A 72089-nucleotide genomic window follows, 5' to 3' on the forward strand; every position below is an offset into this window, starting at 1 on the left:
ATTAGCATCCTCAGTCGTGGATGCTGGAGCTGCAGGGGAAGCCTCCCTTCTAGAGCTGGGTGATGGCAGCTCCTGTCCGTAATGGTCATCCTCCTCAGCTGGTGATTCTCCATCCCCATGCTGGACACCAGTCTTTGTACCATGATGTACCACTTGCAGCCGTGCAGTTGCTACGTGCAATAGGCTGGGATCCAACTCCTCCCCAGTGAGCCGCCAATAAAATGAAGGGACACTGAGGGCCAGAGACTGCAAGTTCTCCATGGTCAGTGGGCTCCTCTCGAAGTTCACGACCAGAATGGAGATGAACTTGTCCTCCACAAACTCATGAACTGGGACAAAATGGAACACAGAGAGATATATAAGAACATGACAATAACTGGATAAATACTCTACTACAAAATCAGTTTAAAATGAGTCCATGGGCTTCAGATTGTCAGATAAATGAAATAATGTGAATTACCGATAAAGCTAAGAAAGCTAAACCAGAAGACAACATCCATGCATACGCTTACTCTCACACATATCCAAATGAATAAATATTAAATGAAACACATTTAGTCCTGCACTTTTGTCACTAACAGTGATCTTGCTTTTCATTTTCTTATTATTTAAACAAGATGAGCAAGAATGGGAGACAGAAGGGGAGTATAACGAACGGCATTTCCTATCACATCGTTACATTTTCTCATTTTAAAACTCTGCTTCCAATGTATCCGTTTGCAGTTCAAAATACATTTGTTTCTGTAGATAAAAGTTGAATTATTCAACAGGTCGGTTATTTTACCTCGAAAACCAAAGGTGTTACTTATCAGCTTTACCTCAAAACTAACAAGCATTAGGCCAATGCAGACTTGGCCGTTCATTTCGTCTGTCACATACCAGGAGCTACAACTTTATTATCATTTAATCACTATAATCATTATTACCTTCTGGATCCATGTTCTCCACGTTTAAGGAGTGATGGATTCGAAATCTCATCGAGTAACAGTCCTTTATCTCAACTATCTGCACCATTTTGCCAAGAGCGAGAGTTTGCGCATCCAGAAAGTTTAACCGTTTTTGTTTTATTTCAAACTGCCTTCATTGACCGGAAACCGTAAATATTTTAAACACTGCGCTAAGACACATTCGCATGGCGTTAGTTTTACCGATTCTGACGGGATAAGAAACGTGCGCAATTTCTCAAAATTACCACACAGTGGAGAATTAATGCCGGCAGGATCTTACTGTCTACAAAGCAAGTTCAATGCAAGCATAACCTTCACAAGTAAGACGAAGCATGGCGGCGGAAAAGAACAACATTTTTATTTTACAATTACTTCAAAATTAGGAACAAAAATACAACCAAAAATTCTTTAGTTTGACATGTGATCAAAATACAAAGTAAACTAATACATGATAGCATGCATGCAAAAGATCAACGGCAGAACAGGGACTTTTAACGTTGTCTGCATTAAAAAGGAATTAACCATCCCTCTCAATATAAAATTGGGATAATTTTTTTCTCTTCAGAGGCCTCCATAGAATAGTGCATCCATCCCCTCACTCATGTGTATAGAGACGTATCCTAAGGCTCTGTCAGCAACATTCAGATCAACAACAGCATCAACAATTTCACAGCTAGTTTTAAAACTTGCTTAAACGCACAGTGATTGCAGAAAATGATAAACAAATTAGGTACTATTAATTAAATTATTAAATTGTGCAGATTAATAGTCAGAAAAGGTTTTTCAATTTTACATTATGATAAATGAGAACTATAGGTGATTACTAATTATTGTTAACTAATTTACTGTATGAATTTTTCCCCCTCGTTGTTAAAAATCATTATATGTCAGGGTGCCAGTCAGTGGAAGCACACAGACACGTTGGCCAGCTGTCCTATTCAACTACTTTTTGGTCATTTATTAAGTAACTGACTAATATTTTCCTGCGGGATCTTCTAATTATGTTGAAATAAAAATGTAACTTACAGCGTAAAAACATGGAATCAAGTCAGAAGCGCATGGGCCTCTTGTGCGGTGGAGGAGAACTTGAGCCGCTGGTGTCGTCGGGCTCGGCCTTGCGCTTCCTCTGTCTGGTGCCAGCGGGCCTCTGAGGAGGCCTCTCCTCCTGCCTCACGCCCCATGTTCGCAGAGAACTGCTCACATGCACGGAGACATGCACGGACATGACCACGGTGTGATCATCACCGTAGTCCGTAATGCTCCAGAGTCCATCGGAGATGCTGAGCTCATCCAGCTTCCGCAGGTAGTTGCGGCCTTCGATCTCAAGCTGCTGCCACGTGCTGTTAGGGCCCACAGGGATCCAGAAGGTGGAGCTGGAGGGCTCAGCATGTTCTGGCTCAATCTGACTTCCAGGTTGAGTGTCAGAAGGCACAGATAAGGATGGAGATGAGGGCTCATCTTCACCCCAGGCCAAGGGGAGAGCCTCAGGAAGCCCATTAGCATCCTCAGTCGTGGATGCTGGAGCTGCAGGGGAAGCCTCCCTTATAGAGCTGGATGATGGCAGCTCCTGTCCGTAATGGTCATCCTCCTCAGCTGGTGATTCTCCATCCCCATGCTGGACACCAGTCTCTGTACCATGATGTACCACTTGCAGTCGTGCAGGTGCTACGTGCAATAGGCTGGGATCCAGCTCCTCCCCAGTGAGCCGCCAATAAAATGAAGGGACACTGAGGGCCAGAGACTGCAAGTTCTCCATGGTCAGTGGGCTCCTCTCGAAGTTCACGACCAGAATGGAGATGAACTTGTCCTCCAAAAACTCATGAACTGGGACAAAATGGAACACAGAGAGATATATAAGAACATGACAATAACTGGATAAATACTCTACTACAAAATCCGTTTAAAATGAGTCCATGGGCTTCAGATTGTCAGATAAATGAAATAATGTGAATTACTGATAAAGCTAAGAAAGCTAAACCAGAAGACAACATCCATGCATACGCTTACTCTCACACATATCCAAATGAATAAATATTAAATGAAACACATTTAGTCCTGCACTTTTGTCACTAACAGTGATCTTGCTTTTCATTTTCTTATTATTTAAACAAGATGAGCAAGAATGGGAGACAGAAGGGGAGTATAACGAACGGCATTTCCTATCACATCGTTACATTTTCTCATTTTAAAACTCCGCTTCCAATGTATCCGTTTGCAGTTCTAAATACATTCATTTCTGTAGATAAAAGTTGAATTATTCAACCGGTCGGTTATTTTACCTCGAAAACCAAATGTGTTACTTATCAGCTTTACCTCAAAACTAACAAGCATTAGGCCAATGCAGACTTGGCCGTTCATTTCGTTTGTCACATACCAGGAGCTACAACTTTATTATCATTTAATCATTATAATCATTAATACCTTCTGGATCCATGTTCTCCACGTTTAAGGAGTGATGGATTCGAATTCTCATCGAATAACAGTCCTTTATCTCGACTATCTGCACCATCTTGCCAAGAGCGAGAGTTTGCGCATCCAGAAAGTTTAAACGTTTTTGTTTTATTTCAAACTGCCTTCATTGACCGGAAACCGTAAATATTCTAAACTCTGCGCTAAGACACATTCGCATGGCGTTAGTTTTACCGATTCTGACGGGATAAGAAACGTGCGCAATTTCTCAAAATTACCACACAGTGGAGAATTAATGCCGGCAGGATCTTACTGTCTACAAAGCAAGTTCAATGCAAGCATAACCTTCACAAGTAAGACGAAGCATGGCGGCGGAAAAGAACAACATTTTTATTTTACAATTACTTCAAAATTAGGAACAAAAATACGACCAAAAATTCTTTAGTTTGACGTGATCAAAATACAGAGTAAACTAATACATGATAGCATGCATGCAAAAGATCAACGGCAGAACAGGGACTTTTAACGCAGTCTGCATTAAAATGGAATTAACCATCCCTCTCAATATAAAATTGGGATCATTTTTTCTCTTCAGAGGCCTCCATAGAATAGTGCATCCATCCCCTCACTCATCTGTATGAAGACGTATCCTAAGGCTCCGTCAGCAACATTCAGATCAATAACAGCATCAACAATTTCACAGCTAGTTTTAAAACTTGCTTTAACGCACAGTGATTGCAGAAAATGATAAACAAATTAGGTAATATTAATTAAATTATTAAAATGTGCAGATTAATAGTCAGAAATGGTTTTTGAATTTTACATCATGATAAATGAGAACTATACGTGATTACTAATTATTGTTAACTAATTTACTGTATGAATTTTTCCCCCTCGTTGTCACGGTGCCAGTCAGTGGAAGCACACAGACACGTTGGCCAGCTGTCCTATTCATTCAGCACAAGCCCATCTAGTAGAGAATTCAGCACCACGGACAGTGACCTGTGTTACTATGACATCAGGTTCCTTCATTGGCTCTATATGTTTTTCTAGAAATAACTAAATGGCTCTGTTGCAGAAATTTCCAGCCATAGACTTGGTTCCTGTATGAAGAGGATATTTTATTTTTACTCAGACCTACAGAAAACCAGCTCTGCACGCGATCTCCCCTTTACTGCTGGAGCAGGGCACACGCAGATCAACAAGTGACAATGCAGCAAATATAGATGAACAATTTCTCACAGCTTCAGAAGGAGTCAGATTACTTTGTAATTCAGAGTTTGTCTAAGATTTCTGCTAGAACATTTTGTGCACTTGAGCCTACTTTCAAAATGTATGGCACCTGGGTCTACTAAAACAAGGTGATGCTGCCTGAACCACCAACCAAGGCTGGGGAGGAAAGGGAGGAATACTAGCCAAAGCAAGGAAGAAAAGCAGCCCACCCTATCTCATGGTCATGAATACAAGAGTTAGGGAGTGTTATGAAGAAGACACCACACTTAAGACCACACAGTGAATTACACCAGAGAGAGATATTGCATTCTAGCTGTGTTACGTAACATTCCTCAGCCTTCGGTTTTTTCCACACTATGAAGGACATAATTCAGGGTGACAAACAAAACAGCGGAACTGTAGGGCAGCCATTTATTTGTTTCAGTAGTTTTAAGAAAACTTGAACATAAAATGTTTGTTTTGCTTAGATATAAGTCCAGTTGTAGCAGACTTATATTGGCTTTAAGTGATGGATGTTGCTTGTGTTAATACTGCTTTGATTTTGAGGATGAAGTCTGAAGTGTAGGTGACATAGAAGCATGTAGTTTGATGTTTGGAGGTTGTAGTTTTTCATGGGACAATTTGAATATGGAGTACTGGTGTTGTACTTTTTAAGAGGACAGCTCACGAAAACTAATACAGAGTATTATAAGTACCTCTCTTTAAAGGAACTGAGCTCTCTTAGTGTATTTTACATCACATACACTCTTGGTTCGCTGGGCGGTCCATCCCACTGTAGTTGGAGAAAGCTGCCATCAGTCGTTCGGTGTAGCACTCGCAGGATTTACTAGGCTCCTGCTTAAACTGATGCATCATCATCCAGTCCATGCGCGGGGCGACCTGTATCAGAAGGGCTGCCACATAGCGAGGTCTGTTCTGCCTGGGATCCAGCAGGTCACTGACAATGTCCTTCAACTCCTTCATCTACAGTGTCAGATGACCAAAGTTATCTCCCTCTTGAGGATTTGTAAATAACAACATAGGGGCAAGAATTTTTTCTGCCTCGTCCTACTGCCTGAGTTTTTGACCGCGGCACGTCGTCACTGATAAGGAGGTGGAGTCGGGCGCTGAATGGTTATGATCCTCATCTGCAGGGGGGAGAGGGGAAGGGGCAGGGGAACCAGTTGCTACTCCTCCCTCGGCGGCATAAGGAGGAGACTGCTGTTTGGGCAGCAATGCTTGGGCAGGGGCCACACAGTTTATTCCTGGGTATCTAATTAGCAGACACCTTTTGGTTCCTTCAGGGGCTCCACAGACAAACTCATTGACAAAATAGAGTCGTCACAGACAAATGCTTTGTCACATGCTCAGCCGACATGGATTGTGTGCTGTTTACATATTTTTGGCAGAAACGGAAAGCTCATATGCATATCAGCATATTTTTGGCACAAGTGGAACTCCATCATTTTAAAGAGGGTAAACTCTTCAGGAAATTTACAATGTCAGAATAAACGGATTTTTTAACAGGAGTAACTAATGTGTCCTAATAAGGAAATACATACAATCAGAATAAAATACCTGTGGTTTTTAACAGTGGTAACAATCTGATACGGAAAGGTATCAGATCAACATATCTATAGCATGTAACGGAGCTTGCTCCCCTCCAGAACTCATTGTTCCAGTAGTTATCTGAAATTGTCGTTATTTGGAATATTAAAGACTATGAACAAAAATGGACAATGCAAGAAAATAAAACAATGAGTATGACAGAAAACTAGAGTATTGTTGCAACGGTTGGTACTAGCTGGGTTATGTACTAGCTCACATTAGAGAAACATCATAAATGCTACTAATACACAACTGGGGGGGGGGGGGGGGGGTGTGGCTCAGTACATGGGCTAAGTCCTTGTGCCTGTAATCAGAAGGTCACTGGTCCAAACCCAACCTCAGCACGTCCTTTAGCAAGGCCCTTAACACCCAGCTTCCTGGGGGCCCACACAGGTGACTGTCTTTCACATAGAGCTTGATTTATAAAGAGCAAATTGAGGGAGGTGTAAAGAAAACAATTTCCCCACAGGGATCAATAAAAGTATCAATTATTATTATAACTGTAACTACACGTAATAACCGGAAAGCATAATTGCTTACTTTCTGTCGAAAATTCTTGCAGCAATATGCTACATTTATGAGCTAGCGGACATGTAATTCTGTTCTACGCATGCGCTTTAACTGAGAGTGTGCTATTCTGATAGGTATGCTATAATGTCAAAACACCTGTACTAATGAAATGTAATACACAACAGCTTTCAAAAATGCGGTAGCATGGTACCTTTTCAATGGCGGTATAACATGCAGCTAGTCTGCAAAAACTCTTTGGTAAATGTCAATAAATAAAAATCGCTGCATTGCATAGTCAATTAATCTATGTGTGACATCGTGCTCAAAACGACTCCAGATAAGCCGTAAAATAAAGGCATTAATCATGAATTTCAGTCAGTTATGCAGTGGTGTAAAGTACTTGAGTAAATGGACTTCGTTACTGTACTTAAGTATTTTTTTGGCTACTTTGTACTTGTACTGAGTATCAAAAATATAAGCAACTTTAGTATCCCAGTGTAATAACAGTGCTATCTATTATTTATTATTTTGTTTGTTAATGTTTCTGCTAGACACACTATTGACTGTCAATTACTGCACAAAGATTTTACTGTGGGACCCGCATGGTTGTTTGTGGTTGTTTTGCTGCTGGTTAAACGTTTCCATCAGTTAGCTGACTATCTAGCCGACTCACTACCAAAACTATGGTAACTAGGTAAAGACCTTCTTGCTGATAATATAGCTTCCATGTAGTTAACAGGACTTGACACTTAAAGACTTTGTGCGTCATCAGATATTACTGTCTGCTCAAACGACTGTTCAGCTTGCTTCCTATGGGTTACTAGTTATTAGCTAGTTAGCAAAGCCACTGTGGTAGCATCCATTAAGGCTGTGCGATATAGCAAAAATATTTTTATCATGATCATATCAAACGATATTGATAATTATCATGGTGTAATTCAAGTCATTATTTTATTACTAGGAGTGCTCCATTTTTGCTTGAAATACCCTTAAGAATTGTCCTTAAGAATTGCCCTTAAGACACCATTAAAGTCAGCTCTGAATTTGTTTTTTTATTAGTTTTTTTATTGTTTTACCTTTTTTTGAACATTTGAGTTTGACTGAGACTGACTTTTTGTTCTATTTTCTTCTTCTGCCATTTTGAAACATTGAGGTGTTCAATTTAATGTCTATATTAGGAAATAAAGCCTCATAAATAAATAGTTCCTTGTTTTCCACATTTCTTGGTGTTCTTTGAGCCTACATTCAGTACGAGTAAAATACTTAAGTTCTTTTAAAATTGGATACTTTACGACTTTTACTCAAGTCTTATTGGAATTGGTGACTTGTAACTTGTAATGGAGTAATTTATACAGTAAGGTATCTGTACTCTTACTCAAGTATGGTTTTCAGGTACTCTTTACACCTCTGCTTTGTGTTGAAGAAAAGTGTAGATTTTCATTTTACAAAGTATGCAAATTAATTGTAATAATATTAGATGACATTAATTGCATGACTAATAATACTTTGAGAAGAAATGTTTTGCCATTATTATTTTGCCATTTTCATTGCTTCTTTCAGTAAATTATTCTTGATGCCCCCAGTTGGTAGCCCGTGTATGTAAATATGTGGGCAGGATGACGGTTAAAACCCCCCGATTCATGTGCGGCATTTGATCACAGTTGATCGCATTCATGCTGGGAAGAGTCATCCCATCTTAGCAGAGTCGCTGCTGAAGCTGTGTGAGAGCTTATTCTCCAGGTCTGACTAGTTTTCGTGTGGCACCCCACACTTCTGTCACAGGAGATAGTCCTGCCTGACCTGCAGCTTAGTCACTGAAGCGGCTCTTTCCTTGCATCTAATTAATGTAGCAGCTGTTTACTTGCATCTATCACTGAAGCAGCTGCTTCCTTCCATTTGATCTACTATAGTTTTTTATATATAGTGTTTCCTTTGCTTTTGTCAGTCTCTGCCCTAATTCCCAAGTTTCTTTTGCAGTTTTTCCTGATATCTTCAGCTGCATTTTTTGCAGCCTCTCCTACACTGTCTGCTCTGGCTGCAACTTTGGCTCCTTCAATCCCCCTCCTACAGCTCCTGCTGCAGCCAAACCCCCCGCAGCTACACCCACTATTCCTACTACTGCTCCTACACCTAATGCCCCAACGGCCCCAGCTTCTGCAGCTGCTGCTCACGCTGCCCCTAATGCCCCAGCTCACTCTCTCTCTTGCTCGTCTCCTGATCTCTGACTCCTCTGCTTTCTTTCCTCTCTCCTCCATCTCTTCTTTTTCACCTCCATTTCTATAGCGTCTGCTATTACCTGGAGTGATTTATTTGTGCAATGACAGGGAATCCTTATTCCCTGGCCTGCTATGTAGCTCAGTGGCTTGCATGAGCAGCTTAAAAGTTGACACCCTTCCAGTCATGGAACAAGGCTGGCCTTTGGTCTGTCTCACCTGTTTGTTTTATGGTTTTATTTTATCCTTAGCTTTTGGTCTATCCTGCTTGTGTCTTGTGTTTTCTGTGATAGCATGACGTGGCACAGGCAAGGAAGAGAGTAGTATAAAGTCCATATTCCTAGCATTTCGGTGTTGATTTTTTGTCAGGTGAAAGTCTGTATGACCAGATATGTGTGTGACAAACTTGGTGTGGTTTAATGTACCAAAATAGCGACATTAAGCTTTTTCACATTAAGCGTTTTAGAATGTCCCAAAATAAGATGACGGAACAAAAAGTGGAAACGCTGCTGCTTTGAAAAATGAATAAACTATGGTATGTAAGATGTGCAGACGGCACGTGCATGTGAACAGGAACCTTCATTCCCAGTAACGTGTGAAACGGCACCCCTGAAGTCACGCATTACGACGGTCACAAAATATGGCGCAACACCAGCAAGGAGCTACCCAACTCCGCCTGAACCCTTCGGGAAATGCCAGACGGTGTTTTGGCCAGAGCGCACCGCGTACATTCTTTGTTGCTCTCGTGATTTTCGTTCTGCTTCATATAAGTATCTGCTGCTCAACGGTCGCCCATCTTCTCGGCACGAGTGGGGCGACGCTGCTATGTCCCCTGCTGGCCGAGACAAGCCAAGAAATATGAGCGTAGGACCAGTGTCACCGTCGGAGCGGTATCACCACGATCCCACGTAAAATGTCAGCGCAGATAACGTGAGAATCCTCATCACTACAGCTTAATATACGTAAATATACGTGGGGTCCTTATTCAGACCGTGCATGGGATATACACGTATGCTCTACTTACATACTCGGTTTCCTGGCATATACTTAAATCACGTATTTAAAAATAAGTTGCTCACATTGTAATGGAAACTTTCCCTTTCACAAAACGAATATCAAATTCTCTATTCCAGTTTAAATGGGTGTCAGCTGAGGCCCCGCACAGTTTCAAAGTAAGACATTTTTCTTGATCGTTTAATGATTAACAGTATTATAGTGCTTTTGAATAACAGTGATTGTAATGACATCTGCTGTCAGGAAGGGTCTCAAGGCACTGGGTCCAGTGTATAACCACCCTTTTTATTCCAAGTGTAACTTTTTTCTGGAGGTGTGCTGTATTTGGTGCCAGTCAATCATTGTCAAGAAGATACACACGCTGGCCACACAGTTGCAGCACATTTGTCTGCTGTACCCTCATGCAAATCCATCCATCCATCCATCCAAATCTCCCATTCCATCACATTCCATAGGTGCTCTATTGAAATCTAGTGACTGTGGAGGCCATTTGAGTACAGTGAAATTATTTTCATGTTCAAGAAACTAGTCTGAGATGATATGAGCTCTGTGACATGGCACGTTACCCTGCTGCAGTAGCTATTAGAAGCTGGGTACACTGTGGTCATAAAGGGATGGACATGGTCAGCAACAATACTCAGGTAGGCTGTGGCATTTAAACATTGCTCAGTTGGCACTAAGGGCCCCAAAGTGTGCAAATAAAATTTTGCTTACACCAAATTCTGGCCCTATGATCTGGATGTTGCAGCAGTGAATTGAGACTCATCTGACCAGGCAACCTCTTTCCAGTCTTCCATTGTCTAATTTCGGTGAGCCCGTGCCCGCTGTAGCCTGAGTTTCCTGTTTGTAGCTGACAGGAGTGGCACCTGCTGTGGTCTTCCGCTGCTGTAGCCCATCAGCTTCAGAGTTGGATGTGTTGTGCATTCACAGATGCTCTTCTGCATACCTTGGTGGTAACGAGTTGTTGAGTTACTCTTGCCTTTCTATCACCTAGAGCCAGTCTGTCCCTGACCTCTGCCATCAACAAGGCATTTTTTTCCCAGAGAACCACAGCTCACTGGATGTTTTTTCTTTTTCGGCCCATTCTCTGTAAACCCTAAAGATGGTGAAAATAGCAGTCGATCAGCATTTTCTGAAATACTCATACCAGTCCACCTAACACCAAGAACAATGTCACCTTCGAAGTCACTTAAATCACCTTTCTTCCCCATTCTGGTGTTTGATATGAGCATGACTTTGATCTGCATGATTTTATACATTGTGCTGCTGACATACAGACAGGTGAACAGGTATACCTAATAGAGTGGCCAGTGAGTGTATTTCCAGTCTATCTGTTCATTTACTCTGTAGTTGGTGGTGCAATCTGCCTCACTGCTTAATGATCAGTCCAGTAACAGCACTCAGATCAACAGAGGAAGGTGCAATAGCTAAGAGGGCTGGGCTGGGTTGTAACACATCTTTAAGTGTTACAACCATCCCCTTACATACAAATAAGGACACTTCCTTGATTTTAATAATTTTACAGAATGTCTAGACAATGGAAAAGAGAGACTGAAAGAGGTGTGCCTGCCAGTGTTTTTAAAAAAGCATCTGATGAGGTCACAAGGAAGGGCAAGTCAGTCAGGTCAGTTGCAAAGACACATGAGATCTGCCATGTAACACTGAACAGATACTGCAAATCACTGCAGAAGCTGAGAGACCAGGGGTCCAGTGATCTTCCCAGTGTAGGTTACCACAGCTGCGACAAAGTTTTCTCTGAGGTGCAGGAGAAGGTGCTGGCAGAATATTTGACTCAGGCGGCAGACCTGTATTATAGACTGACAGTATCTGGGCCCACCAAGCCTGTACTGCAGGGTTACCAAGATTCATTTGTCAGCATTGTGACCGATTAAGAACACACACACACACACACACACACACATTATTTTTATTTGACTTGGATGTCTTTTTTGCTCAGATGCATTGTAGTAGAGTATTGATTAAGCATACATACCATTAAGAAAGTTTGTTCTAGCACACTAGTGGATATATGAGTTATGGTCAGTCTTCAAAAACTTCTTTTTGAACCATATAGCACAGTGTGGCCAGTGTTTTTGCTTCTTTTGTCTAACTGTTGCAACTTACCGCAACACGTGTTACATCCTACCCCGGTAGTGGGGCAGGTTGTAACAAAGGAGCACCATGTAGGCCTATTTGTCATGAACTCACCAGGTCTGTGATATTCTTGCAGAGGTTTGACTTGGTGCAGTTTGTAGCAAACAAATGTGGGTCCTGTAGAAAAGGCTGTTAAATGAGCGGCTTGTTTAATGAGTTACCATGATGGCGTTCAGGAGTCACATGGCGAGATGACCGTCGGGACTGGTGTGGTCCATAACCAGATGAATGAAGGTACTGCTTATGTGGCAATGCAATATCCCTGACCCGCTCCACAATCTCATTTACCTCTTCTCCCTCACATACTGACGGCTCTCGATGCTCCCAAGGCACTGGATTTGACTGTTGGCCTGCGTGACATGGATCCCACTGATCGCCTGACATCATGACTCCATATTGGGAGATTGGGGTGCCGATACTGGATGAGGTTGAGGCTCTTTCCTCATCATCTTGGCTCTGCCTAGGAGGAGCTGACTGGATATGAGTTGGAGAAGTCTGCGATGCACGCCACTCAATTAGTTCACGAATATCTCTCCTCAGCTGATCGTTCTCTTCCCTGAGTGTCTTCACCCATTCTGGGACACTACCAGGTGATGAGTGTTCATTTCTCTGCTGGTCATGCGCCGAGAAACTATCCGTCATATATTCTCTTGCATCAGGGTGGTGATATGATGCAGGTAATCCTCTTTGTCTGTAATGATGGCCTGTCTCATATTCGTCTAGGTAGCATGGAGGACGAATTGTTCTACGAGGCCTCCCCTGACTCAGGACAAGATCCTTTTCTCTGTCATCCATCATTACTGCTGTAAAACTTACCCTATCCGGCTCGAAGGACCATGTAGAAGAGTGTCGTTTAAAAAAAAAGGGACGCCGATTCTCTCCCGGTGGTAACCTTTACAGAGTGTCCGATCAGAACACTGGGTTTGTTTGCCTACTTTTGACAGGTTATCCTATAGTTGGATAGTAGCGCATTAACACACCACCAATAAAACAGTCCGGATACTCGTTGGGGAAATATGCAATTGTGGTTTACTGAAACAGAAATAAGAACATAGGAATCAACATATAACTACCGCTCACGGGTAACATAGTTTTACAAACATTAAACAAATATAGATATTAAATTATATTAACCATTTGTATTACAAAACGCAAATAAACATACAATACTCAAAACTGAGCGGCATTAACGCAGCGAACTGCGATCAGCGCGATATGTTTATTTTAAATTACAAACGTATAAAACAATAAACATTTGCTCCGGTTACAAAGCATAGTTGCGGTACGAATGAACTGCATACTTACTCAGCATGCACGCACAACTACACCATAAACCCAACAAAACTTTGTATAACTACGTTGAACTCTGCATCCAGCCTAAAGGAAAGCGAAGAAGAGAAGAAAAAAACCAACCTGGGGTCCTGCGTGACGCCTCCAATGGCCGAAATAATGCCTGCTCAAAACACTGCACAATTAAACAAACCGCTCATTTAACAGCCTTTTCTACAGGTACTTAATAGAAAAAATGTAAATCTCTAGCTCAAAAATTCAGTGATCGAGTTATAGGTGGTAAAGCAAAAAGTGTTACAACCATACCCGGTCTCCCCTACGCATTCCCCGTACACGCGCGGCAATTCCTCGTTATAGCAGCGCAAATGCCTATTTATTTTATGTGCGTCCACGCTGTTATGACGAAAAATTACCCTGCATTTTAACATTTATGGGGCTAATTTGTAGCTAAAATGCACAGTGATTTCTTGTCATAACAGCGCGAATGCACATAAAATAAGTACTACAAGACATTGCAGCGCGTATAGCTTTAGACAGCGAATGATCGAGTTGGCGTTGGCGTGAGATTTTGAATTCGAGACAAGTCTACACACATATATTTACATGTATATAACAGTTTTATTACCTTGCAAACCCTGCAGACTATTTACAAACTGCCCCAACGCTTTTCATGTAGGCAATTTTAGGTTTAAATGGATTAATAGATATTCGCCGTAAGATTTCTTGCTGTGAGCGTTTCAGTTTGAAAGCGTGAGTGTCACGCCAGATGCGTCAGAGTTGGCAACCCTGCTTACGGCCGAATCGGACCTACGACCGGTCAGTAGGAGCAGATCGCGGCCGAAAGTCGCCGACGACCTGCATAGGATCGTATTGTCAGTTATGGTACGAATGGGCATCCGTGACAACAGCTTGATTACTTTTGAATCACATGTGCTTCTTTTCTCAAACTTCTTTCCAGCGCTTTAACGAGTGACTGCGTTTTGAAGTCTTCTGTAAAATGGAGAGAAACGAAATTAAAGTAATCAAGATCAAAATTAAAATTATTATCAAAATTAAAATAACAAGTAAGGAAACGGAAAGGATAGATAAGACGCGGAGGAAGTGTTACATGCCGAAGGTAAAGCCCTAGATTAAGAGACTATTAGAACACTTGAATTAGAGTATAGCATGCATTATGCCGAAAAAGGCATCCCTGCCGCAGAATGCATGCCGGTGTTCTGACTAGTTGAGCTTTTAGGGGTTTTTTGGGGGTTAGGGTTGGGGTTTTAGGTTTTTTTTTTGAGGGTTAGGGTTTTAGGGGGGGTGGGTTTGGTGGGTTAGGGTAAGGGTTAGGGCTATCGATTAGCACTACGGTAGCCTAACTCGACAAAGTAGCTCAACTCGTTTCAGATCAGTGACCAATCGGTCATTTAGAGACAGGCATGCATTCTTCGACAGGGATGCCTTTTTTGGCATAACACTCTCTCTGCCAGTTAGCTGACCAGACCCTATGGGTGGCTCTCGTGGAAGATGGGGAAGTGCCCTTTTTAATTTTCTTTGTGTATGTATGTGTGTGTTTGTTTTAGGATGGGTAGTTGGGCTCGTGCAATATGGCGTGCTAAGGGAGGGTGCTGGATGGAATCGTATATGCTGCCGCTTAGGAGGGGGGGTGTTTCGCGTACACCACAGTGTGAATTAGGACTATTGCTGGCTTGCTTGTGGATATACCTTTAATACCCACAGAGGTTCAATACAATATCAATAACCTCTCCTTGTCTTTAAACAGAATACTGCTGGACTAATGGGCTATGGCCGGGGACGGCGAAGCACGGACTTCGATGGCTCCAGTGACCGGCGACCTGAGAGGGGCCAGGGGCAGCCTCAGCAATCCGCCAGGAGTAATGGATTAATAATGGGCTACGGCCGGGGACGGCGTATTAATAGAGATGTCGTTTAAGTGTTGGTACTTCAGTTAGATAAGCTAAGGTAGGTAAGTTAGATAAGCTAAGGTAGGTAAGTTAGATAAGTTGACTCTCCCTGCCAGCCCCTGGAGGATGGGCTCCCCCTTTGAGTCTGGTCCCTCCCAAGGTTTCTTCCTAATAGGGAGTTTTTCCTTGCCACTGTCGCCTATGTATGGCTTACTCACTGGGGGCTTTGGGTGGGGATGCTGTAAAGCTCTTTGAGACGGTGTAATGTGATATTGTGCTATACAAAAGTAAATTTGTTTGTAGATATGCTAGGATAAGATATGCTAGGATATGAGCTTTACAATAAAACATATATACAATATTTGTGTCTTTGTTGTCTCTTTTGTGCTTTGTCTGTCTTGGTTTGAAAATCTTGCATCGTTAATTTATGTTTGGCACTCTCTCCTAAACGTCAATAAGCAGAGACAGAGGAATAGGAGGAAGGAACGGTTAAGAAAAAGAACAAACAAAAAAAGTATCAAAATAAGTGTTGTCTTATTTTAATTTCAGCTTTACTACCACCTATGAGTTAATAGCTGCCAGTGTTTGTGTTAAAAGTGTGTAAATAAGTTTAACTCCGGTATATTACTGAAAAACGCGCCAGTTTCTGCCTGCTGTCATTCGGCTAACGTATAAGCGACTCTTCTGTTGCAAATCCATCCATCCATCCATCCAAATCTCCCATTCCATAGGTGCTCTATTGAAATCTAGTGACTGTGGAGGCCATTTGAGTACAGTGAACTTATTTTCATGTTCAAGAAACCAGTCTGAGATGATATGAGCTCTGTGACATGGCACGTTACCCTGCTGCAGTAGCTATTAGAAGCTGGGTACACTGTGGTCATAAAGGGATGGACATGGTCAGCAACAATACTCAGGTAGGCTGTGGCATTTAAACATTGCTCAGTTGGCACTAAGGGCCCCAAAGTGTGCAAATAAAATTTTGCTTACACTAAATTCTGGCCCTACCATCTGGATGTTGCAGCAGTGAATTGAGACTCATCTGACCAGGCAACCTCTTTCCAGTCTTCCATTGTCTAATTTCGGTGAGCCCGTGCCCGCTGTAGCCTGAGTTTCCTGTTTGTAGCTGACAGGAGTGGCACCTGGTGTGGTCTTCCGCTGCTGTAGCCCATCAGCTTCAGAGTTGGATGTGTTGTGCATTCACAGATGCTCTTCTGCATACCTTGGTGGTAACGAGTTGTTGAGTTACTCTTGCCTTTCTATCACCTAGAGCCAGTCTGTCCCTGACGTCTGCCATCAACAAGGCATTTTTTCCCAGAGAACCACAGCTCACTGGATGTTTTTTCTTTTTCGGCCCATTCTCTGTAAACCCTAAAGATGGTGAAAATACCAGTCGATCAGCATATCCTGAAATACTCATACCAGTCCACCTAACACCAAGAACAATGTGACCTTCAAAGTCACTTAAATCCCCATTCTGGTGTTTGATATGAGCATGACTTTGATCTGCATGATTTTATACATTGTGCTGCTGACATACAGACAGGTGAACAGGTATACCTAATAGAGTGGCCAGTGAGTGTATTTCCAGTCTATCTGTTCATTTACTCTGTAGTTGGTGGTGCAATCTGCCTCACTGCTTAATGATCAGTCCAGTAACAGCACTCAGATCAACAGAGGAAGGTGCAATAGCTAAGAGGGCTGGGCTGGGTTGTAACACATCTTTAAGTGTTACAACCATCCCCTTACATACAAATAAGGACACTTCCTTGATTTTAATAATTTTACAGAATGTCTAGACAATGGAAAAGAGAGACTGAAAGAGGTGTGCCTGCCAGTGTTTTTAAAAAAGCATCTGATGAGGTCACAAGGAAGGGCAAGTCAGTCAGGTCAGTTGCAAAGACACATGAGATCTGCCATGTAACACTGAACAGATACTGCAAATCACTGCAGAAGCTGAGAGACCAGGGGTCCAGTGATCTTCCCAGTGTAGGTTACCACAGCTGCGACAAAGTTTTCTCTGAGGTGCAGGAGAAGGTGCTGGCAGAATATTTGACTCAGGCGGCAGACCTGTATTATAGACTGACAGTATCTGGGCCCACCAAGCCTGTACTGCAGGGTTACCAAGATTCATTTGTCAGCATTGTGACCGATTAAGAACACACACACACACACACACACACACACATTATTTTTATTTGACTTGGATGTTTTTTTTGCTCAGATGTATTGTAGTAGAGTATTGATTAAGCATACATAGCATTAAGAAAGTTTGTTCTAGCACACTAGTGGATATATGAGTTATGGTCAGTCTTCAAAAACTTCTTTTTGAACCATATAGCACAGTGTGGCCAGTGTTTTTGCTTCTTTTGTCTAACTGTTGCAACTTACCGCAACACGTGTTACATCCTACCCCGGTAGTGGGGCAGGTTGTAACAAAGGAGCACCATGTAGGCCTATTTGTCATGAACTCACCAGGTCTGTGATATTCTTGCAGAGGTTTGACTTGGTGCAGTTTGTAGCAAACAAATGTGGGTACTGTAGAAAAGGCTGTTAAATGAGCGGCTTGTTTAATGAGTTACCATGATGGCGTTCAGGAGTCACATGGCGAGATGACCGTCGGGACTGGTGTGGTCCATAACCAGATGAATGAAGGTACTGCTTATGTGGCAATGCAATATCCCTGACCCGCTCCACAATCTCATTTACCTCTTCTCCCTCACATACTGACGGCTCTCGATGCTCCCAAGGCACTGGATTTGACTGTTGGCCTGCGTGACATGGATCCCACTGATCGCCTGACATCATGACTCCATATTGGGAGATTGGGGTGCCGATACTGGATGAGGTTGAGGCTCTTTCCTCATCATCTTGGCTCTGCCTAGGAGGAGCTGACTGGATATGAGTTGGAGAAGTCTGCGATGCACGCCACTCAATTAGTTCACGAATATCTCTCCTCAGCTGATCGTTCTCTTCCCTGAGTGTCTTCACCCATTCTGGGACACTACCAGGTGATGAGTGTTCATTTCTCTGCTGGTCATGCGCCGAGAAACTATCCGTCATATATTCTCTTGCATCAGGGTGGTGATATGATGCAGGTAATCCTCTTTGTCTGTAATGATGGCCTGTCTCATATTCGTCTAGGTAGCATGGAGGACGAATTGTTCTACGAGGCCTCCCCTGACTCAGGACAAGATCCTTTTCTCTGTCATCCATCATTACTGCTGTAAAACTTACCCTATCCGGCTCGAAGGACCATGTAGAAGAGTGTCGTTTAAAAAAAAAGGGACGCCGATTCTCTCCCGGTGGTAACCTTTACAGAGTGTCCGATCAGAACACTGGGTTTGTTTGCCTACTTTTGACAGGTTATCCTATAGTTGGATAGTAGCGCATTAACACACCACCAATAAAACAGTCCGGATACTCGTTGGGGAAATATGCAATTGTGGTTTACTGAAACAGAAATAAGAACATAGGAATCAACATATAACTACCGCTCACGGGTAACATAGTTTTACAAACATTAAACAAATATAGATATTAAATTATATTAACCATTTGTATTACAAAACGCAAATAAACATACAATACTCAAAACTGAGCGGCATTAACGCAGCGAACTGCGATCAGCGCGATATGTTTATTTTAAATTACAAACGTATAAAACAATAAACATTTGCTCCGGTTACAAAGCATAGTTGCGGTACGAATGAACTGCATACTTACTCAGCATGCACGCACAACTACACCATAAACCCAACAAAACTTTGTATAACTACGTTGAACTCTGCATCCAGCCTAAAGGAAAGCGAAGAAGAGAAGAAAAAAACCAACCTGGGGTCCTGCGTGACGCCTCCAATGGCCGAAATAATGCCTGCTCAAAACACTGCACAATTAAACAAACCGCTCATTTAACAGCCTTTTCTACAGGTACTTAATAGAAAAAATGTAAATCTCTAGCTCAAAAATTCAGTGATCGAGTTATAGGTGGTAAAGCAAAAAGTGTTACAACCATACCCGGTCTCCCCTACGCATTCCCCGTACACGCGCGGCAATTCCTCGTTATAGCAGCGCAAATGCCTATTTATTTTATGTGCGTCCACGCTGTTATGACGAAAAATTACCCTGCATTTTAACATTTATGGGGCTAATTTGTAGCTAAAATGCACAGTGATTTCTTGTCATAACAGCGCGAATGCACATAAAATAAGTACTACAAGACATTGCAGCGCGTATAGCTTTAGACAGCGAATGATCGAGTTGGCGTTGGCGTGAGATTTTGAATTCGAGACAAGTCTACACACATATATTTACATGTATATAACAGTTTTATTACCTTGCAAACCCTGCAGACTATTTACAAACTGCCCCAACGCTTTTCATGTAGGCAATTTTAGGTTTAAATGGATTAATAGATATTCGCCGTAAGATTTCTTGCTGTGAGCGTTTCAGTTTGAAAGCGTGAGTGTCACGCCAGATGCGTCAGAGTTGGCAACCCTGCTTACGGCCGAATCGGACCTACGACCGGTCAGTAGGAGCAGATCGCGGCCGAAAGTCGCCGACGACCTGCATAGGATCGTATTGTCAGTTATGGTACGAATGGGCATCCGTGACAACAGCTTGATTACTTTTGAATCACATGTGCTTCTTTTCTCAAACTTCTTTCCAGCGCTTTAACGAGTGACTGCGTTTTGAAGTCTTCTGTAAAATGGAGAGAAACGAAATTAAAGTAATCAAGATCAAAATTAAAATTATTATCAAAATTAAAATAACAAGTAAGGAAACGGAAAGGATAGATAAGACGCGGAGGAAGTGTTACATGCCGAAGGTAAAGCCCTAGATTAAGAGACTATTAGAACACTTGAATTAGAGTATAGCATGCATTATGCCGAAAAAGGCATCCCTGCCGCAGAATGCATGCCGGTGTTCTGACTAGTTGAGCTTTTAGGGGTTTTTTGGGGGTTAGGGTTGGGGTTTTAGGTTTTTTTTTTGAGGGTTAGGGTTTTAGGGGGGGTGGGTTTGGTGGGTTAGGGTAAGGGTTAGGGCTATCGATTAGCACTACGGTAGCCTAACTCGACAAAGTAGCTCAACTCGTTTCAGATCAGTGACCAATCGGTCATTTAGAGACAGGCATGCATTCTTCGACAGGGATGCCTTTTTTGGCATAACACTCTCTCTGCCAGTTAGCTGACCAGACCCTATGGGTGGCTCTCGTGGAAGATGGGGAAGTGCCCTTTTTAATTTTCTTTGTGTATGTATGTGTGTGTTTGTTTTAGGATGGGTAGTTGGGCTCGTGCAATATGGCGTGCTAAGGGAGGGTGCTGGATGGAATCGTATATGCTGCCGCTTAGGAGGGGGGGTGTTTCGCGTACACCACAGTGTGAATTAGGACTATTGCTGGCTTGCTTGTGGATATACCTTTAATACCCACAGAGGTTCAATACAATATCAATAACCTCTCCTTGTCTTTAAACAGAATACTGCTGGACTAATGGGCTATGGCCGGGGACGGCGAAGCACGGACTTCGATGGCTCCAGTGACCGGCGACCTGAGAGGGGCCAGGGGCAGCCTCAGCAATCCGCCAGGAGTAATGGATTAATAATGGGCTACGGCCGGGGACGGCGTATTAATAGAGATGTCGTTTAAGTGTTGGTACTTCAGTTAGATAAGCTAAGGTAGGTAAGTTAGATAAGCTAAGGTAGGTAAGTTAGATAAGTTGACTCTCCCTGCCAGCCCCTGGAGGATGGGCTCCCCCTTTGAGTCTGGTCCCTCCCAAGGTTTCTTCCTAATAGGGAGTTTTTCCTTGCCACTGTCGCCTATGTATGGCTTACTCACTGGGGGCTTTGGGTGGGGATGCTGTAAAGCTCTTTGAGACGGTGTAATGTGATATTGTGCTATACAAAAGTAAATTTGTTTGTAGATATGCTAGGATAAGATATGCTAGGATATGAGCTTTACAATAAAACATATATACAATATTTGTGTCTTTGTTGTCTCTTTTGTGCTTTGTCTGTCTTGGTTTGAAAATCTTGCATCGTTAATTTATGTTTGGCACTCTCTCCTAAACGTCAATAAGCAGAGACAGAGGAATAGGAGGAAGGAACGGTTAAGAAAAAGAACAAACAAAAAAAGTATCAAAATAAGTGTTGTCTTATTTTAATTTCAGCTTTACTACCACCTATGAGTTAATAGCTGCCAGTGTTTGTGTTAAAAGTGTGTAAATAAGTTTAACTCCGGTATATTACTGAAAAACGCGCCAGTTTCTGCCTGCTGTCATTCGGCTAACGTATAAGCGACTCTTCTGTTGCAAATCCATCCATCCATCCATCCAAATCTCCCATTCCATAGGTGCTCTATTGAAATCTAGTGACTGTGGAGGCCATTTGAGTACAGTGAACTTATTTTCATGTTCAAGAAACCAGTCTGAGATGATATGAGCTCTGTGACATGGCACGTTACCCTGCTGCAGTAGCTATTAGAAGCTGGGTACACTGTGGTCATAAAGGGATGGACATGGTCAGCAACAATACTCAGGTAGGCTGTGGCATTTAAACATTGCTCAGTTGGCACTAAGGGCCCCAAAGTGTGCAAATAAAATTTTGCTTACACTAAATTCTGGCCCTACCATCTGGATGTTGCAGCAGTGAATTGAGACTCATCTGACCAGGCAACCTCTTTCCAGTCTTCCATTGTCTAATTTCGGTGAGCCCGTGCCCGCTGTAGCCTGAGTTTCCTGTTTGTAGCTGACAGGAGTGGCACCTGGTGTGGTCTTCCGCTGCTGTAGCCCATCAGCTTCAGAGTTGGATGTGTTGTGCATTCACAGATGCTCTTCTGCATACCTTGGTGGTAACGAGTTGTTGAGTTACTCTTGCCTTTCTATCACCTAGAGCCAGTCTGTCCCTGACGTCTGCCATCAACAAGGCATTTTTTCCCAGAGAACCACAGCTCACTGGATGTTTTTTCTTTTTCGGCCCATTCTCTGTAAACCCTAAAGATGGTGAAAATACCAGTCGATCAGCATATCCTGAAATACTCATACCAGTCCACCTAACACCAAGAACAATGTGACCTTCAAAGTCACTTAAATCCCCATTCTGGTGTTTGATATGAGCATGACTTTGATCTGCATGATTTTATACATTGTGCTGCTGACATACAGACAGGTGAACAGGTATACCTAATAGAGTGGCCAGTGAGTGTATTTCCAGTCTATCTGTTCATTTACTCTGTAGTTGGTGGTGCAATCTGCCTCACTGCTTAATGATCAGTCCAGTAACAGCACTCAGATCAACAGAGGAAGGTGCAATAGCTAAGAGGGCTGGGCTGGGTTGTAACACATCTTTAAGTGTTACAACCATCCCCTTACATACAAATAAGGACACTTTCTTGATTTTAATAATTTTACAGAATGTCTAGACAGTAGAAAAGAAAGACTGAAAGAGGTGTGCCTGCCAGTGTTTTTAAAAAAGCATCTGATGAGGTCACAAGGAAGGGCAAGTCAGTCAGGTCAGTTGCGAAGGCACACGGGATCTGCCATGTAACACTGAGCAGATACTGCAAATCACTGCAGAAGCTGAGAGACCAGGGGTCCAGTGATCTTCCCAGTGAAGGTTACCACAGCAGCGACAAAGTCTTCTCTGAGGTGCAGGAGAAGGTGCTGGCAGAATATTTGACTCAGGCGGCAGACCTGTATTATAGACTGACAGTATCTGGGCCCACCAAGCCTGTACTGCAGGGTTACCAAGATTCATTTGTCAGCATTGTGACCGATTAAGAACACACACACACACACACACACACATTATTTTTATTTGACTTGGATGTTTTTTTTGCTCAGATGTATTGTAGTAGAGTATTGATTAAGCATACATAGCATTAAGAAAGTTTGTTCTAGCACACTAGTGGATATATGAGTTATGGTCAGTCTTCAAAAACTTCTTTTTGAACCATATAGCACAGTGTGGCCAGTGTTTTTGCTTCTTTTGTCTAACTGTTGCAACTTACCGCAACACGTGTTACATCCTACCCCGGTAGTGGGGCAGGTTGTAACAAAGGAGCACCATGTAGGCCTATTTGTCATGAACTCACCAGGTCTGTGATATTCTTGCAGAGGTTTGACTTGGTGCAGTTTGTAGCAAACAAATGTGGGTACTGTAGAAAAGGCTGTTAAATGAGCGGCTTGTTTAATGAGTTACCATGATGGCGTTCAGGAGTCACATGGCGAGATGACCGTCGGGACTGGTGTGGTCCATAACCAGATGAATGAAGGTACTGCTTATGTGGCAATGCAATATCCCTGACCCGCTCCACAATCTCATTTACCTCTTCTCCCTCACATACTGACGGCTCTCGATGCTCCCAAGGCACTGGATTTGACTGTTGGCCTGCGTGACATGGATCCCACTGATCGCCTGACATCATGACTCCATATTGGGAGATTGGGGTGCCGATACTGGATGAGGTTGAGGCTCTTTCCTCATCATCTTGGCTCTGCCTAGGAGGAGCTGACTGGATATGAGTTGGAGAAGTCTGCGATGCACGCCACTCAATTAGTTCACGAATATCTCTCCTCAGCTGATCGTTCTCTTCCCTGAGTGTCTTCACCCATTCTGGGACACTACCAGGTGATGAGTGTTCATTTCTCTGCTGGTCATGCGCCGAGAAACTATCCGTCATATATTCTCTTGCATCAGGGTGGTGATATGATGCAGGTAATCCTCTTTGTCTGTAATGATGGCCTGTCTCATATTCGTCTAGGTAGCATGGAGGACAAATTGTTCTACGAGGCCTCCCCTGACTCAGGACAAGATCCTTTTCTCTGTCATCCATCATTACTGCTGTAAAACTTACCCTATCCGGCTCGAAGGACCATGTAGAAGAGTGTCGTTTAAAAAAAAAGGGACGCCGATTCTCTCCCGGTGGTAACCTTTACAGAGTGTCCGATCAGAACACTGGGTTTGTTTGCCTACTTTTGACAGGTTATCCTATAGTTGGATAGTAGCGCATTAACACACCACCAATAAAACAGTCCGGATACTCGTTGGGGAAATATGCAATTGTGGTTTACTGAAACAGAAATAAGAACATAGGAATCAACATATAACTACCGCTCACGGGTAACATAGTTTTACAAACATTAAACAAATATAGATATTAAATTATATTAACCATTTGTATTACAAAACGCAAATAAACATACAATACTCAAAACTGAGCGGCATTAACGCAGCGAACTGCGATCAGCGCGATATGTTTATTTTAAATTACAAACGTATAAAACAATAAACATTTGCTCCGGTTACAAAGCATAGTTGCGGTACGAATGAACTGCATACTTACTCAGCATGCACGCACAACTACACCATAAACCCAACAAAACTTTGTATAACTACGTTGAACTCTGCATCCAGCCTAAAGGAAAGCGAAGAAGAGAAGAAAAAAACCAACCTGGGGTCCTGCGTGACGCCTCCAATGGCCGAAATAATGCCTGCTCAAAACACTGCACAATTAAACAAACCGCTCATTTAACAGCCTTTTCTACAGGTACTTAATAGAAAAAATGTAAATCTCTAGCTCAAAAATTCAGTGATCGAGTTATAGGTGGTAAAGCAAAAAGTGTTACAACCATACCCGGTCTCCCCTACGCATTCCCCGTACACGCGCGGCAATTCCTCGTTATAGCAGCGCAAATGCCTATTTATTTTATGTGCGTCCACGCTGTTATGACGAAAAATTACCCTGCATTTTAACATTTATGGGGCTAATTTGTAGCTAAAATGCACAGTGATTTCTTGTCATAACAGCGCGAATGCACATAAAATAAGTACTACAAGACATTGCAGCGCGTATAGCTTTAGACAGCGAATGATCGAGTTGGCGTTGGCGTGAGATTTTGAATTCGAGACAAGTCTACACACATATATTTACATGTATATAACAGTTTTATTACCTTGCAAACCCTGCAGACTATTTACAAACTGCCCCAACGCTTTTCATGTAGGCAATTTTAGGTTTAAATGGATTAATAGATATTCGCCGTAAGATTTCTTGCTGTGAGCGTTTCAGTTTGAAAGCGTGAGTGTCACGCCAGATGCGTCAGAGTTGGCAACCCTGCTTACGGCCGAATCGGACCTACGACCGGTCAGTAGGAGCCGATCGCGGCCGAAAGTCGCCGACGACCTGCATAGGATCGTATTGTCAGTTATGGTACGAATGGGCATCCGTGACAACAGCTTGATTACTTTTGAATCACATGTGCTTCTTTTCTCAAACTTCTTTCCAGCGCTTTAACGAGTGACTGCGTTTTGAAGTCTTCTGTAAAATGGAGAGAAACGAAATTAAAGTAATCAAGATCAAAATTAAAATTATTATCAAAATTAAAATAACAAGTAAGGAAACGGAAAGGATAGATAAGACGCGGAGGAAGTGTTACATGCCGAAGGTAAAGCCCTAGATTAAGAGACTATTAGAACACTTGAATTAGAGTATAACATGCATTATGCCGAAAAAGGCATCCCTGCCGCAGAATGCATGCCGGTGTTCTGACTAGTTGAGCTTTTAGGGGTTTTTTGGGGGTTAGGGTTGGGGTTTTAGGTTTTTTTTTTGAGGGTTAGGGTTTTAGGGGGGGTGGGTTTGGTGGGTTAGGGTAAGGGTTAGGGCTATCGATTAGCACTACGGTAGCCTAACTCGACAAAGTAGCTCAACTCGTTTCAGATCAGTGACCAATCGGTCATTTAGAGACAGGCATGCATTCTTCGACAGGGATGCCTTTTTTGGCATAACACTCTCTCTGCCAGTTAGCTGACCAGACCCTATGGGTGGCTCTCGTGGAAGATGGGGAAGTGCCCTTTTTAATTTTCTTTGTGTATGTATGTGTGTGTTTGTTTTAGGATGGGTAGTTGGGCTCGTGCAATATGGCGTGCTAAGGGAGGGTGCTGGATGGAATCGTATATGCTGCCGCTTAGGAGGGGGGGTGTTTCGCGTACACCACAGTGTGAATTAGGACTATTGCTGGCTTGCTTGTGGATATACCTTTAATACCCACAGAGGTTCAATACAATATCAATAACCTCTCCTTGTCTTTAAACAGAATACTGCTGGACTAATGGGCTATGGCCGGGGACGGCGAAGCACGGACTTCGATGGCTCCAGTGACCGGCGACCTGAGAGGGGCCAGGGGCAGCCTCAGCAATCCGCCAGGAGTAATGGATTAATAATGGGCTACGGCCGGGGACGGCGTATTAATAGAGATGTCGTTTAAGTGTTGGTACTTCAGTTAGATAAGCTAAGGTAGGTAAGTTAGATAAGCTAAAATAGGTAAGTTAGATAAGTTGACTCTCCCTGCCAGCCCCTGGAGGATGGGCTCCCCCTTTGAGTCTGGTCCCTCCCAAGGTTTCTTCCTAATAGGGAGTTTTTCCTTGCCACTGTCGCCTATGTATGGCTTACTCACTGGGGGCTTTGGGTGGGGATGCTGTAAAGCTCTTTGAGACGGTGTAATGTGATATTGTGCTATACAAAAGTAAATTTGTTTGTAGATATGCTAGGATAAGATATGCTAGGATATGAGCTTTACAATAAAACATATATACAATATTTGTGTCTTTGTTGTCTCTTTTGTGCTTTGTCTGTCTTGGTTTGAAAATCTTGCATCGTTAATTTATGTTTGGCACTCTCTCCTAAACGTCAATAAGCAGAGACAGAGGAATAGGAGGAAGGAACGGTTAAGAAAAAGAACAAACAAAAAAAGTATCAAAATAAGTGTTGTCTTATTTTAATTTCAGCTTTACTACCACCTATGAGTTAATAGCTGCCAGTGTTTGTGTTAAAAGTGTGTAAATAAGTTTAACTCCGGTATATTACTGAAAAACGCGCCAGTTTCTGCCTGCTGTCATTCGGCTAACGTATAAGCGACTCTTCTGTTGCAAATCCATCCATCCATCCATCCAAATCTCCCATTCCATAGGTGCTCTATTGAAATCTAGTGACTGTGGAGGCCATTTGAGTACAGTGAACTTATTTTCATGTTCAAGAAACCAGTCTGAGATGATATGAGCTCTGTGACATGGCACGTTACCCTGCTGCAGTAGCTATTAGAAGCTGGGTACACTGTGGTCATAAAGGGATGGACATGGTCAGCAACAATACTCAGGTAGGCTGTGGCATTTAAACATTGCTCAGTTGGCACTAAGGGCCCCAAAGTGTGCAAATAAAATTTTGCTTACACTAAATTCTGGCCCTACCATCTGGATGTTGCAGCAGTGAATTGAGACTCATCTGACCAGGCAACCTCTTTCCAGTCTTCCATTGTCTAATTTCGGTGAGCCCGTGCCCGCTGTAGCCTCAGTTTCCTGTTTGTAGCTGACAGGAGTGGCACCTGGTGTGGTCTTCCGCTGCTGTAGCCCATCAGCTTCAGAGTTGGATGTGTTGTGCATTCACAGATGCTCTTCTGCATACCTTGGTGGTAACGAGTTGTTGAGTTACTCTTGCCTTTCTATCACCTAGAGCCAGTCTGTCCCTGACGTCTGCCATCAACAAGGCATTTTTTCCCAGAGAACCACAGCTCACTGGATGTTTTTTCTTTTTCGGCCCATTCTCTGTAAACCCTAAAGATGGTGAAAATACCAGTCGATCAGCATATCCTGAAATACTCATACCAGTCCACCTAACACCAAGAACAATGTGACCTTCAAAGTCACTTAAATCCCCATTCTGGTGTTTGATATGAGCATGACTTTGATCTGCATGATTTTATACATTGTGTTGCTGACATACAGACAGGTGAACAGGTATACCTAATAGAGTGGCCAGTGAGTGTATTTCCAGTCTATCTGTTCATTTACTCTGTAGTTGGTGGTGCAATCTGCCTCACTGCTTAATGATCAGTCCAGTAACAGCACTCAGATCAACAGAGGAAGGTGCAATAGCTAAGAGGGCTGGGCTGGGTTGTAACACATCTTTAAGTGTTACAACCATCCCCTTACATACAAATAAGGACACTTTCTTGATTTTAATAATTTTACAGAATGTCTAGACAGTAGAAAAGAAAGACTGAAAGAGGTGTGCCTGCCAGTGTTTTTAAAAAAGCATCTGATGAGGTCACAAGGAAGGGCAAGTCAGTCAGGTCAGTTGCGAAGGCACACGGGATCTGCCATGTAACACTGAGCAGATACTGCAAATCACTGCAGAAGCTGAGAGACCAGGGGTCCAGTGATCTTCCCAGTGAAGGTTACCACAGCAGCGACAAAGTCTTCTCTGAGGTGCAGGAGAAGGTGCTGGCAGAATATTTGACTCAGGCGGCAGACCTGTATTATAGACTGACAGTATCTGGGCCCACCAAGCCTGTACTGCAGGGTTACCAAGATTCATTTGTCAGCATTGTGACCGATTAAGAACACACACACACACACACACACACATTATTTTTATTTGACTTGGATGTTTTTTTTGCTCAGATGTATTGTAGTAGAGTATTGATTAAGCATACATAGCATTAAGAAAGTTTGTTCTAGCACACTAGTGGATATATGAGTTATGGTCAGTCTTCAAAAACTTCTTTTTGAACCATATAGCACAGTGTGGCCAGTGTTTTTGCTTCTTTTGTCTAACTGTTGCAACTTACCGCAACACGTGTTACATCCTACCCCGGTAGTGGGGCAGGTTGTAACAAAGGAGCACCATGTAGGCCTATTTGTCATGAACTCACCAGGTCTGTGATATTCTTGCAGAGGTTTGACTTGGTGCAGTTTGTAGCAAACAAATGTGGGTACTGTAGAAAAGGCTGTTAAATGAGCGGCTTGTTTAATGAGTTACCATGATGGCGTTCAGGAGTCACATGGCGAGATGACCGTCGGGACTGGTGTGGTCCATAACCAGATGAATGAAGGTACTGCTTATGTGGCAATGCAATATCCCTGACCCGCTCCACAATCTCATTTACCTCTTCTCCCTCACATACTGACGGCTCTCGATGCTCCCAAGGCACTGGATTTGACTGTTGGCCTGCGTGACATGGATCCCACTGATCGCCTGACATCATGACTCCATATTGGGAGATTGGGGTGCCGATACTGGATGAGGTTGAGGCTCTTTCCTCATCATCTTGGCTCTGCCTAGGAGGAGCTGACTGGATATGAGTTGGAGAAGTCTGCGATGCACGCCACTCAATTAGTTCACGAATATCTCTCCTCAGCTGATCGTTCTCTTCCCTGAGTGTCTTCACCCATTCTGGGACACTACCAGGTGATGAGTGTTCATTTCTCTGCTGGTCATGCGCCGAGAAACTATCCGTCATATATTCTCTTGCATCAGGGTGGTGATATGATGCAGGTAATCCTCTTTGTCTGTAATGATGGCCTGTCTCATATTCGTCTAGGTAGCATGGAGGACGAATTGTTCTACGAGGCCTCCCCTGACTCAGGACAAGATCCTTTTCTCTGTCATCCATCATTACTGCTGTAAAACTTACCCTATCCGGCTCGAAGGACCATGTAGAAGAGTGTCGTTTAAAAAAAAAGGGACGCCGATTCTCTCCCGGTGGTAACCTTTACAGAGTGTCCGATCAGAACACTGGGTTTGTTTGCCTACTTTTGACAGGTTATCCTATAGTTGGATAGTAGCGCATTAACACACCACCAATAAAACAGTCCGGATACTCGTTGGGGAAATATGCAATTGTGGTTTACTGAAACAGAAATAAGAACATAGGAATCAACATATAACTACCGCTCACGGGTAACATAGTTTTACAAACATTAAACAAATATAGATATTAAATTATATTAACCATTTGTATTACAAAACGCAAATAAACATACAATACTCAAAACTGAGCGGCATTAACGCAGCGAACTGCGATCAGCGCGATATGTTTATTTTAAATTACAAACGTATAAAACAATAAACATTTGCTCCGGTTACAAAGCATAGTTGCGGTACGAATGAACTGCATACTTACTCAGCATGCACGCACAACTACACCATAAACCCAACAAAACTTTGTATAACTACGTTGAACTCTGCATCCAGCCTAAAGGAAAGCGAAGAAGAGAAGAAAAAAACCAACCTGGGGTCCTGCGTGACGCCTCCAATGGCCGAAATAATGCCTGCTCAAAACACTGCACAATTAAACAAACCGCTCATTTAACAGCCTTTTCTACAGGTACTTAATAGAAAAAATGTAAATCTCTAGCTCAAAAATTCAGTGATCGAGTTATAGGTGGTAAAGCAAAAAGTGTTACAACCATACCCGGGGTGTGTCCGAAATCGCGCACTTGCCTCAGTGCACTGAGATGTAGGGCGTAGTGCGCACTGCGCACTTCCTCCTGTAGTGCACACTACCATGGGTAAGTGCTGTCATAAATGGAACACTAACGTTTTGCACTTACCGGAAGTGACGGACTAGCATTTGATCGCGATTCTCCAGCGCCCCAAAATATTTGCCGTGTTTTATTTACAATGAATTTCCTTGTGGTTTTATTTGCGTGTATATAACTTATCTACGACCGCCTAACCGGCTAAAAAACTGCTAACATTTACGTGTGCGAACTCTTCTAAGCCGATATAATCGCAAACTCAAAATTATCTATAACTGTCGTCAGAGAGTGACAGGCTACACACCGAAGTATACATCAGTAAAATAATTTTATTAATGTTACATTTATATGACGCAGTTGCCTCCGAATGAGCTTGCGTGTCTGTGTTGTCCGCCATTATTTAAACTTGCCGAAAGTCCCTCCCCTTCCGCTACGTAGTCAAAATGGCGTCCGTTTAGTGCGAGTAGTGTCCATCGTTCTGCACTGCGTTTTCTGGCCGTTTTCAGTGCACCATCCGGGTACTTTCAGTGCACTTAATTTTGGCTTAGTTGTCAGTGTGAACGCACTACGCCCTAAAATCGCGCACTAAAAGTGCGCAAGTGCGCGATTTCGGACACACCCCCGGTCTCCCCTACGCATTCCCCGTACACGCGCGGCAATTCCTCGTTATAGCAGCGCAAATGCCTATTTATTTTATGTGCGTCCACGCTGTTATGACGAAAAATTACCCTGCATTTTAACATTTATGGGGCTAATTTGTAGCTAAAATGCACAGTGATTTCTTGTCATAACAGCGCGAATGCACATAAAATAAGTACTACAAGACATTGCAGCGCGTATAGCTTTAGACAGCGAATGATCGAGTTGGCGTTGGCGTGAGATTTTGAATTCGAGACAAGTCTACACACATATATTTACATGTATATAACAGTTTTATTACCTTGCAAACCCTGCAGACTATTTACAAACTGCCCCAACGCTTTTCATGTAGGCAATTTTAGGTTTAAATGGATTAATAGATATTCGCCGTAAGATTTCTTGCTGTGAGCGTTTCAGTTTGAAAGCGTGAGTGTCACGCCAGATGCGTCAGAGTTGGCAACCCTGCTTACGGCCGAATCGGACCTACGACCGGTCAGTAGGAGCCGATCGCGGCCGAAAGTCGCCGACGACCTGCATAGGATCGTATTGTCAGTTATGGTACGAATGGGCATCCGTGACAACAGCTTGATTACTTTTGAATCACATGTGCTTCTTTTCTCAAACTTCTTTCCAGCGCTTTAACGAGTGACTGCGTTTTGAAGTCTTCTGTAAAATGGAGAGAAACGAAATTAAAGTAATCAAGATCAAAATTAAAATTATTATCAAAATTAAAATAACAAGTAAGGAAACGGAAAGGATAGATAAGACGCGGAGGAAGTGTTACATGCCGAAGGTAAAGCCCTAGATTAAGAGACTATTAGAACACTTGAATTAGAGTATAACATGCATTATGCCGAAAAAGGCATCCCTGCCGCAGAATGCATGCCGGTGTTCTGACTAGTTGAGCTTTTAGGGGTTTTTTGGGGGTTAGGGTTGGGGTTTTAGGTTTTTTTTTTGAGGGTTAGGGTTTTAGGGGGGGTGGGTTTGGTGGGTTAGGGTAAGGGTTAGGGCTATCGATTAGCACTACGGTAGCCTAACTCGACAAAGTAGCTCAACTCGTTTCAGATCAGTGACCAATCGGTCATTTAGAGACAGGCATGCATTCTTCGACAGGGATGCCTTTTTTGGCATAACACTCTCTCTGCCAGTTAGCTGACCAGACCCTATGGGTGGCTCTCGTGGAAGATGGGGAAGTGCCCTTTTTAATTTTCTTTGTGTATGTATGTGTGTGTTTGTTTTAGGATGGGTAGTTGGGCTCGTGCAATATGGCGTGCTAAGGGAGGGTGCTGGATGGAATCGTATATGCTGCCGCTTAGGAGGGGGGGTGTTTCGCGTACACCACAGTGTGAATTAGGACTATTGCTGGCTTGCTTGTGGATATACCTTTAATACCCACAGAGGTTCAATACAATATCAATAACCTCTCCTTGTCTTTAAACAGAATACTGCTGGACTAATGGGCTATGGCCGGGGACGGCGAAGCACGGACTTCGATGGCTCCAGTGACCGGCGACCTGAGAGGGGCCAGGGGCAGCCTCAGCAATCCGCCAGGAGTAATGGATTAATAATGGGCTACGGCCGGGGACGGCGTATTAATAGAGATGTCGTTTAAGTGTTGGTACTTCAGTTAGATAAGCTAAGGTAGGTAAGTTAGATAAGCTAAGGTAGGTAAGTTAGATAAGTTGACTCTCCCTGCCAGCCCCTGGAGGATGGGCTCCCCCTTTGAGTCTGGTCCCTCCCAAGGTTTCTTCCTAATAGGGAGTTTTTCCTTGCCACTGTCGCCTATGTATGGCTTACTCACTGGGGGCTTTGGGTGGGGATGCTGTAAAGCTCTTTGAGACGGTGTAATGTGATATTGTGCTATACAAAAGTAAATTTGTTTGTAGATATGCTAGGATAAGATATGCTAGGATATGAGCTTTACAATAAAACATATATACAATATTTGTGTCTTTGTTGTCTCTTTTGTGCTTTGTCTGTCTTGGTTTGAAAATCTTGCATCGTTAATTTATGTTTGGCACTCTCTCCTAAACGTCAATAAGCAGAGACAGAGGAATAGGAGGAAGGAACGGTTAAGAAAAAGAACAAACAAAAAAAGTATCAAAATAAGTGTTGTCTTATTTTAATTTCAGCTTTACTACCACCTATGAGTTAATAGCTGCCAGTGTTTGTGTTAAAAGTGTGTAAATAAGTTTAACTCCGGTATATTACTGAAAAACGCGCCAGTTTCTGCCTGCTGTCATTCGGCTAACGTATAAGCGACTCTTCTGTTGCAAATCCATCCATCCATCCATCCAAATCTCCCATTCCATAGGTGCTCTATTGAAATCTAGTGACTGTGGAGGCCATTTGAGTACAGTGAACTTATTTTCATGTTCAAGAAACCAGTCTGAGATGATATGAGCTCTGTGACATGGCACGTTACCCTGCTGCAGTAGCTATTAGAAGCTGGGTACACTGTGGTCATAAAGGGATGGACATGGTCAGCAACAATACTCAGGTAGGCTGTGGCATTTAAACATTGCTCAGTTGGCACTAAGGGCCCCAAAGTGTGCAAATAAAATTTTGCTTACACTAAATTCTGGCCCTACCATCTGGATGTTGCAGCAGTGAATTGAGACTCATCTGACCAGGCAACCTCTTTCCAGTCTTCCATTGTCTAATGTCCTTTCCATTGTCCTATGAGTTTATAGCTGCCAGTGTTTGTGTTAAAAGTGTGTAATTAAGTTTAACTCCGGTATATTACTGAAAAATGCGCCGGCTTCTGCCTGCTGTCATTCGGCTAACGTATAGGCAACTCTTCTGGTAAGTAACAGGTAAAGTTGTCATTTAAAGTAATGCTAACCTGCATTGCCAGTTAGTAATTGTTTTTCTGTGTCACGTTACGTCCTTTATAGTTGTAGTACAGTGCATTCTGAATCCATGCTAACTAGCTAGCTAGCTAATGTGAACATGAAGCAGTACTGCCTTCCAGCTTGGGGATTCCCACCCCGGTCCGCGGCCAGTTTTCCGCTGGGGCTTTTGCGGAGGGGTTGGTTGCAAATGCAAACGATTCCTTCCTGTTCGTGCGTTGTGTTCAGAAGTGAAAATAAAAGATAACTATCAAATTCAATGTTCATGTCCTACTATATAAGATAAGACTGTAAAATAATTTGCCATGCATATGGATGCCATGCAGTCAGAGCATGATCAAGACAGGGTGTGAGTGGAAAAAACACAAATGTAACAGTATTTGAGGGAATAGTGGGAAAGAGGGATATGTATGGGGAAGGAGGTTCCTCGGAGCTCCGAGATGTGATAAATCTGGAATATAGCTATATAACATAGTTTTTGATAACCCCAGCATTTGTTTTTAGGCAAGAATGGCAAGCAGATCAGATTTGATGCTGCAGTTTTTATTGAAAGACAAAACAAAATTAAAAAGTGCCCAAGTTTGAATGACTGTGTGTTTATTTCAGTTATTTCATACTGAGCTCAAAGATTGGTTTCATCATACAAATACAACACACATAATGTTTACTTGAAATTACTGATAAGTGATAGCAGAATCAGAGGGTCAATAAGCTTTTAAGTAATAATGTGGATTGTGCTCGGGATAGAAGCTACACTTTGTGTCAGTGGTGTAAAGTACTTGAGTAAATGGACTTCGTTACTGTACTTAAGTATTTTTTTGGCTACTTTGTACTTGTACTGAGTATCAAAAATATAAGCAACTTTTACTCTCTACTCCACTACATTTGTGACTGAATATATGTACTCTTTACTCCACTACATTTGAACGGACGCTTACCGTTACTCGCTACATTGTGATTGCGTGCGACAAGTCAGGATCTTTATCTACCACGGCTAATTTCTTCAAGTATGTCTGGCTGCATCCTGCAGGAGGGCGGGGTTGGACATCCAACCCCGCCCACATCCAACCCGGCCCATTCGTACCGCGAAAGCCACGCCCTTGTCCAACACGTCTTAAAGCGGAAGCCAAAGCGAACTCGCAGAACGGAATCGTTGTAGTACCTGTTATGTCATTAAGTTAAAAATCTTTAGTATCCCAGTGTAATAACAGTGCTATCTATTATTTATTATTTTGTTTGTTAATGTTTCTGCTAGACACACTATTGACTGTCAATTACTGCACAAAGATTTTACTGTGGGACCCGCATGGTTGTTTGTGGTTGTTTTGCTGCTGGTTAAACGTTTCCATCAGTTAGCTGACTATCTAGCCGACTCACTACCAAAACTATGGTAACTAGGTAAAGACCTTCTTGCTGATAATATAGCTTCCATGTAGTTAACAAGACTTGACACTTAAAGACTTTGTGCGTCATCAGATATTACTGTCTGCTCAAACGACTGTTCAGCTTGCTTCCTATGGGTTACTAGTTATTAGCTAGTTAGCAAAGCCACTGTGGTAGCATCCATTAAGGCTGTGCGATATAGCAAAAATATTTTTATCATGATCATATCAAACGATATTGATAATTATCATGGTGTAATTCAAGTCATTATTTTATTACTAGGAGTGCTCCATTTTTGCTTGAAATACCCTTAAGAATTGCCCTTAAGAATTGCCCTTAAGACACCATTAAAGTCAGCTCTGAATTTGTTTTTTTATTAGTTTTTTTATTGTTTTACCTTTTTTTTGAACATTTGAGTTTGACTGAGACTGACTTTTTGTTCTATTTTCTTCTTCTGCCATTTTGAAACATAAGAACATAAGAACATAAGAACATAAGTGATTAGTGAAACATTGACGTGTTCAATTTAATGTCTATATTAGGAAATAAAGCCACATAAATAAATAGTTCCTTGTTTTCCACATTTCTTGGTGTTCTTTGAGCCTACATTCAGTACGAGTAAAATACTTAAGTTCTTTTAAAATTGGATACTTTACGACTTTTACTCAAGTCTTATTGGAATTGGTGACTTGTAACTTGTAATGGAGTAATTTATACAGTAAGGTATCTGTACTCTTACTCAAGTATGGTTTTCAGGTACTCTTTACACCTCTGCAGTTATGCCACAGCACTTCCCTTCGCTCGTTTTCTTCAACACAAAAAATCGCTCAGGCCAGGATCATTAAACTGATTGGCCTATAGTTTGCCAGATTACTTCTATCCCCTTTTTTGAATATGGGTGTTATATTAGCATGCTTCCAATCTGATGGTACCACACCCGCAGATAACGATTTCTGGAATATTAAAGTCAAAGGTTGGCTAATAATATCCCTCATCTCTTTCAAGACTAAAGGTAAGATGCCATCAGGCCCCTGTGATTTATTTATTTTGAGTTTAGCTAGGCTTAGTATCACATCAACCTCAGTTATACATATATTGGTCATAGACGATGCTGTATTCGTATTAATTGGTGGTAAGTTACTTGTGTTCTCTATTGTGAACACCCTTGAAAAATAATCATTAAACTCATTTACCATATCAATTTCGTTATCAATTATAAGGCCCTTACTATCCTGTAAATTAGTGATTTCAGCTTTTAGTGCTCTCTTGGAGTTAAAATATTGGAAGAAACCTTTACTGTCATGCTTAGCCTCCAATGCAATTTTTCTTTCTACATCCCTCTTTGATAGCCTAATGTCATTTTTTAACTCTGCCTGTAGACTTAGATACTCCTGCTTGATTTTGAAATCATTAGTTATTTTCCAGTTGTGGAACAGAGCCCTTTTCCTCCTGACTTTATTCTTAATTTCCTTAGTAAACCACCTTGGTTGTCGTTTCCTAGATTTAGTTTTGCTGGAAACAGGTATGAAGTCCTCTTGCACTTGCAACAATGTGCTTTTGAAAAATTCCCATGCCTCTTCTACTGTTTTGCTATTTAACTCTGTCCAGTTTACAGTTTCTAATTTCCGTCTAATACCATTAAAGTTAGCCTTCCTAACATTGTATACTTTTAATTTAGACTTTGCTCTTTGGACACTAAAATTAACCTCGAATTTAACCATGTTATGATCACTACCGTACAATGGGTCTAAAACCTCTAATTTTCCAATCCTATCCTGGTTATTACAAAAAACGAGATCAAGAAGGGCTTCTCCCCTGGTAGGAGTATTAACAAACTGAGTAAAAAAACAATCCTGTACTAATTCCACCATCTCAAGTTCATTTACAGAAGAGCCAGAGACTGTGTCCCACTGTATCCCAGGTAAATTAAAATCACCCATAACCACCACATCATTTTTATTACTCATAATCCTGATATCATCATATAATATTCTGCTTTCCTCTACAGCTACATTAGGTGCCCTATAACAAACCCCGACAATTAGGCCATTTGAATCTTTAGCATCAAGTTTGATCCATACAGCTTCTGAATTTTTATTTTTATCAGTGAGATCCCTTGCCTGCAAGTTTTCTTTTACGTATACTGCAACACCACCTCCCTTCTTGCCTATCCGGTCTCTACGGAACAACGTATAACCATCCATATTATATTCATCACCATCATTGTCACTCATCCATGTTTCAGTTATTCCTATAATGTCGTAATTGTCTGAAGAAATTAAAGCCTCTAAGTCATTAATTTTGTTTCTAATACTCCTAGCATTCAAATACAGACCACTAATGGTAGGCCTTTTACAGTGTCTACTTTTAATTTTTATTTGGGCTTTCCGTCTCTCACCACATAAATTCTTAACTGACCTCCCTGCCCCCCCAGTCCCTAGTTTAAACATTCCTCAACTATTCTGCACATACGCCTCCCCAATACACTGGTTCCCCTATGGTTCAGATGCAACCCGTCCGGCTTGAACAGGTCCCACCTGTTCCAGAAGGTCTTCCAGTGCCCCATAAACCTGAACCCCTCTTTCCTACACCACCATTTTAGCCAAGCAATTAAATCCCCTAATCTCAGCTAATTTTTCCTGACTTGCACGTGGCACGGGAAGTATTCCAGAGAATACCACCGTGGATGTTCTGCTTCTAAGCTTATCCGCGACTTCTATAAATTTATCTTGCCTGTAGGTGTGAGTGAATGGTGAATGTGCTCTGTGATTGCGTGCCTGCCTGCGTGCAATTGTGCGTGCGTGCGTGCCTGTATGTGTCTGCATGCGTGCCAGTATGTGTCTGCATGCGTGCCTGTGTATGCGTGCGTGCCTGTGTGTGTCTGCGTGCGTGCCTGTGTGTGTGTCCGTGCCTTTGTGCATGTGTGTCCATGCCTGTATGTATGCCTGTGTGTGTGTGTGGTTGCAAATGAAACTGTGCATGCCTGTGTGCTTGCGTGCGTGCGTCCCTGTCTGCTTGCGTGCGTCCCTGTCTGCGTGCATGTGTGCCTGTGCGTGTGTGTGGGCCTGTGTATGTGCGTGCCTGTGTACATGCGTGTGTCCGTACCTGTGTGCGTGCGTGCCTGCCTGCGTGCAATTGTGCGTGCGTGCGTGCCAGTATGTGTCTGCGTGCATGCCTGTGTGTGTCTGTGTGTGTCTGCGTGCGTCCCTGACTGTGTATGTACCTGTATGCATCCCTGTCTGCGTGCGTGCCTGCCTGTATGCGTACCTGTGGGCATGCGTGGCTGTTTATGCCCCAGTCTCCCCACATTAAAAGAAGCCACGCACAGGCGTCCACCTGTTGGGATAAGGTTTGTGGTTCGAGAATTGGCCTCTTCAGCCATCTGAAGATCCACAATAAGGACCCTCCAGGTGGACCATCATACTCGATTGCGAGTGATTGTCGATGATGCCTGTGTGTCTCTGTGTGCATGCATGCCTGTATGCCTGCGTACGTGCGTGCCTGTGTGCATGAGTGCCTGCCTGTGTACGTGCGTACCTGTGTGCACCATTCACACCTATGGTCAACTTGGTAACTCCAATTAACCTCAGTATGTTCCCAGAGGCGGGTAGCACGGTGCTGCAGTGCTTAGCACTGTCGCCTCACATCTCTGGGACCTGGGTTTGAGTTTCTGCCAGGGTTCCATGTGTGCAGTTTGCATATTCTCCCCGTGTCATCATGGGGTTTCCCCCCACAGTCCCAAAACATGCTGTGGCGAACTCAGGTTAGAGGGATGGTGGAGAGGGCAAATCAAACGCTGAAACGGAAATTGGCCAAAATTTCAGAGACGACAGGCCTGCCCTGGGTCGATGCAGGAAGGCCGATGCGTGTTTTGTCTCCCTCACGATATGTTACACTGGAGACCGTGGATGGGGATTTTCTGACTTATCTGACAGGTCTGCGGTGAGCGATAGGTGCAGCCTGGGACCAGGTTCGTGCCAATTGGAGGAATGCGGACGGTAAGCCGTTACAAGCTGTGACATCGCTCGAACCAGGGAACTGGGTGTTAGTTCGTGACTTGAGAGGGAAGAGATGGACCACGCCGAGATGGAGGGGACCACACCAGGTCCTGATGGTGACCCCTCACGCAGTGAAAGTGGAAGGAATCGACGCCTGGGTCCATCGGGTCCACTGCAGACGCATGTCCGACCCTGGTGGTTCCTTCAAGACTGGCCCCCGAGAGGGTCACAATTGTGTGGAATCTACGGGATTCCGTACACCAATCATGATATGGCAGTCCTAAATCAAACATGCTCCGGCTCTTTGTCCGTCATGGCTACTCTGCTGACTGCGTGCCTATTCACGGAGCAGATGGTCTCTTAGTCGAACTGAGCAATGGTTTGGGGTTTATTCCATCCCTTGGTGTAGCAGACCTTCAGACAGAGGTGGCTGCCCTGCAGACTGCAGTTGAAAAAGTGACCAGTCAGACACTTGACACTGTAAAGGCCGTTAAAGGTGAATTATCCACAGTGAAGCAGGTAGCTCTGCAAAACCCTGAGGCATTGGATCTCCTATTAGCTGAGAAAGGTGCTATAGTGGGGAAAGAAAGTTGCACGTACATCCCTGATTCCTCTCAGGCTGTGCAGGATCTAGAGGACGCAGTGCACAAACAGCTGTCTGAGATACATGAAGAGCATGGCCTGTTTGAGTACAGCTGGGACAATTGGTTCTCCTCACTGGTTTATCCGGGGTGATTAAACCATTAGTTTTTAGTATATTGCTTTTGCTTGTAGTGTTGCTACTAATCATATTGCTAGTTCTGTCTTCCCAGGCAAAATCTCTTATGTTCCTGCGGGCTCCCTCTTTTCCATACGTGGATGATCCTCCCATTCCTGCCTGGCTCTACGGACCTCAGCCCCCGGTCGTCATCAATGTCAGCAGCAACACCAACACCGCTGGTGACTCGTGTTCCATCCAACCGCCACCGGCCCGCTTCTGCCCGTTGCGCTTTCGTCCAGAGGACTACTACACCGTGGACTCTGATTATTTGTGAACAGCGCAGATCTCGCGTGTTCAAAAGGGGGGAGTGTAGAAGAAAAATTGGACATTGGTAGGCCCAGGAGGGGAGGCATATTGGGTCTGTTATGTCTTAGGCTTTAGGCAAGAAGAGATTGTTTTGAACACTGCGCTACGTTTGAGCTCCATTTGTTTGTGTTTTGTGACCAATCAGGACTTAGAAGTCCTTATAGGGAATTGGGAGTTATGCTTTATCAACTGGTGGCTCTGTGTGCTCGGGGTACTTGGTACCGAGCGCCAGAGTGTGACGGGAGCGTTTGTTGGAATTGCTGGAATAAAAGAGATTTTCTTTACTCACCAAACTGAGAGGTTCAGACTTTTATTCTAGGTAACTCTCTGTGTTATCACACTGTAAAAAAATCTGTAAAATAAGTCAAAAGTCTGGCAGCAGGGGTGCCAGACAAAACCTGTTAACGGTGAAAAATATTTTCAGAAAAGATGGTTAAAATCTGTTAAAATACAGTAACTTTAACTGATAGGAATACAATACTTCAACAGGTTTTGTAAGTTTTCTATCACATTAAGTAAGTTTAATAACATTTTTCAAGGTTGAATGATTATCTGTAAAAATAAGTTGTTAAATCACTAAATATTTTTGTGAAAAAAAAGGAAAACTGTCAATTTATCCTGTAAAACATTTAATTTAACCTGTAATTTGAAGGTTTTTAAGCTATAACTAAACAAGCCTTGTCTGGTTTTAGAAGGACCAGTTATCTATATGTATCACATAAAAAGACAAAAAGATCAGGTGGCAAGATAGTTTATTTTGCTTTTTCATTATTTCAGCACATTACCTATTGAAATGGAAAAAATACAGTAAGCAAATTAGTCTCCAACTTGGGACAAATAACCTTAATAACCTTAGGTAACAACTGCACAGCTTCCAAAAAATGTACAGAATTCAACTGGACCTTTTGGAACAAAGATTTAACTAGCCCTAACCCACACGAACACGGGGAGAGCATGCAAGATCCACAAAGAAAGCCTCAACAGGCATTCAACCCGGGGATCAAACCCAGGACCTTCTCACTGTGAGGCGGCAGCAGAAACCGCTGTGCCACCACACTGCCCACATATGAACATAAGAACATAAGAAATTTACAAACGAGAGGAGGCCATTCGGCCCATCAAGCTCGTTTGGGGAGAACTTAACTAATAGCTCAGAGTTGTTAAAATCTTATCTAGCTCTGATTTAAAGGAACCCATGGTTTTAGCTTCCACTACACTAGCAGGAAGACTATTCCATACTCTAACTACACGCTGTGTAAAGAAGTGCTTCCTCAAATTTGTTTTAAAATGTTCTCCCGCTAATTTCCACTTATGGCCACGAGTTCTGGTATTTAGACTAATATTGAAATAGTAGTTTGGCTGAACAGCATCCAGACCCGTTAGAATCTTATAGACCTGAATCATATCCCCCCTTAGTCTCCTTTGCTCAAGGCTAAACAGATTCAGTTCCGCTAACCTCTCCTCATAAGACATTCCTCTAAGACCAGGAATCATTCTCGTAGCTCTTCGTTGCACCTTTTCTAAAGCAGCAATGTCCTTCTTGAGGTATGGTGACCAAACCTGCACACAGTATTCTAGGTGGGGTCTTACCAAGGAATTATATAAGTGTAACATCACCTCCCTTGACTTAAACTCCACACACCTAGAGATATAACCCAACATTCTATTGGCCTTTTTTATTGCTTCCCCACACTGGCGAGAGTGGGACATGGAAGCATCAACATACATACCTAGATCTTTCTCGTAATCAGCTACCTTTATTTCAGTGGAACCCATAAAATATCTGTACTTTATATTTCTGCTCCCTGCATGGATTACCTTACATTTATCTGTGTTAAATTTCATCTGCCAAGTATCAGCCCATTCGCTAATTAAATCCAGATCCCTTTGAAGCCTCTCTGCTGCTAGATCAGTATCTGCTACACCGCCCACCTTGGTGTCGTCTGCAAATTTAACCAATTTACTGTATGTATTTGTGTCAATATCATTAATGTAAATTAGGAACAATAGTGGTCCTAAAATTGAACACTGCGGTACTCCACTATGAACGGAGGCCCACTGTGACATTGTGCCTCTAATAACTACTCGCTGCTTCCTGTCAGTTAGCCAGTTTTTGATCCAAACTGCCACAGTTCCTAAAATCCCTGCAGCTTTAAGCTTTAACAAGAGCCGTTTGTGGGGGACAACATCAAAGGCCTTCTGGAAATCTAAGTAAATCACATCATAGGCCTTTTTGTGATCAATTTCACTTGTAGCTTCCTCAAAGAACTCAAGTAGATTCGTTAAGCAGGATCTACCTCTCCTAAATCCATGTTGGCTATCCTTTATAATGTTATTTGCATCTAGGTAATCTACCATTTTCACTTGAATTATAGCTTCCATTATTTTTCCAGTAATGCTAGTTAAACTGATTGGCCTATAGTTTGCTGGATTACTTCTATCCCCTTTTTTGAATATGGGCGTTATGTTGGCATGCTTCCAATCAGAAGGTACCACACCCGCAGATAACGATTTCTGGAATATTAAAGTTAAAGGTCGGCAAATAATATCCCTCATCTCTTTTAAAACTATAGGTAAGATGCCATCAGGGCCCTGTGATTTATTTATTTTGAGCTTAGCTAGGCTTTGCAAAGCACTGACGTGGAGAATTCCTCCCGCTGTGCAGTGTCCTTTGCAAGTGGAGGAAGTTCATGCCGAACTTTATTCACCGTGCCCAGTAGCGTTGTTTTGCGCTGAAGCAGTCTGTGTGACAGTGCCAGTGAGGTGAAGAAATTGTCCGTTGTGACATTTCTCTCATCATCCAAAAATGGCTCCATCAGATTCATGACCACGTTCTCTGCCAGCCTCTCCCACTTCTGACGACTGGGGTCCTTTCCGAAGTAAGGGGATGCATTGCAGACATATTCGGTCTCCAAATCTGCGGCCATCCAGAACTTGATCCCAAATTTGTCCGGCTTGGATACGATATACTGCTTGAATGGACAAGGAACCTTGGTAGGGAACAGCCGTTCATCTATGGTCATGTGTTCTCCTGGAGTGAAACTCTCAGCACAGTTCTTAGTGAAGCATGTCCAAATGTCAGAGATCGCAGCAAATTTGTCTTTATTAGTCCCACAAGTGGAAAATTGCATCGTCACGGCAGAAAAGTGGACAGTGCAAGACAAGAGTAGCAAAATTAAAAATAATAGAATAAAAACTGTACCAACAGTACAGTATAAAAAGTGCACTATACAAACAATCTGGAAACATAAATTTGGATGAGCATATTGAAAAATATTTATATATATATGTGTGTATATGTAAACAGATAAATATATGTATGTATAAATAGAGTGTATGTATATTATGTACAGAGTGGATATATAAATATATGTACAGAGTGGATATATAAATATATGTACAACACTGGATATATCTATATGGACAGGCACGCAATGGAGTGACAGGGATTGACAAGAACTAATATTGCACATAGAAACTACCATGGTGTATTGGATGTGTGTGTTTGTTAGTCTATGTGTGTGGGGTCAGCTGCAAGGACTTTGTTGCAGAGTCTGACAGCGAACAGCATTTGAGCATAAGTATCTGAGTGAAGGTATTTGTTAACCTGGAGAGGCGCTTCTATGGGGTCACCTGTCTGTGTGGGACCATGTTGTTCATACTGCAGACAGTGAGTACATTACGCCTGCCTGTCCATGTTACATCGCAGGATTGACCTGATCAAACTTAGGCATCTTGAGTGTGAACTGGATCATTAGCACCTAATAGCTGTGCTTTTATTATAGGTGCTCCACATTTTATTTACATTTTAAAAATATTTCTCCTCTTTCCATATTTAGCTGTGAGGTCTTCGGCAATGCCACCCGTTTTGTGTCACACTGTTGGGTGTCAGCAGGAGCCAGCTGACTTTCTATTTACTTGTCTCACCTCGTCTCAGTGACCTCCCATCATCAGCAAGGAACGGGAGAGATATACTGTATGTTGTCAGCTGAGCTCTAGTCTCCTTCTTATGTTCCCCTTCTGTTCAGGTAATGACCAGCTCCTTTTTTGAAGCTTACTCCAGCCTGAGATTTGGTTAGTCTGTTGTTTGACTAAAGTGTTTTTAACTTCCACAGAACTCTGGGGGCTGGCCGGGGATGGTCAACTTCCTGTGCAGGGTCACAGGGGGTCTGGAGACTATCCTGAAAGCTATGGGCACAAAGCAGGGAATAACCCAGGACGTGGTGCCAACTAGGGCTGCACGATTTGGGGAAAATATCGAATCGCCATTTTTCTGACAGAAATTGCGATTACGATTTGATTTGCGATTTAATTTTTTTATGTCAAGCTTCAGTTCAATATTCAGTGTGTAGTCATTTTAAAACATATGACACAGGATGAGATACCATCAGTATTAACTGGTCTATATTCTAATGCAAGGATGAGAATTTAAAGATGTGATGTGTCAAGTTAAACAAAGTAATAATGAAAACAATTGCAGCATAAAGAAAAATAGCGATCTTGCAGGTAACGCCTCAGTTGATCTGTTTGGGCGGTAGGCGAACTGTAATGGGTCTATGGAATTTGGGATGGATGAACAGATTAAGTTCTTTACCAGCCTTTCAAACACCTTCATGGCCAGAGATGTTAGGGCTACCGGGCGGTAGTCATTCAGGCTGGAGGGCTTGTTGTGCTTCGGAACGGGAACTGTGGTGGACCGTTTAAAACACGTTGGCACAATAGACAGAGCTAGGGACTCATTGAAGATCTTAGTGAAAACACCAGTCAGCTGATCAGCGCAGCATCGCAGGACTGAAATCCCGTCTGGTCCCGCTGCTTTTCTGATGCTCACCTGCTTCAGAGCCCGGCGCACATCGCGCTCTGCCAGGCTAACCAGAGCCGCGCTGCTGTCCTCGCTCACCGAGATCAGACTGTTGTTGTCTCCGTGGTGAGAGCTGTTTATCTCAAACCGTGCGAAGAACGCGTTCAGCTCGTCGGCGAACACAGCGTCAGTGCTCAACGCAACGGCGTGTTTATTCTTATAGTCCGTGATTGTATATATTCCTTGCCACAGTCGGCGGGAGTCATGAAGGTGAAAATATGACTCCACCCGTTTCCGGTTTTAACAGCAGGCGCTGTTAGAACTACTTAAGACTTCCGAGTTGGCGTGTAATCAGCGTGGACGCTGGTAGCTATGACCATGCTGGGACTGATGTATCTCCAAGCTTAACTTCTGGCGTATCCTGCTAATACTGGGACAGGTATGTGTTGTTAATCCTGTACATGTCTTTGTCATGTCAGGATATTATGATTGGCCTGTTTGCATTTTTACCGTGTCCATGTTGTATTGTTTGTTTCAGAACATTACACTGCAGTCTGGGGTAACCTGTTGCATGTATTGTTTGCCCAGGCTGTTTTAAACTGTTTTGTATACTACCCAATTGGGAGTTAAGTGTTGCTTTATTCAGTGTGTGTCAGGGTCAGCCCCTGCTGTGGTCCTACCGAGTCCCTTCCCCGTTTGACCAGCAGGCATTGCTGGTCATCCCGTCCTTCATGTTTGTCTTGGAGTTTCCCCTGTTCTGTTGGCCTCATGGTTCAACACCTTGAGCGTCTGGTTGTCTTTGTACCTTCTGTCCTGTGTTTGAATCCCACCTCCTGTTTTTGTATTTTGCTCCCTAGTTTGTCTAGTTATTGTATTTGGTGATTTTTGGTTTTTGGTTTTGTTCCTTGTGCCCCTGCTTGTCTTAATTACCTGTCTGTAATTCCCCAGTGTTCTGATTACTTGGTTAGTTCTTAGTTTCCCTGTTTAGTTCCTTTTGAGTATTAGTTTCACCTGTACCCCGTTTCCCTGGTCTTTCTTAATTAGCCTCACCTGTCCTGTGTTAGTCTCGTTAACCCTTAGTATTTTAGTTCCTGCTTCTGTTCAGTTCCCTAGTGGTTCATTGTGTTCTGTGTGTGATGTTTCATGGATGTTAGATGGTTTAGATATTTTCAGTGTTCAACGTGTATTTTGGTTTTGTTATTTAGTTTTTGTTAATCCCTTTTTAGTTTTGATCCCTCGTGGTCCTTTTGGTTTTGTTGTGTTTTCTGTTTTATTTAATAAACCCCTTTTCTGTTCCTTGAGCCGCAAGTGGGTCGTCCACCCTTTTTCTGTGCCTGCACTATGCCTCGCTCCCGTGCCCGAGCCGCCCGGATCCATGACAGTGTGCTAGTTTACAGTATATGCTCTCTGATAATTAGCATTCACTTAGCTAATGTATACATGTTTGTTGTTGCTGGTAAGTTTCTGTCAAACTCTAGTATTTTAAAACATTAGCATTCGCTAGCTGTTCCCTAGCCATTTAGCTAGTGGTTCTTAATGGATGAGTCATCATTTAACTGAACACAAGCACTTAATTGTGTGTCTGATTTATAGGTCCATATGGCTATGTTGCATGGCTAGCTGCTGTTCTCTGTACTGTGTGAATGTGGTGCTGCTCATAGCTTTATGTATTTATTTTTTTTCTTCTGTTTCTTTGTTGTGCATTTTGTTTTCCTCTAGCCTGTGCGCTGTAGCTTAAGTGTAATTGCTCTGTACGCCACAGGCTAGAGTGGGTTTATTTTTTTATTTGTATTTTTTTCTTTTTATCATTCTTATTGTCTAGTCCCTTAGCCCCCTCCTTTATCCTTAATCAACCTGGGTGCTGCTTGCACAGGGTTGCCTAATGTGTTTGAGGGAGATTACACTGGAAAGCTGGGTTCCCTAGCCTTTTTTTGTGTTAACCATTGAAAGTCTTGCAGTTCCACATAGTGTGAAGCTCTTTTGTTTGCCCCGGCTGTTTTAAACTGTTTTGTATACTACCCAATTGGGAGTTAAGTGTTGCTTTATTCAGTGTGTGTCAGGGTCAGCCCCTGCTGTGGTCCTACCGAGTCCTGAACTGCAAGACTTTCAATGGTCACTTAAGGTACCTGAGTACTGTGAGGGTTGCAGGGTATTGGATTGAAGTGTATATTAGGATAAGTGGGTTTGCACAGTCACGTGTGGTATAGAAACCCTAGCTTCCCACCAGTGTGTCTACCCGCCCTTGGTTCAATAGGCCTCTGTCCCAATGTCTTGGTGATTTGTTTTCTTTTTTCATCTTCCCCTTTTTGTCTGTTTACTGTCCCTTCCCCAACATCAAGGTAGTGACCTATTTAATTGGTGACCAATCAAGAATATTTGTTGTTAAAGGTTGTACTTTTATATTTCTGTAAAACCTGCATCTGTACTTCTTATTAGAGCATTGTTCCCTTGCTCTGGCACACTCAGTAGGTAGTGAATCGCAAGGGGTGGCGTAGTCAGTGTACAGTAAGGGGCGCCACAACTAATAACACTCAAAATACCGTAATGTTCATCATAACAGAGTGGCTGTTCTGTCCTGAAACCGTAAAGCTGGAATTTTTTTAAACATAATATGCATTTTATAAAAAGAAGTTCTCAGATGACACCGCCATTAAGACTCAAAAAATTGGCCAAACATGATGTAGAGAAGTGCAAACGTGATGAAAGTCGTACCCCTCGTTGCACAACCTCATAAAGGTTTTGTTTTTTTTAAATGATCATTCTGGTTTTTTTTTTTTGCAACCAATTTTTTATTGGGTTTTACTACAATGCACAAAAAAGTGACACATCAAAAACTGTTCAACATACAAAACAAAAAAAACACCAGAACCAAGAGCAAGACATTAAAGGAAACAAAAGAATATACATCTATATACATATACAGTAATATACATACAGCAATAATAAATAAAACACATACACCTATAAATGCAAATGCATGCACACCCCCAGACATCCACATAGATACACAACACACACACCAAATATATTGCCATATAGCATATCTACATAACCGTACCAGAACATAAGAACATAAGAAATTAACCAGACACAATAGGTGATGTGCTCTCCTCAATGTACTGTAGTACAAGTGAAGCATTACGCTCCCAATTGTTGATAGTAACGTCTGAGGCACCATTTATTCAAGCAGCAGACAGCTCCAACATGATCAGATTGTAAAGGGAAGCCCTCCAGACTATGAAAGTGCAACGACTCGGGTCTTTCCACCTTGAGACCAACAGAAGCTTTGCAGCGACAGAGGATAAAGAAATCGTCTGTTGCTGAGAAGGGGAAAAAGAAAGGAGAGAGAAATCTAAGAGTAACAGAGATTGAGGAGAACAAGGGACAGTCACATCCAGCAGATCAGAAAGAAAGGAGGAGACCGCATACCAAAGAGCGGCCACAGGTGGACATTCCCAGAACATACCAAGGGCTCTAAGTGGGCACAATTTACAAAGGGTATCAGGATCGAGAGCCATAGCGAAGCGCAATCGTGGAGTACAGTACATCCTGTGCACAAAACTAAACTGAACGTGCTGGTGATTGGGATTTCTAGAAGCCCGCTTAATATTTTTAAAAATGGTGCGCCAGCACAATGGAGAAGGAGAAGAGATATCACCCCATTTACGGGCAACAGGTGGAATAACCTGACCAGCATTACGCAAAAACATGTACAGCGTGGAGACTGGTCTATTAGATTTGGACAGGGAAGCCACAAATTTGCAAAGGGGGTGAATAGGCAAAGGAGCAGAGAAGGAAATCCCACATGTTCTGAAGACAGATCGCAGTTGTAGAAAGAAAAAGAAGGAAGAAGAAGGGATAGGAAATTTAGAGCTGAGAGCCTGGAACGTGAGGAGGCCAGAGTCATCAAATAGATCACCCAAAACACGGATTCCGGACGAGATCTACCGGGAGTTTGTGATGGGCTGACCACCAATGTTAAGCGCTCTATTAAGAAATACTGGTGTATTTGAGTGCCAGACAGGGACAGAGCCAGTGCGCTTCTCGACCCGATGGAAAATCTGCACAGCATAAGACACAATTGAGCCTAGCACAGGTTTAGCTGCCTTAGCTTTCAGGGAGAGAAAAGGGAGATGTTGCAGCTGATGCGGACGCGCCAGATTCTCCTCTATTGGAAACCAGGAAGGCGGTGATGGGGGAGGCTGAAGCCAGTGCCAGACCGAACGGAGAACAAAGGACCAGTGGTACCATTCATATTCCGGTAGAGCGAGACCCCCATCATCTCTAGAAAGAGTAAGAAAGGAGTACCTTATGCGAGGCTTGCGGGCATTCCAGAGAAAGGACGTTACTGTCGACCGGACATCTTTCAAAAAGTGGGAAGGGGGCGGCAAAGGAAGCATAGCACTTAAGAAATTTAAGCGGGGCAAAAAAAAAATTTCCCAGAGGAAACTCCAATTAAGCCTGTCAAAGGCCTTCTCGGCATCCAATGAGAAAAGAGCAGTGGGAGGAGAGGAAGAATAATCATTTTTAACAATATGCAGAAGACGACGCATATTGTCGGCTGCGTAGCGAGCTGAAATAAAACCAGTCTGATCGGGATGTACAATCTTAGCTATCATTAACTGAAGGTGGCGAGCCAACACCTTAGCCAATAGCTTAACATCAGAGTTCATTAAAGATAGGGGACGGTAGCTGGAACAATCAGCAGAGTCTTTGCCCTGTTTTAAAAGCAAAGAGATTATCACAGAATTTAAAGCGGGGTGGAGCTGAGAGGAGCGTATGGCGGAGGACAGCATACGAAACAGAGGGGAGGCTAACTGTGCCCAGAAGGTGAGCAGCACCTCAGCTTGAATACCATCCATCCCAGGAGCTTTATTCTTAGAAAATGACTTAAGGGCCTCAGTGAGCTCACAAAATGTAATGGGGGCTTCCAGTAGTAAGGCATCCTGCTGAGCAAGTATAGGGAGAGAAGCCAGGGAAAAAGGCGAGTCCAGGGCTGTCTGAGATGGAGGGCTGTCGGATAAGTAGAGATCCTTATAGAAATCAAGAAAACGGTCATTAATTTCAGAAGGGTTGGTGGTTACAGCTCCATCCTTGAATTTTACACTTGAAAAGTGTCACACTGGCGGAGCCTAAGCGCCAACAACTTACCAGGCCACTAGCGTAATACCGTGTCCTAGTGCGATGTACAAGAAATTCAGCCTTACGCAAAAGTAAACCATTGCGTTCGGCCCGCACCCTGGCGATACGAGCCTCATGCGCTTGGTCCAAATGCACCAATGCACTCCAAATGTGTCTCCTGCAAAAAAGCAATGTCCACCCTATTTCTAAACAAAATGTCTGTGACACTAGAGCGCTTCTGAGGGGTCGAAAGCGTCCTCACGTTCCAGGTAGCCATAACTAAGTTAGCCATCAGCAGCTATAAAAGACATAGATCCACAGCACAATACTGGAGAGAGAGAGACAAAGAGGGAGACGTCAATAGAGTAGCACATCGTTAGAGAAGGAATTAGTGAAAACAGACAACCCATAAACAAATAAGCTCCAGTAATACAAACCCCTAACACCCCATAAGACAGAATACCATCATCCAATGAGCCGAAGGGCGCGAACCCCAAGGCAAAACAACCACAAAACACCCCCCTCCCCCCCATCCCCCCAGAACAGCACGGGGCCAAAAGCCAGCGCGTGACACGCAGGGGATAAGGCATGCGTGAATACTCAAGCCCGCCGGCTACCCCCGGCGTAAACTACAAAGCAAAATCAACTATAGAACAGACACAAAATCGTTAACAGAAAAGCACCCGATTTATATACTCCACACGCACAGTGTGACCGCAATATAATAACAGGCAAACAACAAAGCAGACCGAATAAGCATATTAAATTGGCCAGGACCCGGTGGAGGTGAAAGCGCCGATTGCCTGAAGAGCTTCTTCTGGGTCGGTAAAAAACCACTGGTTACCCGCAAAAGAAAGGCGAACTTTAGTCGGGTACAACAGAAAAGCAGGAACACCAGCTTCCCGAGCCTTCTTCAGAACGGGGGACATAGCCTTGCGAGCTCGAGCCGTCTGGGCGCTGTAATCGGCGAAAAAAAGGATTTTTCGTCCCTCGAAACGAACCCAGTGAACCCAGAACATGCTGAGCCCTCCAGCTCCACCTTCTGGATCCCTGTGGGCCCTAACAGCACGTGGCAGCAGCTTGAGATCGAAGGCCGCAATTACCTGCGGAAGCTGGATGAGCTCAGCATCCCCGAGGGACTCTGGAGCATTACGGACTACGGCGATGACCACACCGTGGTCATGTCCGTGCATGTCCCCGTGCATGTGAGCAGTTCTCTGCGAACATGGGGCATGAGGCAGGAGGAGAGGCCTCCTCAGAAGCCCGCTGGCACCAGTCAGAGGAAGCGCAAGGCCGAGCCCGACGACACCAGCGGCTCAAGTTCTCCTCCACCGCACAAGAGGCCCATGCGCTTCTGACTGGATTCCATGTTTTTACGCTGTAAGTTACATTTTTATTTCAACATAATTAGAAGATCCCGCAGGAAAATATTAGTCAGTTACTTAATAAATAACCAAAAAGTAGTTGAATAGGACAGCTGGCCAACGTATCTGTGTGCTTCCACTGACTGGCACCCTGACATATATAGTGATGGATTCGAAATCTCATCGAGTAACAGTCCTTTATCTCAACTATCTGCACCATTTTGCCAAGAGCGAGAGTTTGCGCATCCAGAAAGTTTAACCGTTTTTGTTTTATTTCAAACTGCCTTCATTGACCGGAAACCGTAAATATTTTAAACTCTGCGCTAAGACACATTCGCATGGCGTTAGTTTTACCGATTCTGACGGGATAAGAAACGTGCGCAATTTCTCAAAATTACCACACAGTGGAGAATTAATGCCGGCAGGATCTTACTGTCTACAAAGCAAGTTCAATGCAAGTATAACCTTCACAAGTAAGACGAAGCATGGCGGCGGAAAAGAACAACATTTTTATTTTACAATTACTTCAAAATTAGGAACAAAAATACGACCAAAAATTCTTTAGTTTGACATGTGATCAAAATACAGAGTAAACTAATACATGATAGCATGCATGCAAAAGATCAACGGCAGAACAGGGACTTTTAACGTTGTCTGCATTAAAAAGGAATTAACCATCCCTCACAATATAAAATTGGGATAATTTTTTTCTCTTCAGAGGCCTCCATAGAATAGTGCATCCATCCCCTCACTCATGTGTATAGAGACGTATCCTAAGGCTCTGTCAGCAACATTCAGATCAACAACAGCATCAACAATTTCACAGCTAGTTTTAAAACTTGCTTAAACGCACAGTGATTGCAGAAAATGATAAACAAATTAGGTAATATTAATTAAATTATTAAATTGTGCAGATTAATAGTCAGAAAAGGTTATTGAATTTTACATTATGATAAATGAGAACTATACTTGATTACTAATTATTGTTAACTAATTTACTGTATGAATTTTTCCCCCTCGTTGTTAAAAATCATTATATGTCAGGGTGCCAGTCAGTGGAAGCACACAGACACGTTGGCCAGCTGTCCTATTCAACTACTTTTTGGTCATTTATTAAGTAACTGACTAATATTTTCCTGCGGGATCTTCTAATAATGTTGAAATAAAAATGTAACTTACAGCGTAAAAACATGGAATCCAGTCAGAAGCGCATGGGCCTCTTGTGCGGTGGAGGAGAACTTGAGCCGCTGGTGTCGTCGGGCTCGGCCTTGCGCTTCCTCTGACTGGTGCCAGCGGGCCTCTGAGGAGGCCTCTGCTCCTGCCTCACGCCCCATGTTCGCAGAGAACTGCTCACATGCACGGAGACATGCACGGACATGACCACGGTGTGGTCATCACCGTAGTCCGTAATGCCCCAGAGTCCCTCGGGGATGCTGAGCTCATCCAGCTTCCGCAGGTAGTTGCGGCCTTCGATCTCAAGCTGCTGCCATGTGCTGTTAGGGCCCACAGGGATCCAGAAGGTGGAGCTGGAGGGCTCAGCATGTTCTGGCTCAATCTGACTTCCAGGTTGAGTGTCAGTAGCCACAGATAAGGATGGAGATGAGGGCTCATCTTCACCCCAGGCCAAGGGGAGAGCCTCAGGAAGGCCATTAGCATCCTCAGTCGTGGATGCTGGAGCTGCAGGGGAAGCCTCCCTTCTAGAGCTGGGTGATGGCAGCTCCTGTCCGTAATGGTCATCCTCCTCAGCTGGTGATTCTCCATCCCCATGCTGGACACCAGTCTCTGTACCATGATGTACCACTTGCAGCCGTGCAGTTGCTACGTGCAATAGGCTGGGATCCAACTCCTCCCCAGTGAGCCGCCAATAAAATGAAGGGACACTGAGGGCCAGAGACAGCAAGTTCTCCATGGTCAGTGGGCTCCTCTCGAAGTTCACGACCAGAATGGAGATGAACTTGTCCTCCACAAACTCATGAACTGGGACAAAATGGAACACAGAGAGATATATAAGAACATGACAATAACTGGATAAATACTCTACTACAAAATCAGTTTAAAATGAGTCCATGGGCTTCAGATTGTCAGATAAATGAAATAATGTGAATTACCGATAAAGCTAAGAAAGCTAAACCAGAAGACAACATCCATGCATACGCTTACTCTCACACATATCCAAATGAATAAATATTAAATTAAACACATTTAGTCCTGCACTTTTGTCACTAACAGTGATCTTGCTTTTCATTTTCTTATTATTTAAACAAGATGAGCAAGAATGGGAGACAGAAGGGGAGTATAACGAACGGCATTTCCTATCACATCGTTACATTTTCTCATTTTAAAACTCTGCTTCCAATGTATCCGTTTGCAGTTCAAAATACATTTGTTTCTGTAGATAAAAGTTGAATTTTTCAACAGGTCGGTTATTTTACCTCGAAAACCAAAGGTGTTACTTATCAGCTTTACCTCAAGACTAACAAGCATTAGGCCAATGCAGACTTGGCCGTTCATTTCGTCTGTCACATACCGGGAGCTACAACTTTATTATCATTTAATCACTATAATCATTAATACCTTCTGGATCCATGTTCTCCACGTTTAAGGAGTGATGGATTCGAAATCTCATCGAGTAACAGTCCTTTATCTCAACTATCTGCACCATTTTGCCAAGAGCGAGAGTTTGCGCATCCAGAAAGTTTAACCGTTTTTGTTTTATTTCAAACTGCCTTCATTGACTGGAAACCGTAAATATTTTAAACTCTGCGCTAAGACACATTCGCATGGCGTTAGTTTTACCGATTCTGACGGGATAAGAAACGTGCGCAATTTCTCAAAATTACCACACAGTGGAGAATTAATGCCGGCAGGATCTTACTGTCTACAAAGCAAGTTCAATGCAAGTATAACCTTCACAAGTAAGACGAAGCATGGCGGCGGAAAAGAACAACATTTTTATTTTACAATTACTTCAAAATTAGGAACAAAAATACGACCAAAAATTCTTTAGTTTGACGTGATCAAAATACAGAGTAAACTAATACATGATAGCATGCATGCAAAAGATCAACGGCAGAACAGGGACTTTTAACGTTGTCTGCATTAAAAAGGAATTAACCATCCCTCTCAATATAAAATTGGGATAATTTTTTTCTCTTCAGAGGCCTCCATAGAATAGTGCATCCATCCCCTCACTCATGTGTATAGAGACGTATCCTAAGGCTCTGTCAGCAACATTCAGATCAACAACAGCATCAACAATTTCACAGCTAGTTTTAAAACTTGCTTAAACGCACAGTGATTGCAGAAAATGATAAACAAATTAGGTAATATTAATTAAATTATTAAATTGTGCAGATTAATAGTCAGAAAAGGTTATTGAATTTTACATTATGATAAATGAGAACTATACGTGATTACTAATTATTGTTAACTAATTTACTGTATGAATTTCTCCCCCTCGTTGTTAAAAATCATTATATGTCAGGGTGCCAGTCAGTGGAAGCACACAGACACGTTGGCCAGCTGTCCTATTCAACTACTTTTTGGTCATTTATTAAGTAACTGACTAATATTTTCCTGCGGGATCTTCTAATTATGTTGAAATAAAAATGTAACTTACAGCGTAAAAACATGGAATCCAGTCAGAAGCGCATGGGCCTCTTGTGCGGTGGAGGAGAACTTGAGCCGCTGGTGTCGTCGGGCTCGGCCTTGCGCTTCCTCTGACTGGTGCCAGCGGGCCTCTGAGGAGGTCTCTCCTCCTGCCTCACGCCCCATGTTCGCAGAGAACTGCTCACATGCACGGAGACATGCACGGACATGACCACGGTGTGGTCATCACCGTAGTCCGTAATGCCCCAGAGTCCCTCGGGGATGCTGAGCTCATCCAGCTTCCGCAGGTAGTTGCGGCCTTCGATCTCAAGCTGCTGCCATGTGCTGTTAGGGCCCACAGGGATCCAGAAGGTGGAGCTGGAGGGCTCAGCATGTTCTGGCTCAATCTGACTTCCAGGTTGAGTGTCAGAAGCCACAGATAAGGATGGAGATGAGGGCTCATCTTCACCCCAGGCCAAGGGGAGAGCCTCAGGAAGGCCATTAGCATCCTCAGTCGTGGATGCTGGAGCTGCAGGGGAAGCCTCCCTTCTAGAGCTGGGTGATGGCAGCTCCTGTCCGTAATGGTCATCCTCCTCAGCTGGTGATTCTCCATCCCCATGCTGGACACCAGTCTCTGTACCATGATGTACCACTTGCAGCCGTGCAGTTGCTACGTGCAATAGGCTGGGATCCAACTCCTCCCCAGTGAGCCGCCAATAAAATGAAGGGACACTGAGGGCGAGAGACTGCAAGTTCTCCATGGTCAGTGGGCTCCTCTCGAAGTTCACGACCAGAATGGAGATGAACTTGTCCTCCACAAACTCATGAACTGGGACAAAATGGAACACAGAGAGATATATAAGAACATGACAATAACTGGATAAATACTCTACTACAAAATCAGTTTAAAATGAGTCCATGGGCTTCAGATTGTCAGATAAATGAAATAATGTGAATTACCGATAAAGCTAAGAAAGCTAAACCAGAAGACAACATCCATGCATACGCTTACTCTCACACATATCCAAATGAATAAATATTAAATTAAACACATTTAGTCCTGCACTTTTGTCACTAACAGTGATCTTGCTTTTCATTTTCTTATTATTTAAACAAGATGAGCAAGAATGGGAGACAGAAGGGGAGTATAACGAACGGCATTTCCTATCACATCGTTACATTTTCTCATTTTAAAACTCCGCTTGCAATGTATCCGTTTGCAGTTCTAAATACATTCATTTCTGTAGATAAAAGTTGAATTATTCAACCGGTCGGTTATTTTACCTCAAAAACCAAATGTGTTACTTATCAGCTTTACCTCAAAACTAACAAGCATTAGGCCAATGCAGACTTGGCCGTTCATTTCGTTTGTCACATACCAGGAGCTACAACTTTATTATCATTTAATCATTATAATCATTAATACCTTCTGGATCCATGTTCTCCACGTTTAAGGAGTGATAGATTCGAATTCTCATCGAGTAACAGTCCTTTATCTCGACTATCTGCACCATCTTGCCAAGAGCGAGAGTTTGCGCATCCAGAAAGTTTAAACGTTTTTGTTTTATTTCAAACTGCCTTCATTGACCGGAAACCGTAAATATTCTAAACTCTGCGCTAAGACACATTCGCATGGCGTTAGTTTTACCGATTCTGACGGGATAAGAAACGTATCTTATCCGCAAAGGGCCGGTGTGTATGCAGGTTTTTGGGATAACCTGTAGGTCAGCTGTTCAAACCCAGGTGTGAGGACTCTTCAGCCAATCAGTCCTGACCTGTATTCCATGTGTCAGGAGTGACTGACAGCTCCATTGCATTACCTGTATGTTGTTTTTCCTCATTCAGAATCAGACGAATGGCGAAAGCTGTCAGCTGGAGTGATGACCAGTACTGGGCAACATGGGACAAGTGGGGAGAGGTGATTGACCGGGGAGATGAGGAAGAGCTGTGCTCCCCAGCAGAATCACCCTCTGACCAGGCTGACAGTTTGAACGTGTGACACAACCGAAAGGCAATTGCCAAGGCAGTTAGCTGGACGGATGATGTGTATTGGGCAGCCTGGGACAAATGGGATGAAATCATCTGCTGGGGTGAAGCAAAAGAGTGCTCCCCAGCAACTCCACCCACCAACCAGCCTTGGGAGGATAAGGGGTTAGACGTGCATGGGTTAGAGGTCTTTGTGTTAAATGAAAGGACAGTCTCCATAAAGCCTGCAGACGACCACCAAGACAGGCTGAAAATAGAAGCCGTATTGGTCGACCTCTGCCAGTTTGAGCTTGATGATGTAAATCAAAGTAATGGTAAATTTGAAATTGTAGGAATAGAAATTGGAGAAGTCAAATTGGAGGAGACTGCAGAGAGGGGTTTTAATTCAGTATTTGAATTGGAAATGATGGATTTGGAGATAGAAGTTGTAGACAGTGAATTCCAGCTGAATGCTGTTAATTGGGACATTGCTGAAACTAAAGTGGACAAATTATTAGTGGAACACCTCAACATAAATGATCTCGAAGCAGGCAGTGTGAAGGTGTCCACATCAAATGGCAATGTGGTGAAGGTGCCCCTGCAGACAACGCATGGGAAACAGAAGAAAGGCAAAAAATGGCAAAATTAGACCCCACGAGAGCCGATTGCTGAAGCTGAACATCCTTCTCAGCCTCTTATTTGAATTTGTCAAATTGTTTTAAATCATTGTGGGATTAGCCCCATTGTACCCTTCACATACATACTTACAACATCTCTAAAACACTTTAAATTGTAAACATGTTTCTTCCCTACATCCATTTATGTCTTTCCTATTAGCAATGTAAGGGGAATCTTATTAATGCTAATAACAATGAATAATAATAATAATAATAATGTAACTCTGTTTTGCTTATGTTTGGAAGTCCTGGGTTAAGGACACCTAGCTTAGAACCAGAGTTTTTGTAGAGTTTTTGTGTGCGTGCGTGCCTGTGTGTGTGTGTGTGTGCCTCAGTGCGTGCATGCGTTCATGCCTGTGTGTGTGCCTGTGTGAGTGCCTGTGGCCGTACCTGCATGCCTGCCTGTGTGCGTACATACCTGGCTGTCTGCGTGTGTGCCTGCGTTCGCGCCTGTGTCGCTTGTGTGCCTGCCTGTGTGCCTGCATGCCTGCTTGCGTGTGTACGTGCCTGAGTGCATGTGTGCATTCATACCCGTGTGTGTCTGTAAATGCCTGTGTGCTTGCCTGTCTGCTTGAAGCATGTCTGTGTGCATGCATGCATGCCTTTGTGCTTGGGTGTCGCTGTGCGCACATGTGTGCATGCCTGCATGCGTGCGTACCTGTGTGCATGCCTGCCTGCCAGCATGTGTGCATGCGTGTATGCCTGTGTAAGTGCCTACCTGTGTGCGTGCGTGCCTGTGTGTCTGCGTGCCTTTGTGCTTGAGTGCCTTTGTGCCTGTGTATGAGCCTGCGTGCGTGCCTGTGTGTTTACATGCATGTGTCCCTATGTGCATGCCTGTGAGCCTGCGTGCATGCCTGTGTGTGTGCCTGCATGCGTGCCTGTGTATGTGCCAATGTGCGTGCGTGCCTGTGTGCATTCCTGCCTGTGAGCTTGTGTGCATGCATGCATGCCTGTGTACGTGCATGCGTGCCTGCATGTGTGTGTGCGTGACTGCCTGCATGCGTGCCTGTGTGTTCGTGCCTACGTGCAAGCGTGTGTGCCTTTGTGCATGTGTGCCTTTGTTCGTGCTTGCCTGTGTGCCTGCCTTCGTGCTTGTGTGTGTGCGTGTCTCTGTGCCTGTGTGCTTGCATGCGTGTGTGCGTGCCTGTGTGTGCGCGTGTCTGTGTGCTTGCATGCCTATGTGCATAACTGCCTGTGTGTGCGCGTTTGTGGTTTCACGTGTATGTGTGGGCGTCCCTGTATGTGTGCGTGCTTGTGTGCATTCGTGTCTGTGCGTGCCTGTGTGAATTCATGCCAGTGTGCATGCCTGCATGCGTGTGTGCCTTTGTGCTTGAGTGCTTTCGTGCCTGTGTATGTGCCTTCACGTGTGCGTGCCTGTGTGTGTGTGACTGCCTGCGTGCCTGCCTGCCTGTGTGCTTATGTGTGTGCGTGTCTCTGTGCCTGTGTGCTGGCATGCGTGCCTGCCTGTGTGCTTGCGTACCTGTGTGCTTGCGTGCATGTGTGCGGGAGTGCCTGTGTGCGTCCGTGCATACCTGTGTGCTTGCGTGGCTACGTGCGTGGCGCGTGCTTGCCTGTGTGCGTGCCTGAGTACGTGTGTGCGTTCGTGTCTGCTTATCTGCACGTGTGCGTGCACGTGTGCTTGCGTGCATGTGTGTGTGCCTCTGTGCTTCCATGCCTGTGTGCATGCATGCCAGTGTGCGTGCATGCGTCCCTGTGTGCTTGCTTGCCTGTGTCCGTCCATGTCTGTGTGCATTAATGTGTGCGTGCATGCGTTTCTGCCTGCCTGCACGCATTCATGCCTGTGTACGTGTTTGCATGTGTCTGTGCCTTTGTCTCAGCGTACCTGCCTGTGTGTGTGCCTGCCTATGTTCGTGCGTGCCTGTGTGCATGTCTGCGTGCGTTCGTGCCTTTGTCTCTGCATACCTGCCTGTGTGTGTGCCTGCCTGTGTGCTTGCCTGTGTTCGCACGTGCCTGTGTGTGTGCCTGTCTGTTTGCCTGCCTGCCTGCCTTTGTGCACCATTCACACCTATGGTCAACTTGGTAATTCCAGGTAACCTCAGTTTGTTCCCAGGGGTGGGTGGCACGGTGATGGTGGTTGGCACTGTCACCTCACACCTCTGGGATCTGGGTTTGAGTTTCTGCCAGGGTTCCATGTGTGCAGTTTGCATGTTCTCGCCGTGTCATCGTGGGGTTTCTCCCCCTAGTCCAAAAACATGCTGAGGCTATCTCAAGTTACCAAATTGCCTGTAGGTGTGAGTGAATGGTGAGTGTGCTCTGTGATGGGTTGGCGCCCCATCCAGGGTTGTTTCCTGCTTTGTGTCCTGCTCCGGAGCCCCTGCAGCCCTGAACAGGAGAAGCGGTTTCAGAAAATGGATGTATGGATGGATGGATGGTCCCAGAGGCTAACCACTGCACCACTGTGCCATCCCCATGTATGGGATATGTAGAAGAAAACTGTAACAGGTTATCCAGTGTGTGACAGATGTCAAATCACATGACCCAGTCTGTTCCCAAAGGTGAATCGAGAGATTCTGAGCTTAAGAGCCAGTAAGGCACAGTTTAATTCTCTATAGTGTTGTAAAGTATTAATGTATAATTCTTGTCAAATATATGGCCATCAAGGGGTGGAAATGAGCCAGTTTGAAGGCACAGAGAAGTGGATCATCACCATTAGAAGGGAAGTGCTGCAGCTCACATTTTTGCTCCTTTTACAACCGGGGTTATGAATCCCTGCACTAGAACTACTATCCTGCGCAGATTTCCGTAAATTCCCTAGAACTCCCTACAGCTCCTCCTAAGCCTGTGCAGGCCTTCAGCCCCATTGTCCTCCTGCTTTTGTTGTGCAAACACGGCAATTACCTGTGAACCCTGGCACATTTGCATTTGTGTACTCAGACTGCTAGCTGAAATTCAAGGCAGCCTGAACCTGTGTGTGTGACATGGGAACCTTCACTGAAGCTTGTCATATCTATTGTTGGGTGAGTGTGTGTGGGCCTGTGTGTGTGCGCTTGCCTGTGTTCTTGTGCATGCCTATGTACATGCGTGTGTCTGTACCTGTCTGTGTGCCTGTGTGTGTGCGTGCCTGCCTGCGTGCAATTGTGCGTGCGTGCGTGCCTGTGTGTGTCTGCGCGCGTGCCTGTGTGTGTCTGCGTGCGTGCCTGTGTGTGTGTGCCTGTATGTATGCGTACCTATGGGCGTGCGTGCCAGTGCGTGTGTGTGGGCCTCTGTGTGTGCGCATGCCTGTGTTCTTCTGTGCATGCCTGTGTACATGCATGTGTCCGTACCTGTGTGTGTCTGCGTGCGTGCCTGTGTGTGCGTCCATGCCTTCGTGCATGTGTGTGTGTGCCTGTATGCATGTCTGTGTGTGTGTGTGTGTGTGTGTGCAAGTGTAACTGTGCATGTCTGTGTGCTTGCGTGCGTGCATCCCTGTCTGTGTGCGTGCCTGCCTGTATGCGTACCTGTGGGCATGCGTGCCTGTGTGTGTGTGTGCAAGTGTAACTGTGCATGCCTGTGTGCTTGTGTGCGTGCCTGCCTGTATGCGTACCTGTGAGCGTGCGTGGGCCTGTGTGTGTGTGCGTGCCTGCCTGCGTGCAATTGTGCGTGCGTGCCTGCCTGTATGTGTCTGCATGCGTGTAAGTATGTGTCTGCATGCGTGCCTGTGTGTGTCTGCGTGCGTGCCTGTGTGTGCGTCTGTAAGTGCCTGTATGTATGCCTGTGTGTGTGTGTGGTTGCAACTGTAACTGTGCATGCCTGTGTGCTTGCGTGCGTCCCTGTCTGCGTGCATGTGTGCCTGGGCGTGTGTGTGGGCCTGTGTGTGCATGCCTGTGTACATGTGTGTGTCCGTACCTGTGTGTGTGCGTGCCTGCCTGTGTGCAATTGTGCGTGCCAGTATGTGTCTGCGTGCGTGCCTGTGTGTGTCTGTGTGTGTCTTCTCCGGAGAGTCGCCACCTTGTCGTGGTGGGGAGGCTTGCGTGTGCCAAAGATCCCGAGAGCGATACCGTCTGGAGCCACGCTCCTGGTAGGGTCACCCTTGGCGGTAAGGTTGAGGGGGAGGTGCCAGACAAAGCGCGACTCAAGAAAGACCTCAACAGCGGAGCAGGCGGAGGATTGTGTCCAGGCATGCAGGTGGATCACAACAACGGCTGTGAAGGTGGAAGAAGGCTGCAGCAGAGATGGACCTTCAGCTGTCTTGGAGTCCATGCCGTTGATAATAGGTTTGTCTCTGTCAAGGACCGTGTGGTGGCTGTTTATGCCCCAGTCTCCCCACATTAAAAGAAGCCACGCACAGGCGTCCACCTGTTGGGATAAGGTTTGTGGTTCGAGAATTGGCCTCTTCAGCCATCTGAAGATCCACAATAAGGACCCTCCAGGTGGACCATCATACTCGATTGCGAGTGATCGCCGGTGATGCCTGTGTGTCTCTGTGTGCATGCATGCCTGTATGCCTGCGTACGTGCGTGCCTGTGTGCATGAGTGCCTGCCTGTGTACGTGCGTTCCTGTGTGCACCATTCACACCTATGGTCAACTTGGTAACTCCAATTAACCTCAGTATGTTCCCAGAGGCGGGTAGCACGGTGCTGCAGTGCTTAGCACTGTCGCCTCACATCTCTGGGACCTGGGTTTGAGTTTCTGCCAGGGTTCCATGTGTGCAGTTTGCATATTCTCCCCGTGTCATCATGGGGTTTTCCCCCACAGTCCCAAAACATGTTGTGGCGAACTCAGGTTAGAGGGATGGTGGAGAGGGCAAATCAAACGCTGAAACGGAAATTGGCCAAAATTTCAGAGACGACAGGCCTGCCCTGGGTCGATGCAGGAAGGCCGATGCGTGTTTTGTCTCCCTCACGATATGTTACACTGGAAACCGTGGATGGGGATTTTCTGACTTATCTCACAGGTCTGCGGTGAGCGATAGGTGCAGCCTGGGACCAGGTTCATGCCAATTGGAGGAATGCGGACGGTAAGCCGTTACAAGCTGTGACACCGCTCGAACCAGGGAACTGGGTGTTAGTTCGTGACTTGAGAGGGAAGAGATGGACCACGCCGAGATGGAGGGGACCACACCAGGTCCTGATGGTTACCCCTCATGCAGTGAAAGTGGAGGGAATCGACGCCTGGGTCCATCGGGTCCACTGCAGACGCGTGTCCGACCCTGGTGGTTCCTTCAAGACTGGCCCCCGAGAGGGTCACAATTGTGTGGAATCTACGGGATTCCGTACACCAATCATGATATGGCAGTCCTAAATCAAACTTGCTCCGGCTCTTTGTCCGTCATGGCTGCTCTGCTGACTGCGTGCTTATTCACGGAGCAGACGGTCTCTTAGTCGAACTGAGCAATGGTTTGGGGTTTATTCCATCCCTTGGTGTAGCAGACCTTCAGACAGAGGTGGCTGCCCTGCAGACTGCAGTTGAAAAAGTGACCAGTCAGACACTTGACACTGTGAAGGCCGTTAAAGGTGAATTATCCACAGCGAAGCAGGTAGCTCTGCAAAACCGTGAGGCATTGGATCTCCTATTAGCTGAGAAAGGTGGTGTTTGTGCTATAGTGGGGAAAGAATGTTGCACGTACATCCCTGATTCCTCTCAGGCTGTGCAGGATCTAGAGGACGCAGTGCACAAACAGCTGTCTGAGATACATGAAGAGCATGGCCTGTTTGAGTACAGCTGGGACAATTGGTTCTCCTCACTGGTTTATCCGGGGTGATTAAACCATTAGTTTTTAGTATATTGCTTTTGCTTGTAGTGTTGCTACTAATCATATTGCTAGTTCTGTCTTCCCAGGCAAAATCTCTTATGTTCCTGCAGGCTCCCTCTTTTCCATACGTGGATGATCCTCCCATTCCTGCCTGGCTCTATGGACCTCAGCCCCCGGTCGTCATCAATGTCACCAGCAACACCAACACCGCTGGTGACTCGTGTTCCATCCAACCGCCACCGGCCCACTTCTGCCCGTTGCGCTTTCGTCCAGAGGACTACTACACCGTGGACTCTGATTATTTGTGAACAGCGCGGATCTCGCGTGTTCAAAAGGGGGGAGTGTAGAAGAAAAATTGCACATTGGTAGGCCCGGGAGGGGAGGCATATTGGGTCTGTTATGTCTTAGGCTTTCGGCAAGAAGAGATTGTTTTGAACACTGCTCTACGTTTGAGCTCCATTTGTTGGTGTTTTGTGACCAATCAGGACTTAGAAGTCCTTATAGGGAATTGGGAGTTATGCTTTATCAACTGGTGGCTCTGTGTGCTCGGGGTACTTGGTACCGAGCGCCAGAGTGTGACGGGAGCGTTTGTTGGAATTGCTGGAATAAAAGAGATTTTCTTTACTCACCAAACTGAGAGGTCCAGACTTTTATTCTAGGTAACTCTCTGTGTTATCACACTGTAAAAAACATCTGTAAAATAAGTCAAAAGTCTGCCAGACAAAACCTGTTAACGGTGAAAAATATTTTCAGATAAGATGGTTAAAATCTGTTAAAATACAGTAACTTTAACTGATAGGAATACAAATTTATGCCATACTTCAACAGGTTTTGTAAGTTTTCTATCACATTAAGTAAGTTTAATAACATTTTTCAAGGTTGAATGATTATCTGTAAAAATAAGTTGTTAAATCACTAAATATTTTTGTGAAAAAAAATGGAAAACTGTCAATTTTAAATATCCTGTAAAACATTTAATTTAACCTGTAATTTGAAGGTTTTTAAGCTATAACTAAACAAGCCTTGTCTGGTTTTGGAAGGACCAGTTATCTATATGTACCACATAAAAAGACAAAAAGATCAGGTGGCAAGATAGTTTATTTTGCTTTTTCATTATTTCAGCACATTACCTATTGAAATGGAAAAAATACAGTAAGCAAATTAGTCTCCAACTTGGGACAAATAACCTTAATAACCTTAGGTAACAACTGCACAGCTTCCAAAAAATGTACAGAATTCAACTGGACCTTTTGGAACAAAGACTTAACTAGCCCTAACCCACACGAACACGGGGAGAGCATGCAAGATCCACAAAGAAAGCCTCAACGGGCATTCAACCCGGGGATCAAACCCAGGACCTTCTCACTGTGAGGCGGCAGCAGAAACCGCTGTGCCACCACACTGCCCACATATGAACATAAGAACATAAGAAATTTACAAACGAGAGGAGGCCATTCGGCCCATCAAGCTCATTTGGGGAGAACTTAACTAATAGCTCAGAGTTGTTAAAATCTTATCTAGCTCTGATTTAAAGGAACCCATGGTTTTAGCTTCCACTACACTAGCAGGAAGACTATTCCATACTCTAACTACACGCTGTGTAAAGAAGTGCTTCCTCAAATTTGTTTTAAAATGTTCTCCCGCTAATTTCCACTTATGGCCACGAGTTCTGGTATTTAGACTAATATTGAAATAGTAATTTGGCTGAACAGCATCCAGACCCGTTAGAATCTTATAGACCTGAATCATATCCCCCCTTAGTCTCCTTTGCTCAAGGCTAAACAGATTCAGTTCCGCTAACCTCTCCTCATAAGACATTCCTCTAAGACCAGGAATCATTCTCGTAGCTCTTCGTTGCACCTTTTCTAAAGCAGCAATGTCCTTCTTGAGGTATGGTGACCAAACCTGCACACAGTATTCTAGGTGGGGTCTTACCAAGGAATTATATAAGTGTAACATCACCTCCCTTGACTTAAACTCCACACACCTAGAGATATAACCCAACATTCTATTGGCCTTTTTTATTGCTTCCCCACACTGGCGAGAGTGGGACATGGAAGCATCAACATACATACCTAGCTCTTTCTCGTAATCAGCTACCTTTATTTCAGTGGAACCCATAAAATATCTGTACTTTATATTTCTGCTCCCTGCATGGATTACCTTACATTTATCTGTGTTAAATTTCATCTGCCATGTATCAGACCATTCGCTAATTAAATCCAGATCCCTTTGAAGCCTCTCTGCTGCTAGATCAGTATCTGCTACACCGCCCACCTTGGTGTCGTCTGCAAATTTAACCAATTTACTGTATGTATTTGTGTCAATATCATTAATGTAAATTAGGAACAATAGTGGTCCTAAAATTGAACACTGCGGTACCCCACTATGAACGGAGGCCCACTGTGACATTGTGCCTCTAATAACTACTCGCTGCTTCCTGTCAGTTAGCCAGTTTTTGATCCAAACTGCCACAGTTCCTAAAATCCCTGCAGCTTTAAGCTTTAGCAAGAGCCGTTTGTGGGGGACAACATCAAAGGCCTTCTGGAAATCTAAGTAAATCACATCATAGGCCTTTTTGTGATCAATTTCACTTGTAGCTTCCTCAAAGAACTCAAGTAGATTCGTTAAGCAGGATCTACCTCTCCTAAATCCATGTTGGCTATCCTTTATAATGTTATTTGCATCTAGGTAATCTACCATTTTCACTTGAATTATAGCTTCCATTATTTTTCCAGTAATGCTAGTTAAACTGATTGGCCTATAGTTTGCTGGATTACTTCTATACTTCTATAGATTCTAACGGGTCTGGATGCTGTTCAGCCAAATGACTATTTCAATATTAGTCTAAATACTAGAACTCGTGGCCATAAATGGAAATTAGCGGGAGAACATTTTAAAACAAATTTGAGGAAGCACTTCTTTACACAGCGTGTAGTTAGAGTATGGAATAGTCTTCCTGCTAGTGTAGTGGAAGCTAAAACCCTGGGTTCCTTTAAATCAGAGCTAGATAAGATTTTAACAACTCTGAGTTATTAGTTAAGTTCTCCCTAAACGAGCTTGATGGGCCGAATGGCCTCCTCTCGTTTGTAAATTTCTTATGTTCTTATGTTCTTATCCGTTAACCAGTTATCAATCCAGGTCGCTACAGTTCCTAAAATACCTGTTGCTTTGAGTTTAAATAAGAGCCTCTTGTGGGGGACAACATCAAAAGCCTTTTGGAAATCTAAGTAGATGACATCATAGGCCTTCTTATCATCAACTTCCTGAGTAGCTTCCTCAAAAAACTCCAACAGATTTGTTAAACAGGATCTACCTCTTCTAAATCCATGCTGGCTATCCCTCAAAATGTTATTTGAGTCCAGGTAATCTACCATTTTCTCTTTGATTATAGCCTCCATAACTTTACCAGTTATACAAGTTAGACTGATTGGCCTATAGTTTGACAAATTACTTCTATCCCCTTTTTTGAAAATGGGCGTTATGTTGGCATGCTTCCAATCAGAAGGTACCACACCCGCAGATAACGATTTCTGGAATATTAAAGTTAAAGGTCGGCAAATAATATCCCTCATCTCTTTTAAAACTATAAGAACATAAGAACTATACAAACAAGAGGAGGCCATTCGGCCCATCGAGCTCGCTTGGGGAGAACTTAACTAATAGGTCAGAGTTGTTAAAATCTTATCTAGCTCTGATTTAAAGGAACCCAAGGATTCAGCTTGCACTACGTTATCAGGAAGACTATTCCATACTCTGACTACACGCTGTGTAAAGAAGTGCTTCCTTAAATCCAGTTTGAAATGTTCTCCCGCTAATTTCCACCTATGGCCACGAGTTCTTGTATTTGAACTAATGCTGAAGTAACTATTCGGTTGAACAGCATCCAAACCTGTTAGAATCTTATAGACCTGGATCATGTCCCCCCTCAGTCTCCTTTGCTTGAGGCTGAACAGATTTAGCTCAAATAACCTTTCCTCGTATGACATTCCTCTAAGACCAGGAATCATTCTTGTGGCCCTACGCTGCACCTTTTCTAAGGCCGCTATGTCCTTTTTAAGATATGGTGACCAAACCTGTACACAATATTCTAGGTGAGGTCTCCCTCAAAATGTTATTTGAGTCCAGGTAATCTACCATTTTCTCTTTGATTATAGCCTCCATAATTTTACCAGTTATACAAGTTAGACTGATTGGCCTATAGTTTGACAAATTACTTCTATCCCCTTTTTTGAAAATGGGCGTTATGTTGGCATGCTTCCAATCAGAAGGTACCACACCTTCAGATAAGGATTTTTGAAACAGTAATGTTAAGGGTCGGCAAATAATATCCCTCATCTCTTTTAACACTATAGGTAAGATGCCATCAGGGCCCTGTGATTTATTTATTTTGAGCTTAGCTAGGCTTTGCAAAACATCAGCTTCAATTATATATATATTAGTTATAGACGATGTTGGATTAGTAATAAGAACTGGTAAGTTACTAGTGTCCTCAACAGTGAATACCCGTGCAAAACTATCATTGAACTCATTTACTATGTCAATGTCGTTTTCAATTATAAGACCCTTACTATCCTGCAGATTAGTAATTCCAGCTTTTAGAGCTCTTTTAGAATTAAAATACTGGAAGAAACTTTTAACGTCATCCTTAGCCTCCAATGCGATCTTCCTTTCGACATTCCTTTTAGCTCGTCTAATGTCATGAGCATCAGATTCATGACCACGTTCTCTGCCAGCCTCTCCCACTTCTGACGACTGGGGTCCTTTCCGAAGTAAGGGGATGCATTGCAGACATATTCGGTCTCCAAATCTGCGGCCATCCAGAACTTGATCCCAAATTTGTCCGGCTTGGATACGATATACTGCTTGAATGGACAAGGAACCTTGGTAGGGAACAGCCGTTCATCTATGGTCATGTGTTCTCCTGGAGTGAAACTCTCAGCACAGTTCTTAGTGAAGCATGTCCAAATGTCAGAGATCGCAGCAAATTTGTCTTTATTAGTCCCACAAGTGGAAAATTGCATCGTCACGGCAGAAAAGTGGACAGTGCAAGACAAGAGTAGCAAAATTAAAAATAATAGAATAAAAACTGTACCAACAGTACAGTATAAAAAGTGCACTATACAAACAATCTGGAAACATAAATTTGGATGAGTATATTGAAAAATATTTATATATATATGTGTGTATATGTAAACTGTCACGCCCCGCTCCGTCCGCTCCCGATGTGTGCCACGCCCACCTCATTACCTCCTGTTTCGCCCTAAGTGTTCCCACCTGTAGCTCGTTCTCTGTTACCTAGTCTTGTGTATTTAGTCCGAGTCTCAGTCTGTATTCCCCAGATCTGTCATTGTGTAGTGTCCGTACCTGTCAGTCTGTGTGCAATAAACCCCGTTACCCTGACTTCCTGGCTGCTTTCGCCTGCTTCCCTGCTCGCTTTAAGCCCGAACGTGACAGAATGACAGATCTCCCCGAAAGCACGAAGCAGCAGTCCGAGCACCACCGGCTCGGACTGCTGCAAACTTTCGTGTATTGGCAATCCCAGCCAGAGGTCCTGGAGGACCCGGTAGCCATGGAGCTGGCTAGCCGGGGCCGGGACCTGCTTCAAGAGGAGCGCCCGCCCGGACAGCATTACCCGCTGACGAAAGCCCGGAAATGCCTCCGTCGGCTACAGCGCCGGCTCACCGAGCGAGGAGAGGAAGAGCCGGAGGCGACTCCCACGCTCTACCTGGGAGCCTGCACTCTCCTCCCCGCCTGGGATGACACCGCCACTACCAGCCTGGCCCGCCTCCATCCGGAGAAGCCACCTCCGATGGAGGCGTACTATTACCGGCTGGAGCGTCTGGGCGTCGGAGGTATCCGCGCCGTAAGAGACGCTATTCCCCGGGTCCCGAGAGCCCTTAAAGGGAAGGCGCCTGCGCGCTCGGCACCCCTCCTGCCGCCTCCGGACCTGCATGGTCCGGACCCTGCTGCAGCTGCCGCCGCTCTGCCTGCGGCACCGCCTGCTGTAGCATCCGCCGCTCTGCCCGCGGCACCGCTTGCTGCTGATGCCGCCGCTCTGCCCGCGGCACCGCCTGCTGCTGCGGTTGCTGTCGCCGATCTGCTCACGGCTGCACTGCCTGCCGCTGCCGCCTCTCTGCCCGCGGCACCGCCTGCCGCAGCTGCCGCCGATCCGCCCGCGGCTGCACTGCCTGCTACCTCCGCCGATCCGCCCGCGGCTGCGCTGCCTGCTGCCGCCGCCGATCTGCCCGCGGCTGCACTGCCTGCTGCCGCCGCCGATCCGCCTGCAGCACCCCTTTGCCCGCCTGTCCAGCCCGACTCGCCTGTCCAGCCCGACTCGCCTGTCCAGCCCGACTCGCCTGTCCAGCCCGACTCGCCTGTCCTGCTTGACCCGCCTGACCCGCCTGGCTTGCCTGCAGTCCCGGTTGCTGGCCGCGTGGAGGCTGCGCCCGCCGAGGCGCCCCCTGCTGGCTGCGTGGAGGCTGCGCCCGCCGAGGCGCCCCCTGCTGGCTGCGTGGAGGCTGCGCCCGCCGAGGCGCCCCCTGCTGGCTGCGTGGAGGCTGCGCCCGCCGAGGCGCCCCCTGCTGGCTGCGTGGATGTTGCGCCCGCCGAGGCGCCCCCTGCTGGCCGCGTGGAGGCTGCGTCCGCCGAGGCGCTCCCCGCTGGCCGCGTGGTGGAGGTGCCCGCCAAGGCGCCCCCTGCTGACCACGAGACGGCGGCGCTCGTCTTGCCCGTCCTGCCGGCACCTGAACCGCCCGTTTTGCCGGTCCTGCCGGCACCTGAACTACCTGTGTTGCCTGTCCTGCCGGCACCTGAACTACCTGTGTTGCCTGTCCTGCCGGCACCTGAACTACCTGTGTTGCCTGTCCTGCCGGCACCTGAACTACCTGTGTTGCCTGTCCTGCCGGCATCTGAACTACCTGTTTTGCCTGTCCTGCCGGCACCTGAACGGCCTGAGGTGGCCACAGTTACGCCCCCTGCTGGCCGTGTGATGGCGGCGCCCGCCGTGGCACTCCCTCCCGGTCGCGTGCTGGCGGCGCCCGCCAAGGCGCCCCCTGCTGACCGGACACCCGAGGCGCCCGCCCAAGCGGCCTCTGCTGGACTCATGCCCGCGGCCCTGCCTGAGGCCGCCGTTCCGGTCCCGCCCGCGGCCCTGCCTGAGGCCGCCGTTCCGGTCCCGCCCGCGGCCCCGCCTGAGGCCGCCGTTCCGGTCCCGCCCGCGGCTCGGGATGCCCCGCCTGCGGCCACGCCCGCGGCTCTGGCTGCCCCGCCTGCGGCCACGCCCGCGGCTCTGACTGCCACGCCTGTTGCCTCATTAGAGGTCATGACTCCCTCGCCCTTACCCCAGCAAGGCCGACGCCCCCCAGGACCCCGCCTGTCAGTGTCCCGTAAGGGATGGGGACACAGGCGTCGGGCCCGGGTCCCGCCCGCCCTGCCCCCTGGCTCGCCCGTTCGGCCCCTGGCTGTGGCTCGGTGGCTGCCTGCGGGTCCTGCGCCTCGGGGTCGGCGGTCGCCGCCGGGTCCCCCCCTGGTCCCTGGGTGCCGGTCCTCGGTCCCGCCTCCGGCTCCCGGTCGGCCGCCTCCGGGCCCCCCTGCTCCGGCTTGGCGTCGGACGGCGCCTTCGCCGGCTGCGGCTGCGCCTCCGCCTGCCGCGGCTTCCCCCTCCTGCCTGCCTTCCCTGGTGTTCCCTCCTGCTCCCTCCTGGTCCCCTCCGTCACTCCCTCGTCCCGTCCCCTTGGTCCCTGGGTGGTCCCCTCCTGCTCCCTTCTCCCTCTCCCCTGCGGCCCCTCCGGCCGCTGCCCGTCGCCCGCCTGGGCCTTTTCGTGCTCCCCTTGTTCCTCCTCCCTTTCCGTTCGTCCCGCCTGTTTCTCCTTCTGGTCCCTTTGTCCCTCCTTTTGGCACCCCTGGCCCTTTCGTGTCGCCTGTGGGTGTTCCCCCTGTGTCTCCCTTCTGGGTCTGTCTCTCCGCCTTCCCTGTTCTCTGTCAGGTCCTGTCCTTCGTTTCGTCCCTGTTCGTCTTTTGCGTCTCCGTCCTGTTCCCTGGGTTTGGTTGACGTTCTGTTTTGTCTTTCAGGTCCTGTTCCCTCGTCCCGTCCGTCGCCTCCTCCCTGGCGCGCCCGGTGTGCGCGCCTTTGGGGGGGGGTTATGTCACGCCCCGCTCCGTCCGCTCCCGATGTGTGCCACGCCCACCTCATTACCTCCTGTTTCGCCCTAAGTGTTCCCACCTGTAGCTCGTTCTCTGTTACCTAGTCTTGTGTATTTAGTCCGAGTCTCAGTCTGTATTCCCCAGATCTGTCATTGTGTAGTGTCCGTACCTGTCAGTCTGTGTGCAATAAACCCCGTTACCCTGACTTCCTGGCTGCTTTC

The 72089-nt window shown here is 44.8% G+C and overlaps 4 long non-coding RNA genes across 7 annotated transcripts; all 4 read left to right on the plus strand.

Moving 5' to 3' along the window:
• Positions 1-13638: 13638 nt before the first annotated feature.
• On the plus strand, positions 13639-15625 carry LOC140593405 (uncharacterized). 2 transcript variants are annotated; one of them, XR_011993709.1, is made up of 3 exons: positions 13639-14173; positions 14316-14474; positions 15123-15625. It is a non-coding gene; the product is annotated as an uncharacterized lncRNA (long non-coding RNA). The 2 variants fall into 2 exon arrangements; XR_011993708.1 differs by lacking the exon at positions 13639-14173 and having other exon boundaries at positions 14246-14474.
• A 3631-nt stretch (positions 15626-19256) lies between these two features.
• Positions 19257-21243, plus strand: LOC140593406 (uncharacterized). 2 transcript variants are annotated; one of them, XR_011993711.1, is made up of 3 exons: positions 19257-19791; positions 19934-20092; positions 20741-21243. It is a non-coding gene; the product is annotated as an uncharacterized lncRNA (long non-coding RNA). The 2 variants fall into 2 exon arrangements; XR_011993710.1 differs by lacking the exon at positions 19257-19791 and having other exon boundaries at positions 19864-20092.
• Positions 21244-24869: 3626 nt separating this feature from the next.
• Positions 24870-26570, plus strand: LOC140593407 (uncharacterized). Its single transcript, XR_011993712.1, has 3 exons — positions 24870-25405; positions 25548-25706; positions 26355-26570. It is a non-coding gene; the product is annotated as an uncharacterized lncRNA (long non-coding RNA).
• A 3949-nt stretch (positions 26571-30519) lies between these two features.
• On the plus strand, positions 30520-33159 carry LOC140593408 (uncharacterized). Of its 2 annotated transcripts, XR_011993714.1 has the most exons (3): positions 30520-31707; positions 31850-32008; positions 32657-33159. It is a non-coding gene; the product is annotated as an uncharacterized lncRNA (long non-coding RNA). The 2 variants fall into 2 exon arrangements; XR_011993713.1 differs by lacking the exon at positions 30520-31707 and having other exon boundaries at positions 31780-32008.
• The last annotated feature ends 38930 nt before the right edge of the window (positions 33160-72089 follow it).

Source organism: Paramormyrops kingsleyae, chromosome 11, assembly GCF_048594095.1.
Source record: "Paramormyrops kingsleyae isolate MSU_618 chromosome 11, PKINGS_0.4, whole genome shotgun sequence".
NCBI classification, from domain to species: Eukaryota; Metazoa; Chordata; class Actinopteri; order Osteoglossiformes; family Mormyridae; genus Paramormyrops; species Paramormyrops kingsleyae.